The sequence below is a fragment of the Ascaphus truei genome, chromosome 2, assembly GCF_040206685.1.
Source record: "Ascaphus truei isolate aAscTru1 chromosome 2, aAscTru1.hap1, whole genome shotgun sequence".
Lineage (NCBI taxonomy): Eukaryota > Metazoa > Chordata > Amphibia > Anura > Ascaphidae > Ascaphus > Ascaphus truei.
Window position 1 is genome coordinate 243,842,975 of NC_134484.1, and position 72,089 is coordinate 243,915,063.

Sequence of the window (72,089 nt, forward strand, 5' to 3'; positions counted from 1 at the left end):
CGACATTAAGCACGTCAAGGCGGATGCTCTCTCTAGACAATATTCTTCTGAAGAGAGACCGGAGAAAACTACCGAGTCTATCCTTCCCAAGCAAAAGATCCTCGTGGTCGCTGCATTCAAGAATCTTGAGAAGATCATCAAGTCTCAAAGACACCTTCCTAGCGATCTTGAGATCCCGAAGTACACCTTATACGTGGAGCCCAAGTTTATTCCTGAGATTCTGGAATGGGGGCACGCTTCCCATTTGGCAGGACATCCGGGTTTCAAGAAGAATTTGGATCTAATCCGTCGCACCTTCTGGAGGCCCAATATGGCCAAATCCATCCTTGAATTTACCCGGGCCTGTCCGGTATGTGCACGCAATAAGATTCCTCGCCAGAGACCCCATGGTCTTCTTTTGCCCTTACCCATCCCGGAGCGCCCCTGGTCCCACATATCCATGGACTTTATTGTCGAATTGCCTAGGTTGAATGGGATGAACACCATTCTAGTAGTGGTGGATCGGTTTTCCAAGATGGCACATTTTATTCCTCTCAAAGGATTACCCTCCTCACCCGCCCTAGCCGATATTTTCTCCAAAGAGATTTTCCGGATCCATGGCATACCCACATCCATCGTATCGGATCGTGGCTCTCAATTTGTTTCCAGATTCTGGAGAACCTTCACCAGAAGACTTGGCATTGCTTTCTCCTTTTCTTCGGGATATCACCCTCAATCTAATGGACAGACCGAGAGGGTTAATCAATCTCTCGAGAAGTATTTAAGGTGCTTCGTCTCTGACTCCCAGGATGACTGGGCGGAATTACTTCCCTGGGCTCAGTATGCCTTTAATTCCTCCATGAATGAATCCACTCGTGAGACACCTTTCTTTATTAATTATGGATTTCACCCGGCTCGCCTACCTATTTCCAATATCTCCTCTGGAGTTCCAGCAGTGGATGAACACATCTCCCCCCTACAGGACTCTTGGGCTAGAATTCAATTGGCACTTCAAAAGGCCTCCCTGACTTCTAAAATCCAGGCTGACCGCCGTCACCGACCTGCACCCAACTACAAACCAGGGGACAAGGTTTGGTTGTCTACTAAAAATATCCACCTCAAAACCCCTTCCCCTAAATTGGCACCTAGGTTTCTGGGGCCATTTCCTATCGTGGAGCAGGTAAACCCGGTGGCCTTCCGTCTTCAATTACCTAAAAGCATGAGAATTCCTAATGTTTTTCACACATCTCTTCTCAAACCGTTCATTTCCAGTCCTCTCTTTCCAGACCACATTCTGAGACCAGACCCAGTTATCATACAGGGCAACGAAGAGTATGAGGTCCAAGCCATACTGGATTCCCGCCTCTCGAGAGGTAAGGTTCAATTCTTGGTCCATTGGAAGGGCTTTGGACCCGAAGAGAGATCATGGGTATCTCTTAAAGACATTCATGCACCTGGGCTTCTCAAACGTTTCCGAAAGAAGTTTCCGTCCAAACCATGGGAGGATCGTCCTGAGGCCGACCCTGAAGGGGGGTGTACTGTGAGGATGCGGGGATCGCGGAGCTCACAGCGTGACCCCTCCTCACCTCTGAATGCCCCCGCTGCCGTGAGACGGCTTCCTCACCTCGCTCAACCTGCTCCCCCTGTACGGGGGCGCCCCCTCGTTCCCGATGGACCAGCACTGCTCCGCGGGCTTTCAGGGCTCTGGCGGTTCCCTCAGGTCCCGGGTGCGCGCTCTCCGACTTTACAGAGCGCGCGCCATGCAAGGATAATTTATTCACTGAACTAGCAGTGAAACCACGCCCCCAATTCTCATAAAGGCTGCCAATTAACCCTAAAGTTCCCCACATGGCTGCCTATCATAGGAACCAATCCAGGACAGCTCCTCATGTTCCTCCAGGACTGCCTCCGTTCCCTATTCGTCAGCCGCAATATATAGTATTTGTCTTGCCTCTCTCACATTGCTCGACATAGTCTCTGCTTGCGGACGTCTATTCTGGCTCTCCCTTTGCTCTTCGTTTATTCAGGTTGCGACCCGGCTTGGCGGACGTCCCTCTCTGGCTCTGGACCCCGGCTCCCACTTGACCTTGCTGCTTCTCTCATCCCTCAACCACAGCTAATGGCAACGACTTCGTCTCTTCTGTACCAGTACCGGCAAGTATTGCTACACCTATTCCCACCTGGCCTGGCAACGCCAAAACACCACACTCCGGACATGCTCCTTCTGCTGCGGGTGCGTGCACATATACGTCCCCATCTCAGTATAAGGGACGAGTCTGTCTGCGGGCAGCACCGGTGTAACATCATTCACCCTCTGTACAGGTAATTCTAGGCCTTCCTTGGCTCCAACAACATAATCAGCTTATAAACTGGACAGACAAGAGACCTATACAATGGGATGTTGCCTCTAAAGTTGCTCCTGTATCCTCGGTACAACTTATCGCTGGCGTAGAGACCAGTACTCGTGCCAAACCTATGCTTCTTGAAGTATATGCAGATTTCATTGATGTTTTTGATAAAGTTCGTTCTGAAATTCTACCTCCTCACCGTCCTTATGATTGCCCCATAGAGCTTCTGCCCAGTGCCATCTTTCCTAAAGGAAGATCTTATCCTTTGTCCCTTCCTGAGACTAAGGCGATGTCTGAGTATATTCAGGAGAACTTAAAGAGAGGGTTCAGTAAAGCTTCTTCCTCCCATGCCGGGGCTGGGTTCTTTTTTGTTAAGAAAAAAGATGGTTCACTCTGTCCATGCATAGACAATAGGGGTCTTAACAAAATAACTCTGAAGAATCGTTACACCTTGCCACTCATTTCAGAATTGTTTGACCGTCTACAAGGTTCTTCCATTTTTTCTAAACTCGATCTTCGTGAGGCCTACAATCTCATATGCATTCGACAAGGGGACGAATGTAAAACGGCCTTCAATACGAGAGACGGCCATTACGAATATTTGGTCATGCCTTTCGGGCTCTGTAATGCCCCAGCTGTCTTTCAAGAATTCGTGAATGATATTTTTCGAGATGTCCTCAACATTTTTGTAATTGTCTACCTAGACGATATTCTTATTTTTTCTAAATCTATATCGAGCATATCCAGCACACTAAGCTAGTTCTCTCCCGTCTACGTGAGACTCATCTCTACTTTATGCCAAGATGGAGAAATGTATTTTTTACCAAACATCCACTTCTTTCTTGGGATACATTATCTCTGAAAAAGGCTTCTCTATGGATCCTGATAAACTTAAGGCAGTTGTAGATTGGCCTCAACCCACTTCTCTTAAGGCGATTCAGCGGTTTATTGGCTTCGCCATTTATTATCGTACATGTATCCGTAATTTTTCTGCCACAGTGGCTCCCATCACCACCCTGACGAAAAAAGATGTGGACACTTCTTCCTGGTCTCCTGAAGCGTGCCAGGCCTTTGAAACTCTTAAGAAAGCGTTCGTCTCTGGTCCTATCTTACGCCATCCAGACCCTAAACTTCCTTTCATGTTGGAAGTAGATGCCTCGGATATTGGAGCAGGAGACGTAATCTCACAGAGACAGTCCCCTCAGGATAAATTACACTCTTGCGGGTTCTTCTCAAAAAACATTCTCCCCCGCAGAACAAAACTATGATGTTGGCAACAGGGAACTTTTGGCCATCAAACTTGCTCTGCAAGAGTGGAGACACCTCCTAGAGGGTACTGAAAATCCGATTTCGATTCTTACGGACCATAAAAATCTATTATATATCGAGGGTGCCCGTCGCCTCAGCTCCCATCAGGCTCGCTGGGCATTGTTCTTTTCCATATTCAACTATATAATTTCCTACATTCCTGGTACTAAGAATCTAAAAGCTGATCAATTCGTCAATTCGTCAGTGAAGACAAATCCGAAGACATTCCTGAGATCATCCTTCCCGCCAAATATGTCATTTCAGCTAACTCTATTGATGTACTGGACAAGATCTTGGAGACTCAGACGCTCAACCCTGAGGGTATGGAGGTGCCGGAGGATTATTTGTATGCTGCACCTCAATTTCAACAGAAGATCCTTTAGTGGGGTCACTCCTCTAAGTCTGCCGGTCACCCGGGTACAAAGAGGACTTCCGATTTGATCAGACGAACCTTTTGGTGGCCTAATATGTTTAAGGATATAGAGAAATTCATCAACTCTTGTTCCATCTGTGCTCGAAATAAGTCCGCCCGCAATAAGCCGTCTGGTCTGCTTTGTCCCTTACCCAGTCTGGACCGACCGTGGACCCATCTCTCAATGGACTTTATTGTTGAGCTTCCTGTTTCTTGTGGGATGAATACTATTCTCGTTATTGTGGATAGGTTTTTGAAACAGGCCCATTTTATTCCTCTCAAGAGTCTTCCTAATTCTGCCACCTTGGCAGATATTTATATCAAATAAATATTTCGCATTCATGGTGTCCCACTCTCTATAGTGTTCGATCGGGGGTCACAGTTCGTCTCAAAATTTTGACGTGCCTTCGCTCAAAGGTTGCAGATCACTCTTCTTTCTTCTTCTGGGTATTATCCCCAAACACACGGACAAACCGGTAGAACAAACCAGTCATTAGAGCAATACCTGCGATACTTTATTTCTGATGCACAGGATAACTGGGTGGAACTACTCCCATGGGCCGACAATGCCCATAACTCACTCAGAAATGAGTCCACTCAAGAATCACTGTTTTTTTATAAATTACAGGTTCCATCCAGCGCGCCTTCCCATCTCTTCCAATCCTTCTAGAGTTCCTGCAGCAGATTCCAGAGTTAATTCGCTCCAAACTTCTTGGAAGAGGATTCAAAAGACTCTACAGGAAGCAGTACTCAGTCAAAAGACACAGGCGGAACGCCATCGCCGTGAGGCCAGGAGGCCATTTAGGTGTGGCTTTCTTCTAAGAACATAAGATTGAAGACACCTTCACTGAAACTGGCTCCAAGATTCCTGGGCCCATTCACATTCTTAAACAGGTCAATCCTGTGGCGTACCGCTTACAACTGCCTCAATCTATGAGAATCCCAGCAGTCTTTCACATCTCATTGTTAAAACAAGTTGTTCAAAGTTCTCCATTTGCTGACATCTCACCTAAACCTCCACCTGTCATCGTACAGGGTCAAGAAGAATTCGAAATTCAATCCATAATCGATTCCAGATACTCCAGAGGAGGTGTCCAATTCCTCGTACACTGGAAAGGTTTCGGACCAGAGGAACGCTCATGGATACCTCTTCGTCAGATACATGTTCCCGGCTTGTTAAAGCGGTTCCACGCCAGGTTCCCGCACAAGCCTTATGGGATTCGTCCTGAGGCCGATCCTCAAGGGGGGTTCTGTAAGGAATCGGGGAACACATCCTTTGCGACGTGTTCCCTCCTTACCTGTCATCACTCAGACCTCCACACTGGCACCAGCACGTGCGCGCACCACCGCTCTGCTTACAGAGCGCGCGCGCAGCTCTTCAAGAGTGCCATGGATCTTAGCTCTGCCCCCTCGGACGTACCACGCTTCTCTCATGCGCCGCGCGCACACGTGACGATGTGCAGCGCTCTCCAGCTGTGTGGCAAGTATTCATTTAGCCCACTTGTTTCCTGCAGCCAATCAATGCCTCTATGGTGGCCACGCCTCCGCTCCACTTCCCTTGCTACTGGTTCCTGTGTACTTTAAATACCCTGCAGTTCCCTTCCTGCTTTGTAGAGCATAACTTGTTGTAGCCTTGAGTTCCTGCGTCTGTTATGCCTTGCTCCTTGTCCTGTGTTCTTCTTGCAGTTTGACTCTTCGTGTACTGACCCGGCTTGACTTTGCAACCCCTCTGGATATTGACCCTGGCTTACCCTCGACTCTCCGGACCTCTCCAACCCAGACCACGGCTATACGGACCTCCATGATTCTAACCTCTCCAACCCCAGACCACGGCTATACGGACTTCCACGATTTTGACCTCTCCAACCCCAGACCACGGCTAACGGACTTTGACTATTCTGACCTCTCCATTCCAAGACCTTGGCAAGTATCAACTAACCCACTCTCTCCAACCCAGACCAGGCTACGTTTGGCAATCCGCCTGGCAGGCCCGCTTCCGCCTTTGTGGGTGCGTGGTTTGCTACTTCCCCACCTCAGTACCGGGGTCCTGTCTTGCTCGTGGGCAGCGCAAGCGTTACAGCCAGCGATCAAAAGATTTTAATATACATTTTAATACAAGTGTACGTGAGGGGTATCCGGAGCAAACCGTGTTATTTCAGGTCCAGGGACCCCGTGCTTCCCAAGATGCAGGCCCTGTTATGGGGTGCCGGGATCTCCTATGCATTTAAATGACTCGCATCACATGAGCTCTAATCAATGCGATTCTATTCCGGATACCCCCTGCTCCTATACACTAGTAATAAAATTTATATTTAAACAGCTTCATTACCTTAGCGGCTAGCCACTGAGGCAATGAAGGGGTTAAACCTCAATAGCCTGCTTCTTGGGGCAGAGTGGGTGGATGAAGGTGGCTGTAGTCCCAGGGTAGGTGGCTAATTCTGCCTGGAAGGTTGTAGGAGGAGTTAACCACTGCACTACCCTAGTGGTGGGAACCGCTATGGAATTGAAGGGGTAAACCAGTCCCGCTACACCCTGGAAGGCTTAAACATCCATCTTGGGGCTACTACCCCCTTCACCAAATCCCTCTACCCCAAGAAACAAAAATAAACACAACAACCCTACTACAAACTTCCTCCATCCTCAACAACCCCCCCCCTCCCAAACACATACAATACAGTACCGCTATACAAATTAAGGGGCTAACACCCGTCCCCCACTACTTAGAGGTTAGCCGCTAAGGTAATGAAGTTGATTGTAAATGCATTTTATTGCATGGGATTCATGCCAGGGGCCTCCGGTGCTGATATTAATGGGTATCCCGGCATGAATCTGATGCAGGAAAAATTCATTTTTTTTTTTCTTTCTAAGTCCTCTCTTGCCGCCTCTGAGCAGCTTCTCCCCTACCTCACACCAACTTTTTCTGGTGTGAGGATTTTGGGAGAAACTCGCCATTCTAGAGCCGTTATTGGCCTCGATAAGCTAATCAAGGCTAATAGAATTGCACAAGTTTCAGTGGCTTACTGTCGCTTACCCGGTGATCTTTTTTTGATGACTGAAAATTTGGGCGATTTATGCCTTTAACACCAACTTATCGAGGCTTACTGAGTAGCAGTAGGCATTTTGGCCGATAAGTGCTTGATAAGTGGCTTATTAAGGCTTCTAGAATATGCCCCATAGAGAGAAATACCTTGAGTTATACCTTGAGTTGAGTTTTGGTTTTAAAAACTTTAAGAATTTTGAGTTTGATTTTGGAATGCAAAGTTCTGGTAGGTTCTAATTTCACACACTGGTTTTACCCATCTGTAATGCATGGTGCATGGATACGGTGCCTGTGTGCTGTGCATGTATGTGGTGCATGTATAATGTGTGGAGATATATGGTGCATGTCTGATATGTGTGTGCATGTGTGTTTGTGTATGGTGTGCAGGCCTTCTGATTTATGAGCCGGCTTTTCCAACCGCACAAAATTTTACAGAACTGGGTTAAAATTCTAGTTTTATCTCCTTGTGACCTTGGGCAAGACACGTTAGCTCCTTGTGCATAAGGCACAAAGCATAGACTGTAAGCTTGTTGGCACATGCACTATATTGTAATTGGGAAGGGCTTTATGTCCAATTGAGAGAAAAGTGCTATATGAAATATACTTATTATATGTAGCACATTGTCCCCCACACCCTGCATACGCAAGAACAGGTGCCTCTGTCAAGCTCCTCTTCAGGCCCTTGGAGGGCGTTTCACAGGCGGCCGTCCACTTGTCACCAAAGGGTGTTTTCGCAGAGGTGGCCTTTTGCCCGGTATCCTCAAGGTATATTTTTAGGAGGTTGTTAAGAACTTTTGCTCAACTGGAATACCCATCCACAAAACGGCTGTAGTAGCAGCAGAAGCCTAGGAATGAACGGAGTTCCATGACGTTCTCATGTCTGGCCAGTTCACCACAGCTTTTATTTTGGAAGGGTCTGTGGCTATTCCTTCCATGGACACTTTATGTCCCACATAAGTCACAGATGTGCGACAGAAGCAGCATTTATCAAAGGAAAGCTTCAGGCCTTTCTGGCCCAGCCGATCCAGCACCTTCAGCAGGCGTTCTTCATGTTTTCCCGGGGTCTTACTGAAGACGATGATATCGTCCAGGTAGACCATGCATTTCTGCGGATTCATGTCACCTATAGTTTTCTCCATCAGGCGTTGAAACGTTGCTGGAGCTCCGCATATGCCTTGGGGCATATGGGTAAATTGATAGAAGCCCAGAGAACACACGAACGCGTCTTCTCCTGGTCCTCTGCGCTCATCGGTACCTGGTAGTACCCTGATCTCAGATCCAGCACGCTGAACCATTTGCTCCCTGACAGCGCGTTAAAAAGTTCTTCAATTCGTGGAAGGGTATACTGGTCAGGCACGGTGTGATTATTCAGTGTTCGATAGTCCACACACAGATGGACTGTCCCATTCTTTTTCCTCACCACCACGATGGGTGATGTGTATGGGCTGCGGAACTCTGTCACAAGCCCTGTAGAATGTCTCTCACGTGCTCCACATCCTGGGGGGCGATGCGACGGGATCGTTCTTGGAAGGAGGTGGTATCACAAAATCTGATGGTGTGTTGGGCATTTCGGCTGCAGCCCACATCCATCTCGCTTGTCAAGAAGACTTCTTGTCAGACTTGCAACTTGGTCGACAGCCGCTCCCTCCATTCGATGGACAGGGTCGAATTCCTCAGGCTTGCTTTCTAGGGAGAAGAGGTGATAAGCCTCTTCTTGGCCCAGGTAGCAGAAGACTGCAGCCATGCACTTCCCTCCCCCTGGTGAAATCTTGGTTACACCTGCTCGGAGGTTGTAGATGATCCCATGTCCATCTTGGGCCGACACCTTGCAGCACTCTTCCTTTAGCACAGGGTGAATTTGCAGGGCAGACAGGGGTAGTTCCCCGGCATGAGGTGCCGGTATCCCTCTGCATTTAAATGTCCCGATCACGTGACCGCGGAATGTAAACAAAGCAGAGGGATACCGGCACCCCATAAAGGGGCCTGTATCTCTGGAAGCAGGCTGACCCGGCCCTAAAACCAAAGCAGTTCAGCTCCGGAGACCCTCTGCACATCTACACTATGAATAAAACACCCTGTTGCAGAGTACATGCAACTAGACACGCGGGTTCTTTGAATAAGGCTTATTTATTTTAGCCTTAAAACATACAGCACACCAAAAACAAATAACTTCTCATCAGCAAACAAAAGAAAAATAGCTTTTTTTTTTAGCAGGCAGAGCAAAATAGTTTCTCTTTAGCAGACAGAGCAAAAATAAAGTTCTCTTTAGCAGACAGAGCAAAATAAGGTTCTCTTTAGCAGACAGAGCAAAATAAGGTTCTCTTTAGCACAGACCTTGTATCAGTAATCTCTTCAGTAACTCACTCCTGTCTCCTGACCAGCTAGCTGCATGTGTGCACATCCTGGGGTTTTTAACACACCTTGATTAGGCAGCTGGGATTCAACTAATTGCCATGAGCTTTCCAGCTGAATTGCCATGAGCTTTCCATTGCTCGCCGGATCCCCCATCGGTGGGCTGCAAATGGCCAGCACCGACGCCACACTCGGTGCTATGTACTCCTTCAGCATGTTGATGTGATAAGTCTTATTTCTCCCTGTCTCAGCATCTACCTATACAACATAGTTGCACTCGTTCATCTTTCGCAGTACCGGATACGGTCCCGACCAGGCAGCCATTAATTTGTTCTCCCGAATGGGCTTGAGAACAAGTACCTGCTGTCCTGGGATGAACTCTCTGCTACGGGCATTCTGATCATACCAAGTCTTCTGCTTGGTCTGAGCAGCCCTAAGGTTGTCCTGTGTCAACCCCATGAGCATCTCTAACTGGTCTCTGAGATCTATCATATACTGAAGCACAGAAGCATCAGTAGTGGTAGTTTCCCCTTCCCATCCCTCACAGAATAAATCCAGAGATCCCCGTACCCTGCGACCATATAGCAGCTCAAAGGGAGAGAAGCCTGTGGATTCTTGTGGCACCTCTCGGTACGCAAACAGCAAATGCTGCAGGTGAATCTCCCAGTCTTTCCCCTCTGCCTCTATAAATGTTCGCAGCATCTGCTTCAGGGTACCATTGAACCTCTCACATAGTCCGTTGGTTTGAGGGTGGTAAGGGGTCGTGCGCTGGTGCTTCACCCCGCACGCATCCCAGAGACACTAGAGCAATTCACTAATGAACTGCGACCCCTGATCGGTTAGGATCTCACTAGGGAAACCTACCCTAGAAAAAAATCCTTTAGCTACTGCCCTAGCATCAATACTGGCAAGCGCTACTGCCTCAGGGTACCGGGTGGCAAAATCCACCACCATGAGAATGTAGCGCTTTCCTGACCAACTGCAAACCATGAGGGGTCCCACGAGGTCCATAGCTACCCGCTGAAAGGGTTCCCCTATTACCGGTAACGGGTTCAGGGGTGCCTTCACATGGTCACCCGCCTTACCTACCCGCTGGCAGGCATCACAGGATCGGCAGTACTCTGCCGCCTCACTGGATGCCCCCGGCCAGTAGTAACGCTGCAACAGCCGGGCTCGCATCCTAGCAACCCCCTGATGCCCCGCTAGTGGAATGGAGTGGGCTACCCGCAACAACTGCTGCCTATATTCCCGTGGTACCACTAGCTGTCTCTTCCCCGTCCATACCTCATCTAACCCGGTGGTCCCTTGCTCTCTGTATAGGAGCCTGCGGTGCCACAAGAAGTAATCAGACCCCTTGCTTGGCTTAGACTCTGACACCCACAGTCTCATGCCCTCCAAGCTGGGATCAGATCGCATCGCATCCCTAAACTGGGCACCTAACTCTGGCCACCCCCCGGTCACATCTGAGTCAGGGGGACAGGGAACAGGTACAGGGAACAGTAAGTCAGTCTCAGAAAGCGACTGAGTCTGGCTTACGTGTCTGGTCTCTGTAGAGACTACTGGAACTGTAGGTCCCAAATGCAGGGGGACAGGGGCTGGTTCTGCTGCGATCCTTGTTGACTGGCTCCTGGTGATCAACAGGTGCCAGCTCAGTGGTAAAAACACAGGTAATGTGTCCTAGGTCGTTACCCAGCAAGACCTCAGCATCTAACCCAGGCAAAATCCCCACCTCCCTCATGCCACGTCCGGCACCCCAGTCCAAAAAGACCCGGGCAACCTGGAGTGACCGCGGTCCTCCGTCTGGCATGGTCACTTGCATCCCGGTGCCCGGGAGCAAATCTTCTGGCCGCACCATATCAGGGCGAACCAGAGTAACGGTGGCACCAGAGTCTAGCAAGCCGTCCGCCTGCCGGTCTCCGATGGACACTTTCTGCAGATGCTTCTGCCGGACATCGTTGGGCTGCATCCTGACTGGAGCAACCTGATGTCCCCCGCTCTCTGCTGCTGGTCCTGAGGTGGCAAGTGCAGTCTCTCCACTGGGCATCCCTCTGTGGGCTGGTTCCACGGCTGTACTTGGCTCCTCTGTGTGTGCCAGTTGCACACGGGCGACTGGCCTCGCAGCTGGTGAGCGTTGCCCCTGATGGGGTCCCTTGGACCGGTCCCGGTCCGGACAGTCTGGCCTGAGATGCCCGACCTTGTTGCAAGTGTAATACCGCCTCTCATGCTTGAACTCTGCAGCCTTGGGTGTGCTGTTTGCTGCCGCAGGCTGGTGTGTCCACGCGGTAGTCTTAGCACCCTGGGCCTCACGGCCCGCTCCTTTGGGTGCTACAGTGTCCTTCATTGCAACTCGGCTGGCCACATACTCATCTGCCATTCTCGCTCCTTCCTCATAGGTCTGAGGTTTATGGTCATAGACCCATCCCCTCACATCTGTGGGAAGCTGCTGCAGCAGCTGCTCTTGGAAGAATAAGTCCAGCAGGGTATGGAATGTTGTAACCCCATTCCCCTCCACCCACTGAGTCCCGTGCAAAGCCATCCTACTGGCATAGGTGCTGTATGAGTACTACCCCCACCCGGAACTTGCTCCTGTAAGATTCTGGGGTCAGGGCACACTGGATTAGCAGCTTGCTTTTCACATGACCATAGTCATCGGCATCCAAGCGTGGAATACCCATCACAGTCCGTTTGGCTTTGCCAGATAACAGTGGTCGCAGTCTGACCACCCAGTCCCTTCTTCGAATTCGGAACCGGGAACGCTGCATCTCGAAGTCATTCAGGAACGCATCGAGGTCATCTGTGCCATCCACGAACTTGCTGAAGCCGTGATGATCCGCCCGGGGAAGACCTTGTTCCCCGTTTGCAAGGAAGGAGTTGTGGGTTCTTCCGTGCACTGCTGTCAGGAGATGTACCCACTCCGTAGTGCTAACACCCGTTCCCCATGTAGCCAGAAGTGCAGTGAGCCCAGGGACAGCACGCTCGGCAGCCGCAGCTGCTACCTTGTCCGCAACTCCTGGCGCCAAGCCACCCACGACCAGGGGGTCACTAGCACTATCCTCCTGTCCTTGCAGCCCCGGAGTTGGAGGGACCTCCTGCAGTCCGGGCTGAATAGCGTCAGCCAACACAGCAGCTACAGGGACTTGCCCCTCTGGTAGGACCCTGCGGTCCTCATGATGCTCCAAATCCTCCTCCAGTTGTGCCTTCGACCGCCCATCTGTCAGTAAGCCAAAACCCCGCACATCTCTCCACGACTTTCTCTCTGGTCCATGACCTGAACCTTCCTGAGCGATCGCTCATGGTGCCTTCGGAGTATGGGTGAAGGGAACAGTGAAGTCTCTCGTGCTCTTTAGAAGTGTGTGTCAGTTGCTACTTGTCTGAGGAGCTCGCAAGCTACAAGGTCCTCACTATATTAGAGAGCCCGCAGGAAACTGCAATATAGGTTCAATCAGTATACCACCAGCTGCCACCAGTTTTTTAAAAGCTTGTCACGATGACACCAACTTTTATCAACACATTTATATTTCTGGGTACTTGATTGAACAGAACAAGTTGCAAAATAAAGTGTGATTTATTTCCTTAATAGACAAACACACGACATCTGCAGAATACACTTAAAACAACACTCACGGGAATCTGGGAATGAAATAAATTGTCCTTTGAAACAAAAGAAATTGTCCTCTGCTTGCAAGCGCAAGAAATGCAGCCTTGGTTTTAAAAGTCCTGTGGTTATGTGGTTATTAACCCCTTCACTCCTGGACTGGTTGCTGCTGTACTGGAACAAAGTCTTGCATCTTTACATCATGGGTTAAAATTCAGGAATCACACTGGGAATAATTGGGAAGCCAAAGTTATAGACTGCCCGAAGCTATCTTTAACATGTGGATCCAATCCCCTCGTGGGAACAAAAAAAACCACGAATAGCCAAGTGACCCACAGTTCATAAGACCGGTCAAAAGGGCTGTCCGGTGGGCAGGGCGCATGGGTCAGGTTGACGCCCATGCCACTTAGCATACCTGGGCTACATGCATTTCTTGGGGCCACTGGGTCTTGTCATAATTGACACTCTTTTAGAAGGGGGACTCTAAATCTGTGGGAGCCTTTTGAAGCTGCATCATAAAAATAATTACAACCCTTTGAGGCTTGGTCATAAAAATACCATACTCATTCACATATATCACAACTGGATGTCCAAGTAATTCCTGCTTGGACTTACAAATAAATACCTCCTGCCTTACAATTAATATCCGCTACCATGTGTTGGTTAGAGGGTATGGCAAGCAATGCATCTTGTCTTTTACCCTCGCAGACAGGGAATGGCCTGCACATGGGGACTAAAAATGGTGGGGACAGGGCAACAACAGTAATGCATGGCAAATCAGGTATTAACTCTTTCCTCCCCATCACACCCCCTGCTTCCCGAGTTACAGGCCCGGTTTGAAGCATCGGTGCCAGTGTCGCCGCCATCTTTATAGCGGGCACGTCACGTCTTGGACGGATGGTGGTGACACTGGCACCCGATGCCCCATACCGGGGCCTGTAACTCAGGAAGCAGGGGGTCTATGAGGCAGAAATCAATGCGGTTCAGCTCAGGGGACCCCCTGCTCCCGTACACTATTATTAAAAATACATTCATGCTGCTTCATTACCATAGCGGATAGCCGCAAAGATAAGGAATTATTGTTTATTCATATGGGTGTTTGACATGGTGAATAAAAGCCACCAGCTATATGCCTGGCAGACATATGTTTAGTCTGCAGTGCAGCAGTGATGAGCCTGATCTCCTGGGGGAGGCTAGGCAGGGAGGTACCATAGAGCAGGTGGCGATAAGGGCTCAGCTGAGTGTCAGGCAGAGAGCAGATGCCAGGGCTATGCTAGAGAAGTATAGAGCTCTGTTTTCAGACAAGCCAGGGAAGACACACATTGCAGAACACCCAATGCTGACGGGGGATCTGAGACCTCTGCATAAGCACGCTTATAGAGTGTCAGCAGAGGTGAAGGGCAGTATAGAGAGGGAGGTAGAAGAGATGCTGGCCCTAGGGGTAATTGTACCGTCCCAGAGCCCTTGGGCTTGTCCGGTAGTCCTGGTGCCTAAGAAGGACAGAACCACCTGGTTCTGTGTGGACTACTGGCAGCTCAATATGGGCACGGTGTCAGATGCCTACCCCATGCCCCACATGGATGAGTTGTTAGATGAACTCACGGGGGCAAGGTATCTGACGACTATGGATCTCAACACATAGATGTTTGAATGAACTGCTCACCTATTAAACATGATGATGACGTCACGAAAGTGACCGCATCGGAGTAGCAACTGCGTGGAGACACTGGATGCCTTTACGGGTCGTATGCCTCTAACTATACACAAGGGCTCTCCGTAGCCCGCTCTCTTGACTTCCCTTCCCTCCCCCTTCCTATCTCTCCCTCTGCTGTGGCGGCACGATATCCCGCCGACGGGGAGTTTTTCTTGCTGCACTGCTGACCCAGTAACGTGCAACAACCACTATCTGTTTTGCAAGTTGGTATCTGAATATGCTGGTATTATACAGGCACTTATGATTACCAGTCAGACACACTGTTTATTGTCAGTGCATCCAACCCTATGTGAGGGAAGGGATACTAATTGTCTTATCCAACAGAGGAATACTGCTAGTTTGTTAGAGGCATAGATCCTATTACACCATATGTATGCTAATTACTACAGCATCTACCACACCCAATTTGCAGGTGGTGAATTAGAGTTTATGCTGTCACTGGTCCATTGCCTTTTTAAGGCCACTGAACGTACATATGTGATGTGTGTTATATATATGGGCATCACGTGTTCTTACTACACGCAGGAACGGATGGGGTTAACCTCAGATGACATGAGACATTCTACCCATATTAATCCCCATTGGTTCTCATTATTGCTCCACCTAGGGGTTCAGCATTTACCCATATTTTTAACCTTTTAGTGTAATATAACTATTGATGTATTAAATTTTTTTTGTTTTGCACCATTTTAGTTTCTGGTATAGGGATTTTTTTATCCTTGTGGCCTAGAAATATCTACACGTTTGGTTTAGAGTGCATCTATAGGGGTATCCTTGAACTTCTCGGTTCACTCTTTCGACTATGGATCTCAGTAAAGGGTACTGGCAGATCCCTTTGACCCAGGAGGCTAGAGAGAAGTCTGCATTAATTACCCCAAGTGGCCTCTATGAATTTCTAGTGATGCAATTCGGGATGAAAAATGCACCGGCTACCTTTCAACGCCTGGTCAATCGCTTGCTGGAGGGTATGCACGGGTTTGCAAGGGCATACCTGGATGACATTGCTGTCTTTAGTAATTCGTGGGACTCACACTTAGTGCATGTAGCTGCGGTGCTAGCCAGGATTAGGGAAGCGGGACTCACGTTGAAACCCACAAAGTGCTTAGTAGGGATGGCAGAGATATTGTACCTAGGGCACAGAGTGGGTGGCGGGCATCTTAAGCCAGAACCAGCTAAGGTGGAAGCTATAGTGCAGTGGCCCGTTCCCAAAACCAAGAAGCAAGTCATGGCTTTCCTAGGCACCGCAGGCTACTACAGAAAGTTTGTCCCTCACTATAGCGCCATTGCCAAACCCCTGACTGCCTTGATCCAGAAGCGACAGTCTGTGCTGGTAGTCTGGTCTCCTGCCTGTGAGGTCTTGTTTCAGGCATTAAAGACTGCACTAGCCAGCGCTCCTATACTTGCTGCTCCAGACTATGCAAAAAAGTTCCTGGTGCAGACTGATGCCTCAGACTTTGGCATTGGTGCTGTTCTCAGCCAAGTGGGGGAGGAGGGCGATGAGCACCCGGTAGTATATCTAAGTCGCAAACTGCTGCCCAGAGAGGTGGCATATGCCACCATTGAGAAGGAGTGTCTGGCTATAGTGTGGGCTCTAAAGAAGTTACAGCCTTATTTGTATGGCAGACATTTCACAGTAATAACTGACCACAATCCTTTGAGTTGGTTACAGAGGGTGTCGGGGGAAAATCCTAAACTTTTGTGCTGGAGTCTTGCCTTACAGGAGTGGAACTTCCCCATCCAGCACAACAAGGGAAGTAAGCATAGTAATGCTAATGGCCTTTCCCGCCAAGACAGCCCTCAGGACTTACTAACTTCAAAAGCTGGCAGGTCAGCCCAGCCACCGGACGGGGTGGTCAGGGCAGTGCCTGCGTCTTGAGTGGGGGAGGTGTGATGGGGGGGAAAAGGTTAATACCTGATTTGCCATGCATTACTGTTGTTGCCCTGTCCCCGCCATTTTTATTCCCCATGTGCAGGCCATTCCCTGTCTGCGAGGGTAAGCGACAAGATGCATTGCTTGCCATACCCTCTAACCAACACATGATAGCAGATCTTAAATGTAAGGCAGGAGGTATTTTTTTGTAAGTCCAAGCAGGAATTACTTCGACATCCAGCTTTGATATAGGTGAATGAGCTTTGGTATTTTTATGACCAAGCCTCAAAGGGTTGTAATTATTTTTATGATGGAGCCTCAAAAGGCTTCCACAGATTTAGAGTCCCCCTGTCTAAAAGAGTGTCAATTATGACAAGACCCAGTGACCCCAAGAAATGGGTGTAGCCCAGGTATGCTAAGTTGCATGGGCGTCAACCTGACCCATGTGCCCTGCCCACCGGACAGCCCTTTTGACCGGTCTTATGAACTGTGGGTCACTTGGCTATTCGTGGTTTTTTTTGCTCCCACGAGGGGATTGGATCCACATGTTAAAGATAGCTTCGGGCAGTCTATAACTTTGGCTTCCCAATTATTCCCAGTGTGATTCCTGAATTTTAATCCATGATGTAAAGATGCAAGACTTTGTTCCAGTACAGCAGCAACCAGTCCAGGAGTGAAGGGGTTAATAACCACATAACCACAGTACTTTTAAAACCAAGGCTGCATTTCTTGCACTTGCAAGCAGAGGACAATTTCTTTTGTTTCAAAGGACAATTTATTTCTTTCCCTGATTCCCGTGAGTGTTGTCTTAAGTGTATTCTGCAGATGTCGTGTGTTTGTCTATTAAGGAAATAAATCACAATTTATTTTGCAACTTGTTCTGTTCAATCAAGTACCCAGAAATATATATGTGTTGATAAAAGTTGGTGTCATCATGACAGGGGGTCCCTGAGCCAGAAATCAATGCGTTTCAGCTCAGGAGACCCCCTGCTCCCGCACAATATTATTAAAATACATTAATGCTGCTTCATTACCATAGCGGATAGCCGCTAAGGCAATGAAGGGGTTAAGGCCTAATAGCATGTTTATTGGGGACAATTGCCCCCAATAAACATTGAAATAAACAACATACACCCCCTATGCCCCCAACAACCCCTATACCCCAAGTACATATATTACATTTTTGGGATGCACAGCAATGATACTATAGTCCAGCGGTGGCCCTCGGGTGTTCTCCGCAGGCCTGCAGTACCAATTCTGTGCCTCCCCCCCCAAAATTAAAAAACACATAAATACTTTAAAATAAAACCCCCCCTCCCTAACACATACAGTATATTAAACAGCAAAATTACTATTACCCACATATGGATAATAGTGAATTTGACCATTTAAAATACATAAAGCACAATAAATACAATAAATACATATAGCACTCACCCTTGTCCGGCTGCCACGATGAAGGCCACCCTCATCTTCATCCCTGTCCATGCCCCCCTCCGATGCTGCAAAACATACACAAGAATAAAAAGAGCCAATATAATGTCCCCTAACCCCTTAATCACCTTAGCAGTCATTAACCGCTATAGTCATTAAGGGGTTAACCCACCCTCACCAACCACCAATCGGGAGGCCTATACACCCTCCCCCACTACCCCCCACCCGTGAGGCCTAATCACCCACTACCCACAGGGAGGCCTACACCATCTGTCTTGGGGACAATACACCCCCCCACAACCGTTAACCACAATAAACATGACTATATTTAATAAACAATACATAACCCACCCCCTGTGCCCCCCCATAAATACATGATTTATTCTTAAACATTCAGGGTTAATAGCCTAGGCCCATGGGAGTCCCCGGTGGCCCTGCCGGGTGTCCACAGGCCCCACAGTGGCCCAGCAAAAGGTTTCAAACAGGGTCTGGGGGCCTACGGGTGGTCCCCGGCAGGTGCCGTGGTCCTCCAGGTGGTCTCCGCGGGTCACCATGGGCCCCAAATGGGGTCTCCACAGGTAGGCCCTCGGGTGTCTGGGGGGCCCCGGGTCAGCCCCACAGGTGTCTGAGGGTCCTCAGGTGGTTCCCACAGTGGTCTGGGGGCCATCGGGTGGTCCCTATGGGTCCGCGCTGCCCCTACAGATGTGGGGCCACCGGTTGTTCCCCACAGGTGTCCCCCGTGGAACCGCCAGCCTTGTACCCGTGTAAAGTCCGAGGAGACCTCAGGTGTTCTCCAGAGGTCCCCGCACACCTAAGGAACCAACCCTGTATGTAAATAAATAAACCTGTCCTATACATTTAATTACATAAAAAAAAACCCCATCTCCGCCCCCCCCCCCACACACATACATACAGTACAGTAATTGGCAAAATAACTATTATCCAGATATGGATAATCGATTATTTGTCCATTATTAAACACATTAACTAGCATAATAAAATAAATACAGTTCTACTAACCTCATCAATATGAATTCTCTCCACCTGCATTCTGCAGCAGTTCCTTCTGTCCTCCGTAGCCAAAAAATACATAGCAAATACATTTTGGTGTCACTTAAACCAGTAATCACCTGATCGATTAATTACCGCAAAGGTAATTAAGGGGTTAAGCCACCCTGGCCCGATACCCACCCTTCCCCATTCATTTGTACAGTGGCTTCATCATGTATGTATGTATGTATGTTTGTATGTATGTATATACACATATATACACACACACACACACACACACACACACACACACACACACACACACACACACACACACACACACACACACACACACACACACACACACACATATATATATATAAATATATATATAAATATATATATATATATATATATACACATATATATATACATATATATATATATACACACACACACACACACACACACACACACACACACACACACACACACACACACACACACACACACACACACACACACACACACACACACACACACACACACACACACACACACACACACACACACACGATTAACCAATATACAAAGAAATGTTTAAGCATTCAAATAAACATGCACAAATGAAAATAGCACATCTCCAAATCAATAAATCACATTGCATATCAAAATTACAATATTAGATTGCCACATAAAGAAAAATAAAAACAATTAAAAATAAAATAATTCTCATCTACCAATCAATATCTAACAAATGTCAATCTCCCAATCGGCAATCAAAACATTGAATTTTACGCCAAGAAACTTGGCGTTTTTTTTCGCTTTTCTTCAACTTCTCGGGGCTTACTGAATCGTGGTAGGCATTTTTGGCACAAAATGGGCGAAAAGTGCCTTTTTGCCACTTAGTGCATGACCCCCAAATTGTTTGAGTGTCATCAAGGGTTTTCTGAATTCCTGGGTTTAAGGGCAGATTAGGGCCTCCACATCAATGGTGTGGGATTTGCCGGTGTTCAGCTAGGGTATTTCCAGCACCTGCACAACACGTTGATGGGGTACTCCTCATTGCTGAGGCCCCACAGCTTCATCTTGTCTGCTGACTGTAACGACAGATGTCTGAGATGTTGATCATAGAAGGACCTGTACACAATGGTCACCTGGGACCCAGTGTCCAGCAAAGCTAATACATATATTCTGTCCACGAGGATTCGGACGATGGCAGCTGGTCCTATGCAACTGTATGCGTCCGATGGAGGTGTTTAGTCAGGGTTTGGCACGGGGCGCTTTCTGCGGGTGGGGAAGTTGTTTCTCCGGTCTGAACATTGCAAATCATGGGCTTGGGGTGGAACATTCTAGTTGGGGTTTTTTTTCCAGGGCAGTCCCACGAAAAGTGGCCCTTCTGGCCATAGCTGAAGCAAATTGTGCCACTTGAGGCCAGGCGGGTTGAGTAGGTGGGGATACTCTCCCAGATGGCCTGGACTTGATGGTAGGCGACTTGGGAAGGGGATCCTCCTCAGTGCTGTTTGCCTCCTTGACCTTCGGGACAGCCAGCCCCTTGGACTCATTCTTGCGACACTCCTTGGTCTTCTGGGGAGTATGTAGACGAGTGTGAACTTTGTGTATCTTGACCTGGTTTAAGAGTCCAGTAAAGGTAGGGGGATCCCCTTGCATAAGGCCACATCTAAGCATGTTGGCTATGGGGTGGTTTGGACTTGACCCTCACAGGAACTCTTTCCTTCAGGCCTCATCCACACCTTAGGCAGAGATGAGCTTACAATTACGTAGCGGCCACAGTACGAGTTGTAGGCGATGTATGAAAGCCAATAGCTCCTCACCTTCTTTCTGGCGAAGGCCATATTATTTGGCCCAGGGCTCACTTTCATCTTTTTCTACGCCGTAAGCATCATGTAGAAAATCTACCTTCTGTTACCTCTGAGTCCTCCTCCTGGTGCATGCTCATTAGGGTAGATGCAGGAGTGTTACGCTGGTGCTGCCCGCAGACCAGACCCGTCCCCTGTGCTGAAGGGGTTAGTAAGGATACACACACCTGCAGCAAAGGGAGCGTGTCCGGAGTGTGGAATAAAGCATTGCCAGGCCTGATATAGGTAACGTAGACAAGACTTGCCGTTACCGGGTATTGGAGTAGAATCGTGGAAGCCTTGCCGATGTCAGGGAGTGGAGAGAGGAGAAGAACCGGGGTCCAAGCCGTGATAGAGGGGTGACAGAGAATACGAAGTCCGAGGAGAGCCGAAGTCGAGAACCAAAGGGGGTAGTCGTACGAGCCGTGTCTGAATCTGTGGAATCACTGAGAGAATAGCACATTAACTCCATGCAGAAAGTATATAGAGAGATGAGTGAGGGCTCAGGGATGCCTGATAAGGTATGAGAGACCAATCAGGGTTGGGGGCGGAACAGGAAGACTGCAGGAAGCTCCTCAGGATAGGTGCAGCTGAAGGTGCACAGGTGAGCACTAAAGATCTCAGGAAGTGTCCGTGTGGTGTAAGGGGGCGGAGACACACAGCAGGAGTGGAGGATAAGGGATGGGGGCTGGCGCGTGCCCTATAAGCAGGGCGTGCACGCGGCCCGTGCCGGAGGCAGGCGCACGCGTGTGGGACGGAAGGACCGCCTGTCCCGTCGAGGAGGAGGAGCGGCAGAGCGGTGGAGCGGCCGAGGAAAGCCGGACAGCGGCGACGGCCAAGCTGACGGCCCGCGGGGTGTGGCTGCAGGTAGGGGGAAGTTCCACTGTGCGCCCTGGGTAGACCGAGGGTTGCGTGGACGGTGCAGAGGCACCGACATCCTAACAGTACCCCCCTCTTCAGGACGATCCTCAAAAGGTTTCTCCGGAAATTTCCTTCTAAAGGCTCTAAGAAGCCAAAAAAGGACCCAGGAATTTAGGTGCCAATTTTGGGGAAGGTACCTTTAAGTGGATATTCTTTGACGAGAGCCATACCATATCCCCTGGCCTGTACCTGGGAGCAGAACGACAGTGGCGATCGGCCTGGAGTTTAGATCTGTGGGAGGATTTGCGAAGGGTAGTTTGAATCCTGAACCAAGCTTCCTGGAGGGAAGAAATGCTCTTGTCCACGGCCGGCACCCCAGAAGCAATATTGGAAATGGGCAAGCAGGGAGGATGAAACCCATAATTTATTAAAAAAAGGCGACTCACGGGTGTCTTTGTGCTTGGCGGAATTAACAGCATACTCCGCCCAAGGAAGGAGTTGAGTCCAATCATCTTGGGAATCCAAAATAAAACATCTTAGATACTTTTCCATGGATTGGTTGATCCTCTGCGTTTGTCCATTGGACTGTGGATGTTAGGCAAAAGAGGAAGAGATGTCCAATCTCTTGGTAAACGTTCTCCAAAATTTGGACACAAACTGGGACCCCCTGTCAGACACAATAGAAGAAGAAATACTATGAATACGAAAAATTTGATCGGTAAAGATATCAGCGAGGGAGGGAGAGGAGGGCAGTCCCTTAAGTGGAATAAAGTGAGCTATTTTAGAAAATCTGTCCACGACCACCAAGATACTGTAGTGTTCATTCCTTTGGACTTGTGCAACTCCACGATGAAATCATCAAAATATGGGACATGGGTCGATCGGGGACTGGTAGAGGCAGCAGAAAACCTTGGGGTTTTTGACAGGGTGACTTGTTCTGGGCACAGGTAGGACAAGCCTGAGTATAGTCCAAAATATCTTGGGACATCTTGGGCCACCAAAAATTCCGACGAATAAGGTCAAGAGTTTTCTTGAAACCAGGATGGCCTGCGGATCTTGAAGAATGACCCCAATTCAAAACTTCAGGGACAAACTTGGGAGATACGAAGAGTTTGTTGTCGGGAATCACCAGGTCCTTAGGAATGCATCTCTGAGAATGTACAATCTTATCAAGATTCTTGAAAGTAGATGTGGCGAGAATCCTTTCCTGTGGTAGGATGGTCTCCAAGGGCTCCTCAGGTCTCTCCACTGTGGAATGTTGCCTGGAGAAATCATCTGCCTTAACGTTTTTAGTTCCGGGGATATATGAAGGATGAAAGTCAAATCGGGGGGGGGAAAAGAGACCAACGAGCCTGTCATGGGCCAAGGGATCGGGCTTTCTCGATCTAGAGAAGGTTTTTGTGATCTGTGAGGATAGTAAATGGCTCTTTCGACCCCTCCATAAGGTGTCTCCACTCTTGAAGAGCCATCTTCAAGGCCAGGAGTTCCCTGTTACCTACGTCGTAATTCCTCTCAACCGATGAGAATTTCTTGAAAAAGTATGCGCAGGGATGTAACTTGTCTTGAGGTGTAGGTCTCTGTGACAGGACTGCCCCTACTTTTTTACCCCTGAGGAAGGAAGCGCAGTCTTCCGAAACGCGTAGGGTGGTCTACGTTTGCATAGCTGACACCACGGCATCCACTACACTGGTTTTACCAGCTCCACGGACGTCTCCCGGTTGCGTTTTAGTTTGCGGCGGCTGCTGCACTGATCCGGACCTGTACAACACCGCTGGGCTGCTGCTGTCGGCGTGGATCCTGCGACGATGCAGTGCACGTGACGACGGCTCTCCCGTGACACGCGGCCCGGTGGGTCCATCGTGCGGAGGTCTGCGGTGCAGAAGGCAGGGAGGGCTCCCCTCCTAACTTCCTGTTCATCATTTCAGGCGTCAGGACACGTGTTTGGCCCGTAAGAGAGGGGATACTCTCAGATTTATCCACCGCCTTCATATTTTGAGTGTCTGGTAAGCGGGCATTTCTACTGTGGTTGCAGTGCAGACGTGACCTTTCATTTTTAGTGTTTTTTATTGTATTAAATGTCATATTTTTTATATATCAGTCAGTTGTCTCAGCAATTGTTTGTCTTTTTAACTGTGAGTAGTGTTGTGTGTCTTTGTAGTTACTGTATCACACTACAGTATGTTTGTTTTTGTTTTTATTGCATGACATACCGTCTTCATGAGAAGAGTTCCAGCGGAGTTCATCCTTCAACTGGTTGTATAATATATTTATTATTATATGTTGTTACATTCCACATATATTTCTGCCTTTGGCCTAGCGCCGTACGTATTAACGTTTTTTCCAGGACTGCCCCTGCGCCGCAATTGGAGGTGTCAACCTCTAACACGAAGGGAAGGTTGATGTCCAGATGGCGGAGAATAGGGGCGGATACAAATGCTTCCTTGAGTACCTTGAAGGCGGACAGAGCCTCGGGAGACCAAGCAGAAGGGTCTGCCCCTTTCTTCGTTAGGGCTGTAAGGGGAGCTACAATAGAAGAAACATTTTGTATAAACTTACGAACCCCAAAAATCGTTGAATGGCTTTGAGGGTATTAGGTCTAGGCCATTCCGTTACTGCCAGAAGCTTGCCAGAATCCATCATGAAACCCTCGTCTGAGATGACGTAACCCAGGAAATGAGTAGAGGTCTGATGAAAAGAGCACTTCTCTAGCTTGGCGTATAGATGGTGTTCACGAAGACGAGAAAGAACATAGGAGGTGTGACAAATGTGGTCCTGGAGATTTTTGGAAAAAATCAAAATGTCATCCAAGTAAACAATTACAAAAATGTGGAGTACCCGACAAAAAACGTCATTAATAAAGTCCTGGAACACTGCTGGAGCGTTACATAACCCGAAGGGCATTACCAGATACTCGTAGTGACCGCTAAGTGTGTTGAAGGCCGTCTTCCATTCGTCCCCCTGTCTGATGAGCACCAGGTTATAGGCGAAGATCCAGTTTAGAGAAAATCTTAGCCCCCTGTAATTTGTCAAACAGTTCGGTAATAAGGGGAAGGGGGTAGCGGTTTTTAACGGCGATGCGATTCAAACCCTGTTATCAATGCAAGGTCTTAAGGACCCATCCTTTTTCTTTACGAAGAAAAAACCAGCCCCAGCCGGAGAGTTGGAAGGGCGAATCTAACCTTTCTTGAGATTCTCCTGTATATATACATCCATGGCCTGAGACTCTGGCAAAGACAAGGGGTAAGTCTGGGATTTGGGCAAGCTGTACCCTGGAACCAGATCGATCTGACAATCGTAGGGCCTGTGGGGTGGCAACAGATCAGACTGGACCTTACTGAAAATGTCCTGGAATTGGTGATAAACAGGAGGAAGGGTAATCTCGGGGGTGGTGGTATTGGCCAAAAGTTGGGGTGCTTCACCTGACCTCGGTTTCCAAGAGATGGGAAAAGATAAGGTCCAATCAGTAAGGGGATTGTTTAGCTGCAGCCAAGGTAGACCAAGGGTTAAGGGTGTACCAGGCGCATGAATGGCGTCAAAGACCAAGTTCTCCTTGTGAGGGTGTGAGAGCTGACAGAGAGGGATCGTCTCTAAGGAGATGTATGCCGGAGAAAGAGGAAGTCCGTCAATGCCGACCAGTGCAATGGGTCTCTGCTTACTCACGAGTGGTATGTGGTTAAGCCTGGCGAATCCAATATCCACAAAATTTCCAAATGCTCAAGAGTCGATGAATGCTGCCGTAGAGACATGGAACTTATCGCCTGAAAGAGAGACAGGTATGGTAAGTTTCTTAGGGAGTTCTCCCTTGAAGAGGGGACGAGGAGACATGACACCCAGAGAGAGCCCCTCAGTACTCACTGGGTGGTCCCATTTCCTGGACGCAGAGGGCATTCTCAAACCAGGTGCTCAACGGATCCGCAGTAGAAACACAATCCCCCGGCGTGGCGGAATTGTCGTATGGGTGTGAGGATGCGTTGTATACCCAATTGCATCGGCTCAGGTAGCTCCAGGGCTGGACGAAGAGGAGTAGTAGCGCTTGCCAGTGCCGGAGTATTGTCTGGAGTCGTGAGGTTGAAAGCTTGAAAATTAGAATAGCGAGGACGCTGGCGCTCGGAGCGGCGTACCTGGATACGTTGGTCCACATGGATTGCTTGCTCTATGAGTACCTTCAATTGATTCGGCCTGGGTTGGCGAGCGAGGTCATCCTTGATGGGATCAGCCAGACCCTGCCAAAATACTGATACTAGAGCCTCCTGCCCCCAGTTAGTCTCAACTGCAATGGTCCGGAACTCTACGGCATACTGTGTCATGCTTTGTCGTCCTTGAGAGATCTGGAGAAGAGAAACAGATGCCATCTCCCGGCATGCGGGGGAGTCGAACACTTGCTGGAACTGAGCCTTGAAGGCTGGATAATCTTTGGTGAGGTCAGAATGTCTCTCCCAGACCGGGGAAGCTCAAGCCAGGGCGCTGCCCGTCAGGAGGTTGTAAATGTACGCTACCTTCTTACGCCTGGTATAGTAGAGGTGAGGAGCCATCTCGAACTGTACCTCACACTGGTTGAGAAAGCCCCTGCATTCTTGCAGTTCGCCAGCTAAATGTTTGGGAGGCGGGATTCTTACGTCAGAGCCGCTAGGTGTGCTTGCAGACCAGGGGTTAACACCAGGAGGGGAATCGGCCGGTACTCGGGCCGAAAGTACTGCGACCTGTCGGGTTAGAGCCACAATTTGATCCGCGATGGCCTGGTTTTGCTGAAGAGAGGACCTGGCTTAGTTCAGTCTGGTCTGCGTCTTGTGGGCTCGACATAATGTTATGCCGCTGCTGCCCACAGACCAGACCCGTCCCCTGTGCTAAAGGGGTTAGTAAGGATACATGCACCCGCAGCAAAGGGAGCGCGTCCGGAGTGTGGAATAAAGCGTTTCCTGGCCTGAGATAGGTAATGTAGACAATACTTGCCGGTACCGGGTATTGGAAAAGAATCGTGGAAGCCTTGCCGAGGTCAGGGAGCGGAGAGAGGAGAAGAGCCGGGGTCCAAGCCATGATAGAGGGGTGCCAGAGAATACGAAGTCTGAGGAGAGCCTAGGCCGAGAGCAAAAGGGGGTAGTCATATGAGTGTCACGCTTGTGCTCTCCTCACAAGCGCAGGGAAGAAAGGGAAGGACCCGCCAGCGAGGTGGGGAGGCTGCAGGGGATATGAAGGGAGTAAGTTGCCGTGCAACTGGGGATCGGCGTACGCAGTCACGTGACCGCGCCGCGCGCATGAGAATGCGCGACGCGTCCGGAGGTGCGGTGCCTGCTCAGAGACACAAGTGATCCAGCTGCACGCGCGAGCACGCTCTGACAGCAGAGCGGGAGTGCGCACGCTCTCAGGCACCAACGCGGGGGTTGCGGGAAGCTAATGCTTCAGCACAGGAGTTTGGAAACGGAAACCAGGAAACATGGAACATGGAGTCCAGAGCACAAGGTAAAATCCAGAGTAGGACTGTTCTTGGAGAACGTCCAGACATCTTAACGGCATAGTGACTGAAACAGCAAGGTGCAGCGAAACTAAACATAACATAAGGGTTCTTAGTCTTATCCATTGGCCAAGGAATTATAAGCCTGCTACCACGTCAAGGTGAACCCTACTAAGCAGGTACCTACAGTACCCGACGATAAACTAACCTCAGTAGTATAAGAGTGACTGTCCCAGTCTTCTGGAATCCACAGGAGATAAGTAAAGGTCCCAAGGAGGTCCAGACAGGAACAGTATGCGATGAGTACTAGCAGGCACCAGGGCTGGTAGCAAAAGACTAAATGCAAAGAGAAAGTCAAAGAGAGGCTTACTTCCTGTCAGGAGGAAGAGGGCAGGGTTTGCCAGAAAGCAAGATGGCGTTGCTTGCTTCAGAATCCTTAAAGACACAGGATCTTGACTCGCAGCTAGAGGGCGTGATCAGAAGTAAACAGGTAAGGAAGGAAAACGCCGCAGGGGGCGTGTTCCGCGCATCGTTACAATGAGCCGTGTCTGAATCTGTGGAATCACTGAGAGAATAGCACATTAGCTCCATGCAGAAAATATTTCGAGCGATGAGTGAGGCCTGATAAGGTATGAGAGACCAATCAGGGGTGGGGGGCGGAACAGGAGGACTGCAGGAAGCTCCTCAGGATAGCTGAAGGTGCACAGGTGAGCACTAAAGAACTCAGGAAGTGTCCGTGCAGTAATTTACACAGGGGGCACGTCGCTTCACCATACAAACACAAAAAATATATAAAAAAGGTAAACTACCTGGTGCAAGGGAGAACGCAAGGCAACAACACATAAATAATCAGATGATTACATAAAGCCCCCTATAATTGCACTCTAGGTAGGTGACATTGATAGTACAACGTCATCTGTCAAGGGGCCACTAGTGGCAGGTTATATAAAAAAAATTATATAATAAAAAAAGAACTGTGAACTAAACAAAGGTAACGTTTCAAACCTTGCATGGCAAAAGGTTATAAAGAGATGGGCCTGTCAATTTTACACTTTGATGCCCACTAGTGGCCACTTGACAGATGACGTTGTACTATCAATGTCACCTACCTAGAGTGCAATTATAGGGGGCTTTATGTAATCATCTGATTATTTATGTGTTAGTGTCCGTGCAGTGTAAGGGGGGCGGAGACTCACAGCAGGAGTGGAGGATAAGGGACAGGTGCTGGCGGGTGCCCTGTAAGCAGGGCGTGCATGCCGCCCGTGCCGGAGGGAGGCGCATGCGCGTGGGACGGAAGTACCACCTCTCCCGCCGAGAAGGAGGAGGAGCGGAGGAGCAGCAGAGCGGAGGAGTGGCACAGCGGCCGAGGGAAGCGGGACTGCGGCGACGGCCGAGCTGACGGCCCGCGGGAGTGGCTGCAGGTAGGGGGAAGTTCCACTGTGTGCCCTGGGTAGTCCGAGGGTTGCGCGGACGGTGCAGAGGCACCGGCATCCTAACAAGGAGGTTGCAAACACTCCATAATCTTCTGTTGTCTTACTTCCTCGGAGCAGGACCTCCCTCCTAGAACCTTTAAAGTGTGTTCTCGCCAGGTGGCAATCCCTTCCTCGCCCACAGGGGTATGAGGGAGTTGGGGCCTCACCGGGGTAGGGTACCACCACAGAGGGTCCCCGAGTGGACGTGGCCTGGGGAGCTGGTAGCCCAGGATAGATAAGGGGGCAGCCATCGTCCAAGGTCTCAGGTAGAATTAGTGCCTGAGGGGCCGCTTCCAAGCATATCTCTTGCTCAGTGGCACAGAGTACTGCACTCCAGCAGAAAGCAGTGTCATATTTACACTCTAGGACCTGTTTTTACTAGACCTGGGGAGTTTCTTACGTAATCGTGGACTGTAAACTCTGATGTAAGGGTGGAGACTCCTTCCACTGCGACCACGTATCGCGGAGATACTTGGTGTTCTAAGGCCTAGTCGCAGACCTCTTGCCTTGAAGGCACAAATATAGTTCTGACTCTGTTAATTTAGCTGCTGCTTGGGCACCCCAAGTCTGAGATCTACAATTGTAGTGCATGTTTCCCCACCCCCTGGGAGATATGGTGGCTATGGTGTATGTTCTGCTTTACCTGCGACTCACAGGAGGCTTTAGCCTCCGCTGCTTGGAGCCTGGGGTGTATCTGAGAAGGTAATTGGTAGCGCCTCCACCTGTACGGGATCCTGCTGTGTGGGATAACCCTGTTACAGGAACCCCATACAATAAAACACACACAGGTACGTATAACAGTTTTACTGCATGCAAAAGAATACTGAACATATACATATACACAGTTCGACACACTTGGTAACGCATGACCGTGCCCTCCAGTAACCGGTGTCAGCACACTGGCGATATAGTCCCAAAAAATCCTGAGGGGCTCTCAGGCACCCTGGTGTCCACGAGTAGTAACCACCCTGGTGTCCACGAGTAGTAACTCCCGCCCAAATGTGTGAGACAGCGCTGCCCCCACTAACGTGTGTATAGTTGCTGCACATGTAGTACCTGCCGGGTGCTCGACACCTGGTAACGCCACACTGAAGGATAAGATCCAGCGACGGCGGTGGTCAGCAATGATGTCTGCCTCCATGTGGGGTGACTTCACATGAGGAGTGTATCCTCTTAGCAGATATTTCTTAGTACGGTGGTCTGGTCCCAAACCACCGGATCACCAGTCCGCAGCCACATCCTGGCGTGTCCCTGAATTGGGGTGCTAAGCTGGCAATGTCCCTACCTAACGGCAAGTCCTAGCGCAGCCACAATCTATGTGGGAGTCGGGGCCTAGATGGGGTGTAAGGGGTCTGTGGCATAGTGCAGGGGTCACGGACACCCTGCACATGGACACCCTAACCCTTCCTTGTCCCAGCTCCGACTGATGTGCTCCTCTGCCCACGAAATGTGTCATTCTCCAGACAGTAGAATACGGCCGTGCTATTGACTGCTGCAGCCCATGTGGTCCGTCGCCCTAAAGCATCCTAGGAGCCGTAGTCCCCTGCGGATCTATTCTTCCTAATGGCCGACTTGAGCACCTATATTGCACATGCACAGCATCTTGTGCATGCGTAATCGCGACCAATATGTTGGCGCCCTGCAAGGGGAGCGGCTGGTAACCGACGAACGAGTCGCCCGCAGCAAGCCCCCACGCTCTCCCCCAGCCTCTGCTGCCAGACACAGCGGCAGCCAGATGTAAGGGGCAGACGAGGGACCAGGGGGGACCCAGGCTATATATAATTAAAGAAAAATGGAAAACCAAGTCCCTGATGGTGCAATCAAAACTTCTCAAAGAGGATCATCTCCTATAGGAAATGTAAGTCTGTTATAAACCCAATTCAAACAGGAAAAAGATGCAAGGAATTATGCCATGTGTGACAGTCTCCTGTGCATTTTGATGAAAACACCCTAAAGCCAGTCTTATCTGATGGCTGAATAATGTCCTCCAGTAGTAAGGCAAAAGGTGATGAATAACAAGAGGGGGAAAGGAAAGTATAAAAGGGGCACTGTACAGCCCCCTAAAACAAGAACCCCGCAACCTGCTAACCCCAATCAGTCTGCACCCCTCCTAAACTTGAATAAGAAATGCACATAGTCCATGTTCAAGCACTGAGAAAGATAAGCATATAGGGGGCTATGCACTAAGCAGCGCGTGTTTGCGCCCAATTGGAGAATTTTTGCTCAGCCAAAAAAACGGGAAACCAAATGCGGGATTCACTAACAAGTTCAGGGCATTTTGTTCCGGCCGAGCAAAAATCAGCCCGATCGCGCAAGCTTTTTTCCCCCCATGCTATCGCGCTTAAACTTGTAAAGCGCGATAGCTGATAGAAAAAAAGCCACCTGTAAGAACTGCAGGGAGATGCTGTGTCTCCATGCACGGCTCTTTCAGGCGATCGTACTGTATACATTGTGATGTGTTTTCCTACTAGTGTAGATGAGCAGGGGGTCTCCTGAGCTTAACCTCCTTGATTTCAGCCTTGGGGATGCCCTACCTCATGAAATACAAGCCCCGTTATGGGGTGCCGGATTCCCTCGTGCTTTTAAAGCTCCCGCGTCACGTGATCGGGGGATTTAAATCCTGCAGGGGGATACCGGAACTACCTAACAGGGCTGTATCTCAAAAAGTAAGGGGTTCCCCGAGGCTGAAACCAATGAGGCTCAGCTCAGGAGACCCCCTGCTCATCTACACTAGTAAGAAAACACACATCACAATAACAATAATTCATTACCGTAGCGGCTAACCGCTATGGTAAAGAAGCTGCTTTAATATACTTTTTATTAATATTGTGTGGGAGCAGGGGTCTCCTGAGCTGAACCGCACTGATTTCAGCCCCGGGGACCCCCCTGCTTACTAAGGACGAGGACGGCCTTCATCGTGGCAGCCTGGCAGTGGTGAGTGCAAGATTTATTTACTTTATTTATGCTGCTTAATGTTTTATTTTAAATGGGCAAATGCACTATTATCCATATCTGGATAATAGTAATTTTGCCCATATTATTCTGTATGTCTTATTGTATTTATTTAAAAGTATTGTTTATTTCCTTAGGGCACAAGATTTGTACCGCAGAGCTCAGCAGTAGAAGAATTAAGGGCTGGAGGCAATTGATAAAAGTTATACATTTATTGGGCAAACACGTTCCACGCTGTAAGGAGCACTTTATCACAGAGTCTTTGCTAAAGTGCTCTTTGCAGGTGAAATGTGTTTGCCCAATAAATGTATAACTTTTATCATTTGCCTCCAGCCCTTAATTCTTCTACCTCTGTGCTCTGCAGTTTATTCAGTTTTTTTCTTATTATAATTAAACACTGGAACTATTTGGTGACAATTTAGAAACAAAGGACAAACATAAAACATTGTTAAATTAAGAATTATTATGTTAATTATGATAAGTAAAATAAAGAGGTGCATTTCAACATAAATAGGTATTTATCCATTTTATTTTAGAACAGATTTAATTTTATTCTGTTTTTATGAATTTACTATTTTATAATTTTTGAGGACAGTTTATATATAAATATATCCAATTAAGTATTATTTTTTTATTTAACTACATTTACCAAAGTATTAAAATATATTCATTAAATTACAACTACACATTCATATACATTTACCTTGTTCACCACTTCAGTGCCAGAGGAGCCAGCAATGCATGGTAACAACCCATCTGGCACTCAGGGCCCGCCGACAGGGGTGGAGAGCTGGGACAAGTGTCCCAGGTTAGGTGGCTGCGGGGCCTGGCTTCTTGCTGGGTCCAACATCTTTGCCCGGCTGCTGGTCCTCTCGTTGCCGCCATGCCCCTGCTCACCCCAGCTGGGGGTTTCCTTGACTGACACTGTCCCACACCGAGCCTCTGATGCCAAGCCTCTCTCACTGTCCTGTGCAGGGCCTCTCTCACTGTCCTGTGCAGGGCCTCTCTCTCTCTCTCTCTCTCTCTGACGTCGGTGCGCACACCGGAATGAGAGAGAGGCCCGGTGCAGGAGAGTGAGGAAGAGAGGAAGGCCTGAACAGTGTGGGAGATGGGGGAGTCCGGCAAGAGGCCAGCACCAGCTAGGGGAGAGCTGGGGCAGCACAGATCTGAGATCTCACCCAGGTAAATAAGTATTTTGTATTTATATGTGGGGGGTTATAAAAATGTATTTGGGGTGGGGGTTTTTGTGTGTATTTGGGGGGTGGGGAATATGTATTTGGGGGGTGGAGGGGGGTTGTATGTATTTTGGGGGTAGGGGTGTTTTGGATGTATTTGGGGGTGGGGGTTTGTATGGATTTGGGGGGTGGGTTTTTTTGTTTGTATTTGGGGGGTTGGATTTTGTATGTATTTGGGGTGTGGGGAGGTTTTTTGTATTTGGGGGTATGTTTTTTTAATATGTATTTTGTGGGGGGTGAGGGGGATTGTTTGTGTGCGTGTTGCCAGGGGTGATGGAATGAGTGAGCGTTAACCCTATTTCTGCTGGATAAGCCAACTACACATGCTGCGCAATGCATTGCTTGACACTGGCAACAACAGAGTAAATCTACTCTTTCCCAATACATCTAGCCAGAAACTAAGAAACCACATCTCCTTAAAAATATCTCCCCAAAATGAATTCATACCAAAATAAATCTACCCTAAAAAATCTAGCCATTGAAAATGATAAATTAAAATGAAACAAGGTATTTAAATAAAACATGGTCCCATAAATACTCCATGGTCACTCTCAAATATGTGAACAATAACTTTATTGTAAATACCGTCAAATATGCTTCAATAACTCTGCAGCTATAAATGCACACAATTGGGGCTGCCCCAGGAAGGAGAGACCAGAGATTCCCTAGTCCACAACTGGGCTGACCTGGGGAACAACAGATGTCTTGAACTGCATATGGACTGCAGGCAGACAGCAAGACAAAGGCTAAAGAAGAAGAAGATTGAGAAGATTTGCGTGGGATTCGTGATCACAGCAAGGAAGAGGTTAAAGCACAGATCCTGTCAACTGAAAGTTACAAGATTTATCTTGTAAGTAGTTACACTGTGGTCGTACTGTCCTGTATGTATCTGTCCAGATATACTGCGCAATTTGTGTTTTTTCTTATAATCCTTTATTAGGGGGGACTATCGAAATCTACTGCCATCGTTATTTTGGTTGGGAACACCATTTGGACTTTTAAAGGACTGCACTGTATGGACACTTTCATCTTTATTAAGCGCCAGGTATCCCATATGTTTTTTGTATAAATGCACAGTTAAATAAAGACTGTTGGGCGAAATATACTAACAACTCTGTCCATTCTTTCTGTTGAATCTTTTTTTCTATTCAGAGCCAAAATTAACCCCAGTTTTTAAAAAGTCATTTAAAAGTTATTTAATTGCTTTCTCACTCACAAATCTACAGAACCAATTTGTTTCAAAATTGGCTACAACTCATAATGCCATAGGGCAACCCACACATATTCACAGACAGACTTACACTCTAGGGTTGGTGTGCTTGAAATGTAATTGCATACCATATTCTGAACATGCTGAGAGTGAAGCTCAGAGCCTTCTTAAACCTAAGTCTAATGAAGGTGGTGATGCCTTTTCATACCAACAGTAGAGTTCTTTATAGATTAAAATAAAGTGTACAGTTTAGGAAACTCATACTGTAGGTTAACTTGAAGAAGAAACCTACGAGGTTTCCTAAACTCTGTACACTTTATTTGAATTTATGAAGAACTCGGTTGGTCTCATAAAAGGTATTCCAATCTACATTGAATCTTATTTTCTGCAGCATCAATGCGGTTACTAGAACTTTGAACGACTTCAACCTAATCACTAAAACATTACCATGTGCAGATTCAATCTAATGGTCATCCATGAGAGCTCCCCTTCATCTACACTGATTCCCAAAAGATGTTCAATACAGGGCCTTATTCATTAAGCCAGGGCAAACTTACCGTCATGCGCCCCCCTTTCTCCTCCCCCTTCCGGCACGCACCCCCCTCTCCCCCTTGGATGGCTCCGGCAGCGAATGTCATCGTGGGGTCGTGTGACATCACATTACCATAGCAACATGATGTCACGACCCCGCGGGGTCATTTGTCGTTGCTTGCCATGGAGACGCGTCGTTGCAACCAAGTTAAGTTAAAGCTGCAGTTCAGTCTTTTTTTTTTTTTTTATTTATTTTTTTACTTCAATAGTTTCATGTGTGCAATCTCTAATTACCTAAAGAACTGTATAGCTGCAGGTCAATTCGTTCTCCATGTATTGATAGGTGAAATTTGGTGACATAATTAGAGCTGGCATATGTTTATATTCTGCCTTTGTCTCTCAGTGGAAGCTCATGAATATTCATGTGCACTCCTGCACTGACATGTGCTAGAGGGAGGGCAGGGCTGACAAAGGGGTGTGCCAGGGCTTGTGACAGGACATGAAGGGGCAGTGCCTTAGCAAATGGCTGTTAAAATAGAATACAAGAAAATTGGTCTTTCAAAGTTGTTTTTTTAAAAACAGAAAATGCTAAAAGTATTTTTTCTTACTACAGAAATGATTTATTAAAAAAAACACACATGCAGGATATTGACTGAGCTGCAGCTTTAAGAAGTTGCAGAGGCCTCATGCAATCCCCGGCATTTATTTTAAATGCCTTCGGGGAAGCGCAGGGCCTCTGTAACAGCCCCCCCCCCCCCAGAAAGGAGATGGGTGCTCAGTGTGTGATGTCACTTCGGAGCAGGATTCTTCGCTAGTCGACCCAGGCTTTCTCACTACATCAGGAACATATACAACATCAGATATATTTGTATTCTCTTGAATGGGCCATGAGATGTCTTTTGGTGCCAGAAGTTGTCTTATGGAATAGCACTACTTAGCAACGAAGGGACATAGTAATTCGCTCAAAATTATGCTTCAGTAGGCAAAATGCATTTTTTTATGGTATCCCAAATTTTCACAAGCACTAAGAGCCAGACAATTAAAGGGTTTTAATTACATACAAATTATGCAAAACAATAGTTTTTGTATGTAGATGTTGAGACAGTACATAGCCTTCTATTTGTTTTGTCTATGATAGGCATTGACTATAGCGACGCAGACTACAAAACATAGTTCAGCAATATAAGTTACAGTAAAAAGATGGTGACTACATATATATCTATACTTGACAGATCAAAGATAAAAAGGGTGTACAGTAGCTCTCTGACCATGTGACCATAAAGACTGGGGTTAAATATTCATAGCCCAATGCATTGACCACTGGAACTTTGTTGATATCTCATAAGCTTGTATGAGCCATGCCTATAATTATGTGCAAAGTAAGTCCCTTGCTCTATGGTTCAGGGGTAGCACAGCTGAAGTCCATTCATGTTTACATATTCATAGTAAACAGAAACGCATGCCTGGAGTGTTTGATGTAAGGTAAAATATGCTAATGTGGTGCCCAATTATGCTTCAAAATGCCATTTATGTTGAATGTAAATGCCATATAGTGTTAAGAAGTTAACTGGTCCCTCTCATAATTAGTAGGGAAAACAAAAATATATTTTGTACGTTTACTTCCCCACACCCTTTTTACCAAAACAGATGTACATTTAAAAAATAAAACCCCATCTCTTTCTTCTACATAAAATCGAGTTTATTGAGACCTGGTCAATGTTGCTTGTAGATTCAGTGTATAGCACCTTAGTGACAGTAATGACATGCACATCCTCCAGGGGATCATTGTACAGAAACAAAATCTTAATTGGTTGCCTTTTAAATATCATTAAAGGGTCTGGTTTCCTGTAGCTCTCAAGTTAAGAAGGTGTTGTGTCAAAGTCTATTACCTTGCTGGACGCCTATCCCGTAAGTTACAAAATAAAAAAAAATAAAAAAATATGGAACCATCAGCAGAGGTTTGAGAGGTCGATAAAGCTTTTAGATTTGGAGATGTTTTCAAGGAGCCCATATCCTGCGGCTAAGAGTTGTTAATGGAGCTTAAGGAATTATCTTATGACTTTGGCTCTGAGAGCAGTTTATTTCTTCGCTCCTGTTCCCTTGTCGAGGCTGAATATGCTGCTGTCAAACTCGCTTAATGAAAAGTAACGCGTCGCTGATTACAGTTTTATTTGGGCTCTATGTAAAAAGCGCTGTTAATTTAGCATCTCCTCCTTTGTGTGTTTGAATTTGCCATGGCTGAATGATTAAGAGACTCTCGGTTTCAAGCCCTGTATTTTACCCCCCTTGTCTTCTTTCTTCCTCTTTCTTGATTCAACTCTGTGTATGTGCCATACTAGTGCCTGCTATACTGCAGCAACTTTTCAACCAAACATATCATCGCTTATATATCACAGTCGTGTCCATATTTATATAAATGAAATTCGAATTAAGCAATCAAATGATTATCTCTTTTATTTCAACTCCTTTTTATTTATTTTTATTTACAGTTGAATGCTGTATAATATGTAGGTTCCCCAATCATTGTATTCAGTAGGGGATGTTATATTGTAACAGCCCTTATCTGGTCAATAATCTTCACTTTATTGAAATCCAAATGTATCAGTACTTATTTTAGAACTGTAGTTGTGTTATATTCCTAAATGCTGTGTTCATGTATAGAAATGTGTGAGCCATGTGCAAAGAAAATGTTTCATCTAATATAACAATCCAGTAATTTCTGGAGAACACTTTATGGCACCGAACCGTTGTGTGAGCTAAGGGTAACGAATAATCAGAATGACTGATAACTTGCTGTACATATGCATACAATATTGCACAGTGCAGTCTCAAAATGGGCTAAAATGTCTCATTTATATACCAAATATTTCTTGTTTTACACACTTGCCAGTCTTTAGTGTTTAACCTTGCTCTCCACTGATTAGGGTTTTGCTATTAGTAGGTGAAGGCATTTAGCAATGTGTGGAATATCAATGCAGCTAAAATACTATATTTAAAACCCTCATCACTGGGGCAAATGTAAGACACTGTAAAGCCTGCACCTGCAATACATAACATACATTTTACTGAATAAATCAAATATTGTTTGATGTTGCTTTAACTTACATTTCTATTATACTCTTGTCATGTACAACTCTCCCACCAACTATGCATATTGCCTTTATTACAGTATATACCAATATAAGCTGAGCAATGGGTTGATGAATATGACTTGAATGTGTTATAAAGTCATAACCTTGCATTTTCCAGCACTCAAAGATGTTAGAAGTGTAATTTACAAATCACATGCTTTCTCCTATTGACCCTACAATGTGAGACATGTCAATTAATGTTTACTGTTACTCTATAAATACAACTTGGATTCTATAAATACATAGTACTGTTTGTTTCATTGTATTGAAATAACTGAACGGGTGAAAACGTAACACAGACGTGTGCATTGATAAGAATAATATGTTGTGTTAAATGTGTAAATAAGTCCCATGTGTGGTCTGATTTAGAATTTAGGATAAGTAAAAAAAATAAAAACCACGTAGGTATAAAATATCTCCTATAAATACAGTGTCGTGTTGTTTCATGTCTTATTCATTCAGTATATAAAACACAAACGACAGTGATTACTACTAAAACCATTTTGGCTTTAAAGAGTACATGTCCACTGGAAGGCTGCCTATGAAAGATAAACTCTTGTATACACTGACATCACACAAGCTGACATTTTTTGGGGGGGTATCTAATGATTACCTATATTTTTGATGCCACCTTTATGGGCCCAGTCGATGGACAAAGGGATGGTTGTTTGGTCCATTTGTAACCCGTGAGTTCATCCTGTCAGGAGCACCTTTCCATTATGGTGTATACACAATGTCTTAGTTTGCATCACAAACACAGTCATGTGTTTAGCTTCATGTAATAGGGATTGGGTGTAAGTTCGTGTGCTGTTTGCCAGGGCAACATTAACATTCCTGCTAACCCAAGCAGCCTCCAGCAACCCTATGGCTCCCAGGAGAGTACACTTTTTGCTATTACTGTCAAGTACCCTTGACTCTCTTTTTGCCCTTTTATCTATTACAAGTAATTCGAGTTCTCCTGCCCTTTTCACTTGAAGACGTGGCTTTCTGTAAAGCCTACCCCTGCCACTGAGATCACAAGGTACAGATCCTTTAGAAATTGAGGGGTTTACTGTCAAAATGAAAATTTCACTTCAAATTATCCTGGCTGATGCACGTTTTCCAGGGCCGGGGGCTCCTCTCTCAGCCTTTTGACAGCCAGATCAGCGGAGAGGTTCAGTGATCTCGATAATATCATCCAGAAGAGCGAAAGTCAATACAATGACAGCGAATATGACTGCATACAATCCAATTACAGCTGCCTGGAAAGAATTTGATCTACTGGAGACAGCTAAATTCTTTAATTGCTAGTAACAGGTACAGTACATGAACATGATGCTTTTAATAATTAATATGCATTATATATATATATATATATATATATATTAATAATGATCAAGGTAAAATATATACAAATAATTATATATATATATATATATATATATATATATATATATATATATATATATATATATATATATATATATATATATATATATATCATTATTTTCAATATTTTACCTTGATCATTATTAATATATATATATATATATATATATATATATATATATATATATATATATATATATATATATATATATATATATATATATATGTCAACCTAGGAAAATCAACTTCTTCTGAAAGAGCGACTTGAGAGAATGAATAAATGTTTCCATACTTTATAAATGAGAAACTTTGTGATTTTCTCCAGCCACTCGTAACAGAAAACACAGTCTCTCTCTCTTGGCTGCACTCTTATTTTAATGTCAGAAACGGTAATGCATCTATCCTGAAGTGTTGAAATATTTATGCAGGTTCATGGAAACCCCATATAGGCACAGGGAAGCATTAAGCTCAAAACGGTGGTAAAAATATCACTTTGGGAGATGTGAGGCCATTGTCAAGCACAAATTATATAGACAGAGTTCTGAGGGTTGAGGGGACTGAGATGGGATAGATTTTCCCATAGATACAATGCACAGCATATTATGTGCACAGTAGAAACTGAGAAACTTAAAACTCGTATTAAATTTGTATGTGTTTGTATGCCATAATGTTATTTCATTTGTGGTGCATAAAAAAAGAATACCAAATGTGCATGATATATGTGTAAGTGCATGTCAATGTGTATATATTGCATGTCAATGTGTATATACATACATATGTGTGTGTGTGTGTGTGTGTGTGTGTGTGTGTGTGTGTGTGTGTGTGTGTGTGTGTGTGTGTGTGTGTGTGTGTGTGTGTGTGTGTGTGTGTGTGATATATACACACACACACACACACAGTATATTAAATGTGATGTTTGTGTTCAACCCCCCCTCTCAAATTGAAAAGTGCAATCTGCTACTAATTTCTTTCTAGTGTTATGTAATGTAATAAATAAATTTACATTTTAAACACGTAATAATACAGTCAATTCGCAGGGATTTCTTTCATGCACTTACAAAAAAAGATATATATTAAATGTGTTTTGTCATTCAGAAAACAAAACACCATGTTGCACTAATAAATAGGTACATTTTAACTCAAACATAATTTCTTGTATATGCACTGACACTCAAACACACTTGCTTTTTTACCTCTGAAACATAAAATTTATTGGAGTGAACAAATAGAATTGTTAATTAAGTCCAACATGTGCATTAGTGTAAACTTGGTAGAAGTGCTGCTTGTGAATCACTCACAATGAAATCAGAAGAAAATGCCTCGATTCTTCGAATGATTCCATAACTAATTTAGCATGCTGTTTAAATGATTGCTTTGAATTCTAATTCCTTTGCTGTTTTTTTTTTTGTTGTAAACTTTGGGTTGTAAACTGCAATTACTCCAACACATAGAATAGTCCGTGCTTTTAGACATTAATTTAAATAATTGTCACAACACTAAACCCTTTAAGAAAAGATAATTTAAACAAAAAATGAATGGCTGCTCTTTACAGAATCTGAAAACTGTGTCATTTCAAAAAGGGGTTTAGTTAATAAAACCCCCTCTGCTTGCAATGTCCTTCGCTAAATCTCCGTTCTAGTTCTAGCAGTAGTTTGTATGGTGTTAGGAACAAAACATCTTGCTTCCAGACTTGGGGAATGCGATAAACTCCTTATTTGCGTCATGGGGTAGGTCAGACAGTTGTCCCTTAATCATATTAGTAGGATTTACAACAGACCGTCCTAAGGAACCATTTTCAATGATGGACCCTTTGGTGGTGGCCCAAGAAACTGTGGTGTTGGTGAGCGACTGGTTCAAAGTACTGTGTCTAAACAATGGGTCGTGAAAAACCCCATCAACCCAATTTCTGAGGCTGGTCACTGGAGAATCCTGGCGTCTGTCAATGACACAAACTGGAGTGGAAACAGCAGAAGAAGAAGATGACGATGAAGAGGAAGGAGAAGACACTCCCTGTTGTTTTAACATGCACGATGGATACTCCGTTTGATTTAAAGAGGTGGCAGTGTGAGCTAGGGACCAGATTCTTGGCTTGGAATCCAATAACTGCTGACTCTGCTGTTGGAAGCACATTTTGGAATCACAACTTCTCTGCCTTGCTCTCATTAAGTCTTGCTCACATTCATCCACCACACTTTTGAGGCAATTCTTAGCCCTGTCCAGCTCTTGGTCCACTGTAGAAACTGGCATCTTCAGTATCACCTCTTTGCAGTGGTCACTAGCACAATCTCTGGGCCTCATTTGGTGCCCTTCTTGGGACTGGTGATGAAATGGTTGCTTCAACTCACATTCAGAGCTTTCCGACTCAATTGTGTCAAAGTCGTCGAGGTCACTCAGTTCTATTTCTTTGTCCTCTCTCTCTGGATTATCATCTGCTCAAAAAAACAAATACATCAAAGTGGTTATTCCCTTGTTAAAAATGAAGATACCTTATGTGTTGCAGTGTGTGTTAATTCCCTGAGTATAAAAATGGAGGACTAAATACTGGTGAATACATGAACCTTCAAATATTTTTCTTTAGTGTCAACATTATATCGACACAGTATGTTATGCATATAGTACATTATAATGTAATAAACTGTCCTTCAAGATTACACTGATAAATGAATAGTAAAGATAAAATGAAATTGGAACAGGGCATCAAATGCATATACTAGATATATCGTATCTTCTTAAAAATATATATATATATATATATATAATTTTCTATGTGGATGTGTTGTGAAAATCTAAATATATTGTTATAATTAGTTGGACATATGAACAAGATATTGTTGCAATCTCTAAGAGTTCTGTAGTGGATTACAATACTATGTGGGACAGCAAAGCTACTTGTATGAGTAATATACTGTAATACCAAACAAATCTATGTTATACACTCATCATATGCTTCAATCATAAAGAGCACGAACCGTCTAGTTTTTCCTCGTTCTTGATGTTGTCTTTATGAGATTCATCATCTTCATCTTCATCGTCCTCATCATATGGTCTCTTTTCATCTGAGCACTTGTTTCTTGGTGGCCAGGTCATCTTGTTCTCTTTCTTGAGCCTCCTCCTGGCGTTGGCAAACCACGTGGAGACCTGGGTGAGGGTCATCTTGGTGATGATGGCCAGCATGATCTTCTCGCCCTTGGTGGGGTAAGGGTTCTTCCTGTGCTCCTGAAGCCAGGCTTTCAAAGTGCTTGTGGTTTCACGGGTAGCATTCTTTCTGCGAGTTCCCCCATCCATAGAACCATATCTAATGTTAATAGACAACGGGCAATAGTTAATACCTTACAAATGTGGGCTTTGGTTGGATCTACTGCACAGTGTCACTTGTCAATAATGGATGCAGGATCGAGCAATGTATTTCACCTTGTCATCTGATAACAACAACACAATGACAAATTACAAATGAGTGAAAAATGTAGCCAACTATTCAATATAGTGTGACATTATCGAACTATCTATCTATAGCTGCATGTGCTAGTGTTATATATATATATATATATATATATATATATATATATATATATATATATATATATATATATATATATATATATATATATATATATATATATATATATATATATATATATATATATATATAAAAATAAAAAACACCTTCTGTCACAGATACATTCCAGGATGCACCGTTTTTAAGTAAAACCCTTTCTTGCTTTATCCATTGTATTATATATATATATATATATGTGTGAAAGAGTCTTAGAATATGGGGGGGGGGGATAAATCTGATTTTATAGGATTTCAAAAGCCCCGTTTTTAGGCGATGAAATTTGAATGACCTAAGGGTATAACCGTTAATATAAATATTTTCCATTCTGCTCCTTTATTAGCCACCTATCAGCCTTTTGTTGATGAAACTGTAAAAACGTATAAAGACAGTGGATTGCAACTGAATATTTAATGCACATCATACTGAAAGGTCACTGGCACTCATGTGGTCTTAAAAAAGGTTGATATGGCATAAGTGGTTTTGTGCTGCTTTGAGGACAATAGACGCAGCAAGGTAAAATAGTTTAAAAAAGGGGGTGCAGAGCATTGCATAGCACTGAAAAGGTATAAGCTTTACAAAAAAATCAGATGGCATTGCTCATGATTCACCTAGCTAATAGATGTATCAAATGGAAGGTGAGAAATGTGTAAGTGCCACACTGCGCATGGAAGCTGTATTTTGACGTTTCCCTGCCATTAAGCATGTAAGCTCTTAATGCGTGCAATAAGAGGAGCTCAATACACTGTAAAACTCCTGCAATTAGTATATTTCTGGAGAGGAAAATGGAGGCATCTTTAACATTTAATACATTCTAGCAGGTCATGAAATAAATATGAGATATAAATAGAAGATCTTAGATGGGTTTAAAGAAAATGAGGAAACACGGCTTTTTATCACAAAAGCAAAAGCACTCCGAGCTAACTTTCCAACTAACTTATTTCACTTGAGCACACACATTTTAAGTTGTTTGGCGATCCAAAAGTCCCAACAAGTATATTCTTGAGAAAGTATCTGCAATCTCTTTAGCTGCCATCTTAATGTCCAAAATGTATATACTGAAGAAACTGTGTAAGGGCAACTACATATGCATGCTCCAAGCATCTACATAGTATCAACACTGTTATCAGCCATTATGGTTTCTATCTGTGTCATTAAGATACCGTATCTTCTTTTAAAAAGAGGCGTATTGACCATCTGTACCTGTTGTGTATGAGATAAATATGTTTCTTATGTTTCGGTCTAAAGAATCATAACTGAAAATAATGATGTCTTCTGAGGTATTAACACATCTTGGTTTCCAACTTTCTGCTTCTATTTCTCTGTACAGTAAGTACATATCTGTTTAGTTGTTTCCCTGTATGTGAAGATGTGCTCTAGACATGAGTATGTTGGTATGCGTGCGCGTGTCTGTTTCTCTGCTCAATATACTGTAGAACTGAATTACTGATTTTTGTAAACATCTGTTTTGGTAAACTAATCACATATAGAAAAAAAACTATTTGTGAGGACAATTTCTGGACTTGTTAAAATCCTTTCTTTTTTTTTTCAGAAGTGATTTTCCAACAAAACAAAACTACACAGATATTATTTTATAGTTAGAAAATAATATATGTCAATATAATTCTGCTTCCCAAACGTGAAAATACCTTAATACGCCAAAATAACAAGAATCAATCAGCACGTGTGCATTTTTTGATGCTAAAAGCAAATTTTGGGGTACTGGTCTTTAGGATTTTAGAACATAAACCAATCAGATAAAACATAGCACATTACACTGCTCAAGCATTTGGGGTATCATTGCTAAGTCATATGCTACGACCATAAGGATTTGGGTTTCAAAGCTTCTATTAAAACAGCCCATCTTTCCTTCTTTCTATTATTCATCTATCATCAATCATAATGTAGCCACATGTATCCCAATGCTGTGCAAAGGTCTCTACATAGCGTATGTGCACACACTGGATCCTGCTGTAGCTCAGCACACGTGCTACAGTATATACTGTACACTCATTGAGGTCCTTTCCAATATAAAATCAACTTGTTTGGTTGAATATACTAATTGTAGTGTAGCCCTTGTCCTTTGCATCACCACACTCAATGTGCAAATATCAAAAGTACTAGACTTTTAGAAGGGTTTGCAAAACTGCATGACATTTATGTCACACACATATACATATAGATGCCCAGTTAAAATGATTTACAGCTATCTAAATGCCATTTGTGGCTATAGATGGGCATCAACTTTTGAAGGTCCACTTCATGCCTTTTTTTAAAGCTTCACATTATTTGCCCTATACAACTAAAAGACTATAAAAGTTAGCATTGTTATAATAGTAATACTCACTCTGTAAATATACAGTGGTATATATTAACACATATCTTAGATATGTAAGGGTTTCTAGTCATCTTTTCTCTGTAACCCCTCCCAGGGCTTCATCATGTTAGCATAACAGCCTCACTGCTCCATTAACTGGGTAATTTGTGGCATCTTTTTTATGGAACAACCAGACGCCATATTTGATTTGGGAAGCCCCCCATAGAGCAACTGTTATTATCTCGGATCTAATTACATAATGAGAAAAGGAAATCACAATTTAGAAATTGATGTACTGTGTCTATTCCAATTTGAACATTGCTCAGCATGAAAACTTTTGATTTAGTTTGCAATAGTACTTTTAAATACCACTGTATAGACGAATCACTGGTGACTTGACAGTGGCAAGGAGTGACCACTACAACCACAGATGATGAGCCAATAACACACAGTTTTGGGGCAGGTTACATTAAATTAGTATAACACTGATTGAGTTATTTTCATCTTGTCTAAGGCAGTCACTATATTCGTGACAATGCTACAAAAAGTAAGTGTTATCTGACAAATATTATACTGTAACAGGAAATAAAAAGTCAGATAAATGTGTATTTCTTCTTTACCTGTCATACTGGTACTGGCTGAGTGTGTGATCATATGGATAATAAGCAGCAGTCTGGGTAATACCCGCATGTGCAGATCCAGTGCCATCTTTTGACTCGAATGTATTCTGTAACATAAGGGAAAGTGTGCTTTTTATTTACTATGATCAAGCAGACAGTTACATTAGTAAACCGTGGTCATATTCTTTTGAGCCCTTCCTCTTCTCAGATGTGCCCGAGCACTAAGTACAACGTAATTATTTTACAAATATACCATATGCAGGTAAATTAAAAAAAATATTACCCCCGTCTCGTGACAGATTCATATGTAGTGCATTCCTGCGGTAGTAGATACATAATGAGTAGACGCAGTATATTCCCACTTCCAAAAGTCATTCTACTGTTAATATGTTTATAGATAAGGAAAACAATTCATACACGTTAATACATATTCTGCACTACAAAAAAAGATAAACGAATTGACAACATCCATCTCACACTGTCACTTTATGTTTATCTTTGGGGGGATGGGGGAGGGGAGGGGAGGAGAGGGAAGATAAATCCTCTATGCTAATCTTTAGAATTGCTTTAAAACCAAAAGATACATTTCAAAGTAATCACAAACACTTGCTAAAATACAGGGGAGGGGGAGGAGGGGTCTTTATGTTACAGTATATCTCCAGCCCTGTAATGGCCTGAACACACACACACACACACACACACACACACACACACACACACACACACACACACACACACACACACACACACACACACACACACACACACACACACACACACACACACACACACACACACACACACACAATATTTAGTTTCAACAACACAATGTCAACTCTTTAGTTTTCTTTAAAATTGTATTAGTGCACTGAGAAAATACACAGCAATATCATACTCTAAGTTTGAAGGCTCTCTTACTATGTCATATAAGGTTAAATGTCACATGCATTATGATTCTATTCGCTTAATTATGAAAACAAACAAATGTCAAAACTGAATATTTTATCACATAGACATACAAGGTAAAGGTCATTGTTTTTTTCTGACCCATGTAAAGAATGCAAGTGAGCCTTACCAAAGAATAAAATGCAGAGGCATCAGTGCCGTAAGTAACGTAGTTTCCATAACCTTGGGAGCCTGTGTATGGGTTTCCATATACTCCTAAAGCAGCGGCAGAATTGAGCTCATGTCTGGCTGTGGCCAGCAACCGGCTCTCATACACAGGACAATAGACTGGGGTCTGAGCGGAGGCTGCTGCTGCAGCAGCAGCTGAATCTGACAGCGTCCTTCCACTAGACTCGCAGCAGGTAGACAAAGAGTTGGTGGTCATCAAGAACTGAGATAAAAGACACAAAGTTACATAGTAGATGAGGTTGAAAAAAAAGACATATGTCCATCAATTTCAACCTATGTTAAGCCAGAAGGACATTGTATCCCCAATCCACTGAGAGATGAGTCCCAAAGATCAATTACAACATTCGCCTGTCATACAATTGACAAAAAATAATAAAACCAACAAGGTTGTTCCCTGTGGACAGATAGGGTGATCAATAGGTGATTAATTCAAGAGGTTCCAGTGGTGTCTAATATGCAAATATTTGAAGATAACTTAAACTAGCAAAATAAGAAGTTATCTTTCAAGCACCTGTCCAGAAAGTCTGAAACCCAGTTATTTGCTGAAAGGTGTATATGTAAAAAGTGAAAATCTTTTCAACACGCCTCCCTGAAATCAGGAAACTGCAATATACCACTGCAACCACATCTACTGATCAAGAAATGTATTCTTGTCTTACAAATTTAATTTTAAGGCATAATAAAAACATACTTAAATAGTTCAAGCGGAATCACACTATATATTTGCAATCGCATTCTTTATTACCCAAGGTGGCTTTTTATTCCACAACAACACTACTCTATTACCACAAGCATGCGATGGAAATAGTTTTCTTCTTATCTCAATTACAAAAGGTCTTACCTGAGGTGTAGACGAATATGGGTACCCAAACTGGGGATATGACATGATACATAGGCTCTCGGACCCCAGGACAGACAAGAGACGTTTGTTTGTTCTGTGGCTTTGCTGTGCTTTCTTCTTTTGTAACAATTAATTGGCGACCACAGGCTCCAGGAAGCTTACAGGACAGAGAAGAATACCATCTTTAATTTATTTACCTCCTTTCTGCTCTAGAAGACAAACTCAATGGCTAAAGAAACTTTTTTTTCTCCTTTTTCTGACTAGACAAAAAAACTATGCCACATAAAAGCATGTCAGATATCTGACAGTTGCATCAAAATATACATTTTGCACACAAAAAAAAAATGCAAGAAAAAAAATTGTGCAACGACACGTCAGGTCAGATGCTTTAAACAGCAGAGAGTCTCTGACGTCAGATAACCCTTTCACAACCTGTTCTGCCTTGCTCTCCTATGGAATTGGTCTTAGTGCATCCAAGTGTGCAAATACTGATATAAAACGATTGCTTTTATGGATTCTTCAAGTGATCTTACAAGCTAATTATAGTTGTTCCTATAGCAGTTGGGCAAGTTCAGAAAATGAATGATTTGATTTAAACAATCACGGAAACACATAGTAATGATTTTTTTTTACCTTACTCACTGAAGGATGGTAAGCACTTTTAATTAGAAATTAAGTAATGAGCATCTGCTTTTTTTCCCACCCAACACTAACAATTAGTCTCAATTACAAATGAGACGAATGAAGAGGCACACTGGTGACTTTGCACTTAAGGTCTTATCAACAGTTAATATAATCTCCAAGACTAGAAAATAAAATGCAAGAGTAGTTGATCTGGTTTCATTGCATGCACTTTTTAAGATATGATCAAAACTAGACAGAGACATTATATAAATAGTCAGCATGTTATTTCTCACATTAGGAAAAATACAGATCCACGTTAAATATGCGCAGAACTACATGCTTATCAAATATAAAAAGGTCCTATCCCCTTTATTTTATTGATGTGACTCACTAATCCCGCACAAAATGTGTTAACTTTGCAGATTGCAAGTGTGTCTCATCGCTTTTACTTTTTAGCCTTAAATCCTTCAACTTTAAAATCACAGTCCAAATTTTTTTTTTTAAAAATCCAAATTTTTTGGCAATTTTCCAATCTGTTTTCCTTTGATCTGTTTCTCCGAGGGCGAACAAAAGAAAGTGGGGAACGATATTTGCAGTTGTGAAACACCTGGTTTAACAATCTGAATTGTGGCATATGTTAATCTTCATGGGGAAGCTATTTACTTACACAACAGAACCTAAAGATGTGTATGTTACCCCTTTGAGTTAGCAACCAGTATCAATGTGCCTGCTCTTATTTTTGTTTTTGAATAGTTTACGAATATATCTCACACTACCAACTGTATATAGTAGTATTCTGTATTCTATATCCATTCTTTTGCAAAGCAAAGTCGAACCATAGATAGTGCTATTTAATGATAGGAAATGTTAAATGTTGCCTATATATCAGCCTATCAAATCCATTTAGCTAATCAACCAAAATAAACAAACAAACATCTGTTTTTTACCTGCAGAAAAGCAACAGTGACAACATGAGAAGTATACCAGGCAATACAATGGAAGAACATTGTGTCATATTTAGAAAGTCGAATAGGAACACCTCCTAATAGCTGCTATTAGAGCCATGTATCATTTCCAAGAGATAGTTTCGTAACAAGTTAGATATACATATTAAACTTCTCATGGGATGCAGGGCAAGCTCCAACCCAACAGAAAAGTCTGATATCTGGAGGAGCTAGAGGACAAATCTGAGCACTGACAGGATGGGCTGGTGCACTGGAGGTACTTCTCCAATCCATGGTGTGCTGACTTGCTCAGAGAGCTTCCTGGGTTCAGACATGTGAAATAGCCCCAGGGTCACACTCTAATTAATGATGATGTGCTCTTCTTTTTCCCCCAGCTGGAAGACTGCTTCCCAGAAACGAATCTGCCCACTCTGACAGCTCGATTGAGGGTGATTGATGACTATCTAGAGACCACTGTACACATAATATAATATATGCTGCGTAATTGCTTTAATTTACAGATGAAGATACTTGTCTTCGCTTTACAGTAGACTACATAGCAACATGCGAGATTATTCCGTTTTTCCAGAAATAATGCATTGCAGATACATGCACATAATTCATAAAGTGTAGCGCTTCTGGACATCTACCAAATAAATGTGTCAAGTTATTTATTTTTCTTAGCCCTTAATTTATATGTGCCTATACTTGATATGTAAGTTACTCGACTTCAGTCGTGTTTTCATCAATAAGTATGATAATAACAATAATAACAGTTATAGTAATAGTAATCTCATAGTAAATAAAGCCAATGGGACTATTAAAAATACTGTGTCCAGTAGTATTTAATTATTTTCTGATATCCTTTCTGGATTCAAGCAAATATTCCTTTTTTTTACATTACAAGTCATTTTAAGTACATACAGCAAATGCATTTTAAACATATTTCGGAGAAATTAGCTTTATCACTTACACCTGGCTTTGTATTCTGTACGCCTGACATTTAAAGTAATTATTCATTTGTCATTGAGTGAACAGCTGTAGTTGTGGGTTATTTGTAAAACGAACTACCCCTAAAAGAAATTCGAGAACATTATAACTGTATATATTTAACATTTCAGTATAAAAAAGTGCCCTGCATTTACATTTGTATTTCACTTGATGCTAACAAAGGAAAGGGAACATTAACATCTTAAGCGAGGAGACGATGCAAGAGATCATACAGATTTCCTTATACAATTGACTTTTTATAATAGCATATGTAATCAACACAGTTGACAGCATGCCATTTTAATAAGTGTCCTGCTTTCCTACAAATAGGCTGATCTACATAACAAAGTATGTCAAGAAAGACTCAATGAGCAGGGATAAACACTATATATATCTCCGATCAGTCAAACGATCACCTTCGGTTTTATTAATTGTTACTTTAGAGACCTAAGTACTAACACACAAGGCTATCTTTGTACATAGAAGTGTTGGTTATTAAATTGATTTGATAAGTTTTCCTTTGGCCATTCAAATCGATGGGAACGATGCTAAAATGATTAGATCTGAACTTCGCTATTTTTTTTAAAAATTGAGGAAATTAGATATTGAATATGATCTAATCTGCAACTCAAAGTGGATTTAACTCAATAGTGCCCTGATAACCTTTGAGATCTTAGTCTATTTGACTGCTGGATTTCTGTAAAGCTGTTGCTACAGGAATAGAGAGCTATACATATCACATGATAAAATAAGTTCAACATGAGATAAGATTCTGGAGTGGGCCTCAGCAAGTCAAGTAGACTTATGAAGAACCTGTTCAAATATTTCACATTGATGGTCACCTTGAAGAAACGCGGTGTAGGTTCACCTAGATAACTGAACATATGCTCTATGCAAAATTACTAACACTTTTGTGGCTATTCTAATTTCTTTCATGAAACACGTTGAGCTGACACTGTCCATAAATACCTGTGATTAAATACTTGTGGTTGTGGACAGGCCACCTTACAGCCAAGTCAAAGATGCATGGCTAGATAGACACTGGTTATCAGATACTGTAGAGCCCTATATGTTTGCTATCTAAAGATTAGACATGGATTTGAAGGCACACCACACATTAGTTGCCATCTACAATCTGAGACACATCATCCAAACAGAATACAATACTTATGCTGTTGCCAGCAATGTATCCATCGGTTTGAATGTTACTGGCATTTTACAGCAACAGCTCTGTTTTCATTATCATTCACTCGTAAATTTAACTTGTTTCAAGGAGTGAAGAATCTAGATTTGTTAGGTCTATTTGCATTTTGAGATATAATAAAATAAATAAACACAAATAAAAGGAAAGCAATTCAATTACCTTCGTAGCACAGAGGTAACTGAGCAGACAATGACTTGTAAGTGGGTTTGACTCAGCATTGCCTAACATAACAGTTTTGCTTGCCCGTATCTCTACTGATCTCTGAGCCTCAGAAAGTGCACATTTCATTAGTGTATCAAACCGAACAAAGACCACACACAAGATATCCCTGGCATTTATGTTAATGAAGCCGCAGGCGTTTAACTCGTATTACCCACAATCACAACTCACTGGTCATGTTGACAAATATACATTAAAAAAGCCTCAAAGTTTGTATGCGTATGATACAATCCAATACAAATCGTTTATTTTTTAATTTCACTCCCAGTTATTTTAGCTGCTCTTTGTTACTGTCATGCTCTAAATGGTTAAATTCCGATGCAAACTACATTCCTTTATGCCAACAACACAATGCACACTATTTTCTTAGATATATGTGTATGGCTGACCCACCTGCATGCTCTTTCTACAAATATTTCTATCTCTGATAATAACAGGCACTTGCATAAAGTAACAATTAAAGGTTCTTTTACCTCTGATTGCCTGTAGACTGCAACTACAATCTTCCTCCTGATGGTTTTGCTGAAGATTGGAGATGTTCTGTTGTCCGCACGGTCTCACTTGGTAGGGAGCTGCATAGAAGTAGTGTAGACATTTCTCTGTGTATCATACCTGACTAGAGTGGAATAGTGCTCTCAGTCCCCAGGCACCGCAATCACTTCACTAACCCTCTGTACTGGAGTGACGTTAAAGTGAACAGCTCCACTGAGCACAGTTTCTTACTGATTAACGCTTTTCAGCCTCAGCAGATCAATGCTACATCGCCTATATCCAAGTTTCAAACTTTTACTTCTTAAAAGATAAGGAAATGATTTTAAAGGTATCTTCCACAAGCAGTGAGATAATCATTAACACCATTTGACAACTGCTGAAATAGTAACAACGATGCTTCTGTTACAGCAATACAAGTCATCTAGTGAACTAAGTGTCCAGTAATAAATACTGAAGGGAACAGTGTTTACATAATCATTTTCTTTTATTAAATACATTTGTATAATTAGACGTGAATGATCTTGAGAATACTTTAACCAGGTTTTGTGCAATGCAATAATCTATCTATCTATCTATCTATCTATCTATCTATCTATCTATCTATCTATCTATCTATCTATCTATCTATCTATCTATCTATCTATCTATCTATCCATCTATCTATCCATCTATCTATCTCCCTCAGTTTCTCTGTATCTGCCTATCTATCTACCCATCCACCCATCTATCTATGTATTTCTTTATTATTTCTCTCTAAGATTGTCAGCCTGCCCTGTCTGTCTGTCTCCCTATGTATCTGCCTATCTCTCTATCGCTAACCTCAGTACCTATCTATATATTCTTTCTTCCTGCCACAACATCACGTGTTCAGTACAATAAAGAGTGTGCATGTTCATTACTTCCCAGAGTGCAAAAGCTTAGATTAAGAGTTTTATGGCTCAGTGTTTAAACTTAAAAAAAAAAAAATACACGATTTGACAAGCAAAATATGCGAGATTAAAGGATATATACGACAATAGGCTAATTCACAAATAAGTATCTACTTATTTTGTTCACTAGTATAGTGCTGCAAATTAGCAAAGAGCTGAGATTTTACTCATTTTGCCAACGCAATTAGTCTTCTATATTATGAAACATTGCAAGGCCATTTTTCAGTTTCACAAGCAGAAATGTTTCAATTTGTACCGAGTTCAGTGACATACAGATACAGTATGTTCAAATACCCAGTATTGTCTGCTTGTCTCTGTTCCCTAAATACTAAACTAACTTAAAAACCGTCTATTCTCTGCATTTTCTTCATAATGAACATAATAAATGGCTGCTGCCAGTAGTTACAAAGCAGACACTTTTATTAAGTCTGTACAAGTATTTTTGGATGTTTATGTATTTTCATGTACATCTATCAATTGCAGTTCGTTCTCTTTAACTTTGCTGATCTGATTTTTAAGGTCTACAATTCAAAAGACATCTCCCCCTCTCTATCTCTTTCTTTTTCTCTTTCTTTCTTGTGCATGACTCTAGATTTATATTTTATTTATAACCCAATCATTAGATTCAAAATAATTTTATAGCTATTCATAGCTCTGACGTTTTTGCAAATTTCCACAAGTGAATACTTGAGGGGACATGCGATTAGGCAATATTTAGAATAAATACAGCACATAAACACCTTGGAAGTCTTGATTCCAGGCTTCATGGCAATAATCTCCAAAAAAAAAAAACATGAATCATTTTTGTGCAACTTGTACAGACCTCTTATTTCCAAGAGGAAATTTTGTTGATCTTTTCTATAACTTAAAATGGTATCACCTTTGTTCATCTACTAGTACATTTCAATAACATAAGTGCTTTGGAATGCGCGTCTCCAGCACATAAGGGGTTGCTGCAGTATATGGTACAATTCAAAATTTCGATATCAAATAAAAGGAGGACAGTACAAAAAACAGTCATGTAATATTTTAATGTGTAACATTCGAAGACATAACATACAAGTAAGGCGATTACTGATAGTGATACACCTTAAAAGCCACGTTGTGGAATGGCTGTTCTATCATGGGTATTTTACTGAGGCTAGTAGTGTCTAAAATAAGTAGAAATTGAGAACAAAGTTCAATGTGCAGTCATTTTAATTAAGTAAAGAGAACACAAATGCTGCAGTGCCGATTGTAAAGAACACCCGATACAATAGCAATAGCAGCCCTTCTGATTAACTTTATAAATACAAGTCTCCTTCAGGCTTGTACACTACTAATCAGAATGTGCAGCCTATTAGTTGAAAATCCTGTTGAGAACTTTTTTCATCTCTGAACAGAAATGTAGCTACTGTATGGCTACAAAGACAAAACCTACACGGGACAGCCCACCTCATCAATAAACTTCACAAACAAAAATGATAACAGACTGGCAAGAAGCAAAAGAGAAACAAAACCAGCTGCTTGCTTTTTGGATTTGCAACACCAGTATTTCCATACCTAATATTGGTTCAATTAGTGTGCACCCACATACATATACTGTTAGTGATATAATGTATCTGACACAAAACAGTGGAGTTTATTTCACCTTTTTCCACTTTTTTTTTTTTAAAGTTTTCAGTGAACCATGATGCCCCTGACAAGTTTCAACTTCCACATAAACTACAAACAAGATCCCTACATGTGAAACAAGGCATGTTTCTGTAGTTATACTCTGTGTCCACCCCACATATACAAAGCCACTTTCTTTATACCCCTGCTCGTCCTGTGTATCTTTCACCCACTCTCCCATTGAGAGACGTTTCATTATATGCTGCTTCAAGTCAGAGGTAAATCATTTGGTATATTGCATCGCACCCAGTGCTGGCTGCCTGAGTCTGTACAGTACATTGCCTGAGAGTGAAAGTTGCCAGTCAGTGGTGACAACGGATCCTTTAACACTTTCAGTTCTGATAGGGTTTGCAACTAAGAGCTGAAACCTGTCAGCAGCTGAAGTAATCCACAGAGATCACTTACTCTCTTTTACAGCATACCTTGCCCCAGAGGTATATAAAGGTCAAGTTGGAGGTTATTTATCATGGAAAAAAAAAACAATACATCGATTACTAGGGGTTGTCAGCAACGGTCCCTATAAGCATATTCCCGTTACCCTTCCATGAAAAAATATTGGTCAACAGTTTCATTGTTACAAGGGTATGGGTAGGGACGTTTGGTGTGTCTCTAGGTATTGGTAATACCAGTACGTGTATGGTGTTTCTTATAGTATGTAGATATCATGTGCACTGGTACCCAACATGTTAAAGTTTACAATCGTATTTTGGTGCCTGAAGCAAAAGGATTTTACAGGGACTTGTTAAGACTCACCAATTACTGACACTAGGATTATATTACCCAGGTGGTTAAAACGTAATTAATTGCCTTTTAACTCTATGGATTCTCAATGACTGGATCTATCTCCCCCTCCCCCTGCTGTTACTTTGCTACTTTGCAGGTCTCTCCAGCATTGACATAGTTAAACTAACAAGCGAGGAAAAGTATTTTAACCACTGATACCGCCATGATTCCGCTGGGACAAGTGAGAGGCTATGTAACTAATTGCTCAGGCTAGTAACATCATCAACTCAACTACATAGACGAATCAGCAATACAGTTTGCATACTGCATACAGTATGTGGATAAAATGTAGTAACCCGCAACAGCAAGAGTTCAATGTGGGCACTGATATATAAGCACAGAAAACGGGTTAACACAATCTTTCATCTTGATTAATAGATGTCTTGAAGTAGATGGTGGTGCAAGAAAAAAAAAACTTTTAACATGGCCATTACACATTTGTTTTTATATATACATAGCCCCTAATTTCTGTTTTGAAGTTAAACAACACTGAATGATTAAGAATACAACAGTGCAATGCAAATAAACACAATGGAACATATGTTTGTGTGTAAAAGAACCAATACTGCTAACTATGCTTATTGAAATTAAATCATACACATTAGCATAGTCCTTTTAATTGCTTGAGAGAAGCATTGACCTACAAGCACACATATGTGCTGCAGATTACTTAGATTAGACTGGATGATTAAAAGAAGAGTATTCTCTAAACGTGAAATAATGCTGCACTTTCTGTCCCTTCCATTACATTCCCTCATTGTGATTTACATCACATTGTTAAAAAAATACAGACTCATTTTACACCCAGTGATTTTACTCATTCTTCTAGAACTGCTTGATAATCTTTTTTCTTCCCCAAAACAAGCAAACAATCAAAATGAAGCAACATGAAATGTGCAGTGTGTGCTGTCACACTGCCTGACACAGATCGTTTTTCTTTCAGGATTCATAACCCTATAGATTAATTATCTTTAATAGTGATCCCCTATTCCTGTGCTAAGGAGAAAACATATCCATAACATACTTTAATGACAAGTTTACTTAACATTTTATTTCTTGGCATGTAAACCTTACAGCTAATTACCCTGTTAATAGCAAACTTATCACTTTCAAATGTATTCACAGTGTCCTTAGATTTTAAAACAGGAGGAAAGGGAAGGAAATCCTTACCTTGCTTTACAAGTCTCCGAAGTGCATGATACCTTTTTACTTAAGCCATAGCTAGAGGCTAACAGTAGTTCTAGCAGTGACCAGGACATGACGCTTTTAATTAGTGCTACAGTAAATCACCCAGCAATATCCTTCAGGAAGAAAATAATTTTCTGCAAAAAAAAAAAAACCCCAACAAAAAAATGAATATTTTGGTAAATTCAATTAATTGAAAAAGCCACATAAAAGGTGCATATTCTTAATGGCTGGAAAGAAACCCTAAGGGGTTTTATCTGAGAGTTCCAAAGAATCACTTCAAAGTGTGACAGAAGTTTTCCTTGATACATACACAGATCAATGAACTATGTTTAATGACCTAGATGTATATATAGAAACTCTTTTCATTTTTGCTTAAGTACAATAAAATAAAATGCTTAATTTTCACAGTTTCAAACTGTAAAGAAAATTTAATCATAGCCAGTCCTTAGTGAAAATTGCATTGATGTATTGTTAGGGTTACAATGGCGTTAGTGTACAATAAAAAACAATGCTGACCCAGGAATTTCTTTTATTTACTATATAAAGGGAAAATGTCTTGTCTCTTCTTCTAGCAGATGTTTTTTTTTTTAAAATAAAAAAACACTGGACCTGTACAGGAGAATTAATAGACAACAATATGAATTAATTAAATGTAGCGAATACTGATCATCCAGTAGATCACTTGTCTGGACTGAACTCTATTAATTAAAAAGCCGCACTTTTTCAAGGAAATGGAAATCCTTGGAAAGGGACATTTCTCGATTTAATTGCACAAAAAGCAAGTCTCCTAATTAATTAGAAAATTACTTTTTACATCCCGAGGGTAGGCTCATCCATAGGTTTGATACCCATATATAGTACTAAATAAATTTGCAGTCGACTTGACCAATATATTAAGCGAGATCTATTAATGTAATTTGGGTTGCTGGTAATTAACTATTTCATAGTGAGATAGATGTGTGCTGATTATAAGAGACATTTGCCTAATAAGGTTAAAACATTTAATGCAAGTTGCTTAGGCACAAAATGTTTAAGCAAGCTCCGATCTTGACACTGGAAGAGTGTAGAAAATAAAAAAAAACACTATGTAATGGACACAACTAACTACATTTCATGCATACAGTAACTTTGTCTCAAATTCCCTTTTTTTGCTCCATACATTACCTCCCCAAAATTTCTACTCAAGATACAATGTTATATTTTGTGCTGGTCTTGGGCCTTATGCTCAGTGGTATGGCTTCTGATTTAATCTCATCTTGCACATAAAGCTGACCTTATTCAATGGAAAAAATAGAAGATAATCTAGTACAAGGATTTCAAATGCTTTAAAACATTTTTACCCTAAATGTGCACAGGGCATTCATGGGCTGAAATATGTGTCATCTTAAGCCTTTCATTACATTTCAATAGGTATTAACATTTCTGTGAATTTGTAGCAATGCTAAGTAGGACAACAAATGAAAAAAAAATGTTCATGTTACTTGTATTTGCTTTAGACTGAACATTTGACTACTAACGCTAGGATCAGTGTTTCTCGCTAAGACAAAGTTATCACCACTTCACACCTGAAGGTTAAATGCTTACAAGAATTAAAAAAACAAATGCAGACATTTATAAAGACCAATAACCGTTTCTATCAAATGTCCCATTTGGTCTCTGTAACGCCCAGATCATTTGGTAGTACCATTGCTGCATTAATAACCAAATGCAATGGAGCCTGGCAATTTGGCACTATTTATAAACCCAATTTTAGAGCCTGATACATACAGTCGTGTGTGTGATTTTCATTCCTTTTTCTTTACCTTATAATAGCTTGAATACAACCAAATTACAGGTTAATGTGATTTCCATGTCTTCTCTGCCAGTGACTGGATCAGCATGGCCAACCAGGGCAAAGGGTAATCAACTGTAGATATATTTAGAGCCACTGCACACAGGAACCAACACCTTGAAATGTAAACCAGTTCAGACTATGATTTTATGCAATTCTAACTTGTTGACCATCTTAGTTTCACTCTATATAGACAACAGATGTCAAATACAGTATGAATACTTTAGATCTCATTGGCAAAAACCAGACGCCTAACATTTAAAGCCTTAGGCCGCATTTATAGTGCAGTCGCCATTGCCGGTGACGCGACGCTGACATCACGCTGCGGTCGCTGGAAAAATCAAATTGAAATGACTTCCAGCGATCGCGACCGTGCCGTCGCGTCGCGCCTACTATAAGCGCACGTCGCGGGCACTATAATCGCAGCCTTAGGGTTCTGTGCTGCCATATAACTTGAAGTAATGGTGCTGTGGTTTGAGCATTAGTGGAGACTCAGTGGTTTCTTTCTCTAACTTGAAGTAATGCCAATTGATATTTTATGGTTGTAAAAGGTGATTGACTTATACAGTCAATACAAAAATTGTAGACTTTCTACCTTTTTTTTAATTAAAGATAATTTGTAAGCATACGTTTATTCAAACATATTTGATATTCATACCAATGTTAATGCAACATATTGTGATGCAATTCAAATATTTTTGTTTGTGCTGTTGGTGTCTTTCTGTATCTTGATTATAACACACAAATATCTACGATGAAGCCAACTTTATTGTACCCGCTGTTAGGCTCCTTAGTGTGAAATTGTGTGGTAGCTCTGCCCCTTTCTCAAGTGCAGCTGATTCAAAACAGTGGCCGCTATGCTCATAGGTGGGTTGTGTATTGTAACGATGCTCATCTCTAAACAGGATATTTTGGAGAATAACTATTTTTGGTTAGATGAGAGGTTTGGCAATGGGGACCAGGTTCGCGCCGAGGTATGCAAATATTTTCATGGGCCAGTGGGAGGATCATTATGTCTAGTCCAATGTAGAGCTCGGTGCAAACCTGGTCCTCTGGTGCCGCTTTATAGATGATATTGTATTCATTTGGAAGGAAGATATGGAATCCTTGGATTTTTTTTGGCTTCTCTTAATGACAATGATCTAAATTTAAAGTTCACCTCAAAGATGAGTATGGTAGAGGTAGAGTTCCTGACTTGGTATTGTATGTTGAAAATGGTGAATTAAAAACTAAAACATATTGCAAACCAATGGACTCCAATAATGATATATTGGAGTCAAGTTGTCATGATCCAAATTGGGTCAAAAATATCCCATACTGTAGTGCCGACGAGTATTCTAAAACAAATCTGGTGCAATCACCTACATGCTGGGTACATGCAGCAACATTTCAGTGACATTTCTGCAGACAGACTAATGGCCCATCGGATTAACAGCGGGGGTCCCTGGCAGTCCCATTCAAACTCGATGGGACTGCCAGGTTCCCCTGTTGTGTTAATCCTATGGGTCATTAGCCTCTGCAGAAATGTCACTGAAATGTTGTAGTATGTACCCAGCATGTACCTGGATCTTGTTGGTGATAGCCTCAGATTTTCCAAGGCAAGTTTTAGGCAAGTTTTAGAATACTCGCAGGCGCACCTGTATGGTCGTTGAGCCTTATCAAGTGCAATTGTACAGATGATGATGTATATGCTGAACAGTCAAAGATTTAAAAAAAGAAATTCTGAAAGTGAAAATATAAGGAAACTACTATTGATAATGCAATGAAAAAAACAGAGGGTAAAAAGAAGTGAATTGACAAGTATAAAAAATAGAATTTATACCAATGAGCAAAATACATTTGGGATGTCCTTTATTACCGAGTACAACAGAGAGGCAGCACAGATAAAGAACATTATTCATAAGCACTGGCATATCCTTAAGAATGACCCTCTGTTAAAGCACCATTTACCTGAAAGACCAAATATAATTTTCATTAAGCGCCACATCTAAATGACAAATTGGCCCCTACGACTCTGAAAAGAAAAGCTATAAACCCCACGACTTGGATAGATAAACAAAGGTTTTTTTGGGGTGTATAATGTGTATAGCATGTGTCCATAAGGATCAGGATAAACTAAAATTCATTTCAAATCAAACAAGGGAAGTATTTTCCATAGAAAGTTATATTAATTGTAATTCTACTTTTGTCATTTATATGTTGGAGTGCCCCTGTGGCCTCCAGTACATCGGACGTACTTTCAGACCTTTATATGTCAGAATTTTTGAACACTTGGGAAACATCAGAAAGGGTGTACTTACACATCATTTATCAAAACATTTCAAACTACAACATCAATCCGACCCCAAACATCTTAAGTATAAAGGTATAGAACAGATTCCCCTGAACTGGAGGGGGAAAATAGACTGAACCAATTAGCTAAACATGAGACTTATTGAATTCATAAAATGAACACATTGGTCCCTGGGGGACATTGACATTGGAGCTTTCCTTGTATGATTGTGAAGGATGCATCAACTGTATTAGTGAAAGTGGTCTCTCAAGACAAAACATCTTCTTATAATTTGTATAGGATTCTTATACAAGATCTCTGTATATTTTTATTACATTGTATTTTTACTTATTCCATGTGTTCTCTCATTTTTCTCCATTTAGATATGGGCCAATATTTCAGTTGCATCATATTACTAATAAAATATATGTGCTAGGATTTTAGATACAGTACATTTCTGCAAATAGACTCACCTAAAACCACAAATAGAAGCTTGGATTTAAATTACTAGTCTTCTTACTGAATGACACATTACATTTTTTCAAAGTTGGGCCTGACCTGCAGCTGACCATATGTAAAGCAATACATTTGTCAACACATCCAAAGATAAAATCAATGGACTTTTGCCCATAGGTCTTTGGTCATTTATGCATTAAGGGCTAAGAATAGAATTTTTCACAAATTTGTTTAAACTGAATGTATGTAAATGTAGATATATGGTGTTTAGTTGAATGAATGATCTGATTTTAGAGCATCAGAAGTGATCTTATTTGTAATTGCTAGTAGAGATGGGCACATTTTTGGGGTAGATTTGGATCCACTGTGGATTGGCTGGTTCCTTTTGTCTGCGGTCTTCTGGGTATCAATCTGAAAAAGGGTGATTCAACTTTTCCGTATTTTTTTTATCATTGACAAGCCAATGCACGGATTCTGCAATCCACTTGTGTATTTTAAGAATACAATCTGTGGATTCAGTAATCCGTGAGTGGAATCTGTGGATTGGATTGGTAAAATCCAGTAGCGGATTGTATCCAATGGCGTTTTTTTAATTAATCCACATGGACGGATTTTGAATGGAAAGATCAGGAAATTCCACAAAACAGATTTTGACAGTTTTGCCCATCTCTATTTGACAGTTGATGACTTGTACATCTCAACCTTCAACGTTCAGACTAAATACATATAATAGATACAAAGGAACTGAATGAGCACTATTACCATTATAAATGTAACACATACATGATAAGCCTATATAATACAGGTGGTGCTCCATGGAGTCAATACATACACTGTAAACAAAGAAGAAAATATTGTAGGTCCCATAGAACAGGACCTTATTAAGACTCCAAAATGGGGCACACAGGTATGAGTACAAAAGTATAAACTTTATTAAACAAACAGCCAAATGAAGACAAACAGACTATAATAAAACACTAAAAACATAGTGAACCGTCTCCAAATGCTACAATGATGCCAACATGTATAAATAGCATGAGTAATAGTAGAGACTCCTATATATGATACATGTGTAGAGAGAAAAATAATTCTGTAAGGAGTCCTAATAAACTTGAAACCACTACCAATGTAGACCAACCTCAAGTACTTACAATGCTTGGAGAATGGACAATTAATAATATGTACTTAACCTAAATAGGAAAGTATATCCATAAACCTTGCTAGCATGACAACATCCCAAATCCAATATAAGCAGCAACAAGGAATCAAGACACCCCCAATTAAGCAGAAATGATAGGAATCACAAATCTATCTCAATGGAATAAACATAACATGCAAGAGCGTGTGAAGTATATATAATACTATGTAGATTTAGATATGCTATAGCTGGAGGTGTAGTGAAAACCCCCCAGTGCAACAAACACTATAAGCAGGATATATGTTACCCCTTAAGGCCACCAATCACAGTGGCACAAATCACAATCACAAACAAGGCGTGATCGCGGGGCCTGAGGTGGGGATAGATATATAATGCCACCCATAGCCGCGTGGGCGTGCCTGGAGTGTAGATTGGTCGAGGTAGCCGGGTCGGGTTTAGAGAAGTAAGGATAGTCAAAGATACTTGCTGAGTTCGCGGTTGGAGAGATGCGGATTGTTGCTGGTACTATAGTCGAGGTCAGGATTGGAGAGGTGCGGATCATCGTGGTACTTTGCCGAGGTCGGGGTTGGAAAGATATGGATCGTCATTGATAGCCGGAGTCAGGAGAATAGAAGAGCGGAGTCCAGAGAGATAGCCGAAGTCAATAATAGAGAGCTAGGAAGCAAGGAGCAAGACAAGACTGTGGAGGCAAGGGTAGCAGTGAATACTTTGAAACAACAAAGGTTTATGCTCAGGCAATTTGCCAGAGGGCAGGCTGAGCATATATAGGGAGCAATGACCATTGAGAACTGCAGGTTGTGAGGAGACACGTCAGAAAGGCTGACTGTGGTAGGCTGCTCAGATGCAGGAGACAGCTGTGGGGAGAATCCGTGATGAGGACAGGTGTGTGGGGTTTGCTCGCATTGAACGCATACTGCGTGTGCGTGCTGCGTGCCAGTGACGTCACCGCGTGGCTGCAACCTGGAGGTGGGACCAGAAGAGTGAGTATTTACCTCGGTCCGGGATGCGCGCGTGCCCGTAGTGCAGCGGCTGGTAGTGGCTGGCACACATGGCGTGCTGCAGAAGGTGGAGGAAGCGGAGCACCTGGTCGCAGGTTTGGGAAAGCGGGAAGCGTGCAGAGGGTGGCACGGTTCACAGATCCTTACAGTACCCCCCCTCTTAGGAGCGACCTCCGGGTGTCTCCAGAAAGGCTTGAGAGGATATCTCAGATGGAAGAGCCGTACGAGCCTGGGGGCTTGGAGCCGGTGGCGAGGAATCCATGAACGCTCCTCAGGTCCAAAACACTTCTAGTACACCAGATGCTGGATTAATCCTCTGGAGATCCTGTAGTCCAAGATGGACTGAAACTCGTACTCCTGTTGGCCCTGTATGAGGAGAGGAGCTGGAGATGAAGACGAGTCGGAGAAGCGAGATATCGAGATAGCCGGTTTCAGCAGGGAGACGTGGAATTCTTAGGGGATCCTCATAGAAGAAGGAAGGCGTAGGCGATATGCCACTATTGACCTTCTCCACCACGGAATAGGGTCCAAGAAACCTCGGTGCCAATTTTAGCGGATGCACCTTGAGATGGATATTTTTCGATTATAGCCACACCCTGTCTCCTGGGCTGCATTCTTGGATCCTGCGACGGTGGCGTTCCACTTAAATCTTCTGTCTAGAAGTTGTCTTCCTCTTGGATCTTTCTCCATGAATCTTGTAGAAAACTAATTCTGTTATCCGCTGCCGTTACCACAGCACTGGGTGTGGCGATCAGCAGGAAAAAAGCAGGAAAAAAGGCGACTCCAAGGTGGATTCGCTGCGCAGATTATTGTGCGCAAATTCGGCCAAGGGGAGAAGGTCAGTCCAGTTATCCTGGGTGTCTGAGACGAAACAACGTATGAAGAGTGGTTGGTTCGCTCTGTCTGACCGTTGGTTTGGGGATGATACCCTGAAGAAAAATGTAGAGAAATACCCATTTGTTGAGAAAAAGAATGCCAGAATTTCAAGATGAATTGTGAACCTCGATCGGTGACGACAACCTGTGCTACCCCATGCAGACGAAAAATTTCCTTGACAAAGCCATCTGCTAATTTGGGAGAATTGGGAAGGCCTTTCAGCGGAACAAAGTGTGCTTGTTTGGAAAAGCGGTCTATGACAACTATAATGGTGTTCATCCCTTTAGAAACAGGCAAGTCTACTATGAAGTCCATGGACAAGTGGATCCATGGACGGTCTGGGATGGGAAGGGGACATAGAAATCCTGGTTGTTTGCTCCGGGAGTCTTGTTACGAGCACATGTCAAGCATGCAGCAACAAATTCTTTCATGTCCTTCTGAAAGCCGGGTCACCAGAAGGTCCGCTAAACAAGATCGGTGGTCCTCATAGTACCTGGATGTCCGATGACTTGGAAGATGGACCCATTCTAGAAATTTCCTCCGATACGGAAGTGAGGTGAAAATACGACCCTCTGGGACTTTGAGACCCGGTGGAATATGAGACTGGTCTTGTAGAATATCATTCAGTGCATCAAACGTGTTAGCGGAAAGTATGTATTTAGAAGGGAGTATGGACTTTAGACAATCTTCGTTCTTGATGTCAACCAGAAACTGTCATGAAAGGGCGTCGGCTTTGACATTTTTAGACCCTGGTATAAAAGAAATAATAAAATTGAAATGAGAAAAAAAAGCGACCAGTGAGCTTGTCGAGCACCTAGGCATCGAGCGCCTTCGATGTACAGTAAATTTTTGTGGTCGGTCAAGATGGTGACAAACAGAGTCAAGATGATGAACAAACAGAGATGTAAAAATAGCAATTCCGGTACCAAGGCAAATAAACCATTATTTATCACACAGTATAACACCCAAGTTGGTCAAATAAAATATATCGTTAAGAGACATTGGGAGATTCTCTCAGGAGATCCCCTATTAAAGAGTGTTTACTTGGAGGGTCCCCAATTCGTCTTTAAAAAGGCAAAAACCATTGCTAATTCTGTATCACCCAGTCTCTTTTCTAGTAAAAAGGGAAATACCAGTCAATTACCCAAAGGAAGTTTCAAATGCCTGAATTGTATTTCATGTAAACACATGCTATCAAGTTCTACATTCACTTCGTTCACCACTGGGTGTGAGTTTTTGGTAAGATCTTTCATCAATTGTGATACCACATTCGTAGTTTATGTTTTGAACTGCGGATGTGGTAAACAGTATGTGGGACGTACATCACGTGCTCTAAAAGTGCGAATTAGAGAACACATGACATTAATAAGAAATGGTGATTTAACTCACCCAGTGGCACAACATTTCACTAATTGTAAATTGGGAAAAATTGAAACGTTTTCATATATGGGAATAGAGCAGGTGCCGCTTCCAGTCAGAGGGGGAAATAGGAATGGAATCCTTAGACAAAAGAGAATTATATTGGATTTTTACTTTGAAAACTAGAAAACCTGACGGCCTAAACTCTGATTGGGATCTGGCACCTTATCTACACTAATTGTATAATAGTGCATGTGTTCATAGAAGTATTGACATTTAACTTAATCCTTGCAAACAATGTTAAGACCCAAATGCGCACGTATACTGTATTGTAAAAAATACTTATGAATATACAATTTATGCTACCATCTAGGACAATATAATCAAGATGATAGTTCATGGTCGGAACTTCTGAGTATCCACTTAGAGATTTGCATAATCTCTAGATTCTCAGTAATAGCAATTCTTAGGGTTTATTTCACCCATTAGCCCCTTCTAAACCAGTATATGTGTTTATTCACATTTTTTCACTTCTGTGCACTCACATTTGTGTATTTCCATGTATTTGTAATACTTGTAAAAACCTTTTATTGAGTATATTGATTAACAAAAGGATTCTCTCAATTTTTAATCTTTAGGATATATATACATATAAATAATACAAGAAATGTTGAATCATTAATAAATTATAAAACTGATTGATATAATCTAAAAATGGAACCAGGTTCCACTCCCCAAAAATACAGTTCATTACACGTTTTCTATTTTACCTTATACTGTGGACACCTTAGAGGGTTATTGATTTACAACACATCTAATCCCTTTATAAAAAAGATCAAAATTGATCCACTGTTTAAGGTGAATTCTTTTCTTTTAATGGAGAGTTTCATTGCTTTATGAAATTTCTTTTTTAACAATATCAGTTTTGTCTTGTGTTTCTCCTATATTAGAAATGATATCTAATGTTGCTATGTCATTTGTTCATGTCTAGTATAGTTTTTTTTTAACTTTTCTCAATGTTCTTGTTTATAGTGTCAATAAAGTTATGAGATTGAAAAGAAACGTGCTGACGTCACTCCGCATGTGTCACTACGTGGGAGTTCCAGGAAGTGATTTGCGAATGGATGCCAGCACGATGTGAAGGGGTATTTAGAGCAGACTGGTGAGTAAAGATATCAGTCACCTTGATAAAGAGCTCTGCTCGAAACGCGTTGGTGGGGGTCCTGTGTACCCCGTAATGTAGCTGTAATTTTATGCTGGCTCCATTAAATACACTTTTTTAAGGGTCAAAACTCTCCTTGGCTTATTTACTTTTTTTGCTTTTCCTGAGCAACGGTGCCTGTTTTTTCTCTGTACTCCACAGTGAGCTTGTCGAGCACCTAGGCATCGAGCGCCTTCGATGTACAGTAAATTTTTGTGGTCGGTCAAGATGGTGACAGGGTTCTCCATGGTCTCTAAGAGATGCCTCCATTCTTTCAGAGCTAGCTTAATAGCAAGAAGTTCCCGGTTACCTACATAATTATTTTGCTCAGCAGGAGAAATGTTTATAAAGAAAAAGGTACAGGGATGGAGTCTGGCTTGGGGTGTCCTTCTTTGTGATAGAATAGCTCTGGCCCTGACATCAGATGTATCTACCTCTAAGGTAAATGGTAGTTTGGGATCCGGATGAATGAGGATGGGTGCAGAAATGAAGACATTTTTCAGGTGATTGAAAGCTTGAATGGCTGCCGGTGGCCAGGAAGCAGGATTCACACCTTTTTTAGCCAAGGCTGTAATGGGGGCTACCGCAGGGGAAAAATTCTGAATGAACCTGCGATAGTAATTAGAGAAGCCCAGAAAGCGTTGTACGGCCATAAGAGTAGTAGGACGAGACCAATCCAGGACTGCCTTCACCTTGGCTGGATCCATGATGAGACCGGTGTCAGAGATGATATATCCCAGAAATGCTGTGGAGGTTTGATGGAACTGACATTTTTCCAGTTTGGCGAACAAATGATTTTGACAAAGGCGTAGTAGTACCTGTTTGACTTGGCGATGTGTTCTTGAACGGACTTGGAAAAGATCATTATGTCATCCAAGTAGACAATAAGAAACTTGAACTTGAAAGATGGCAGGGGCATTACAGAGACCAAAGGGCATGACAAGGTACTCATAATGTCTGTTTAGTGTGTTGAAGGCCGTTTTCCATTTGTCACCCTGGCGAATTCTCACCAAATTCTAGGCACCATGCAAGTCCAATTTGGTGAAGATGGTAGCCCCTTGAAGGTGGTCAAAGAGTTCCAAAATCAAAGGTAATGGGTAGCGATTCTTAATCGGGATTTTCTTGAGATCTCTAGAATCGATGCAGGGATGAAGAGATTTGTCCTTTTTTCACAAAAAAGTACCCTGCTCCAGCTGGAGAAGAAGATTTCCGGATGAACCCCTTTTGAAGATTCTCCTGAATGTAGTCTCTAATGGCTTTAGTCTCTGCAAGAGAGAGGATAAGAGCTTCCCCTAGGGGGACTGAACCGGGTTAAAGGTGAATGGGACAGTCGAAAGGACGATGCGGCGGAAGAACCTCTGACAGTGCTTTGTCAAAATCATTGCAGAATTCGACGTATACCTCGGGTAGAGACCTCTTTTCTTCTTCAGGAGAAGCCAGTCCACATATCCTTTTGATGGGCACAGCACAGTTTTCTGAACAAGAAGTGCTCCAGAGGACAGGTTCCTTATTGGTCCAATCTATTTGGGGATTGTGACATTGAAGCCATGGAAGGCCAAGGATCACCAAGGATCCCTTCAACAGATGGAGTGTGAATGACATCCAGAGGGATCTCCTCCGTATGGTCCTCAATTGAACTTAAGTGGAAGAGAGTAGTCTGTAAGGATTTGAAGGCTGGTTGTAGTGATCAACCATCAATAGCTTTGTAGCCTACAAGGTACCTCTTGCGGACTAGAGGGATGTTGTTCCTTTCAGCGGAGCGTTGGTCAATAAAGTTGCCTCCTGAACCGGAATCCACAAGTGCTAGGGCGGTGGTATGATTACGGATTAAGATCCTGGTTGGCAAGGTTTTCTGTGTGATAGGGGAGGTTGAGAGTGTTCCCAATGTGATTCCCCTGGACCTCATTGGGAGTTGGCATTTCCCGACTTGTGGGGACAATTGTGTACCTGATGTCCGGGATTGCCATAGTACAAGCAGAGGCCCGCGTTGCGTCGTTGTTGTTTCTCGGAGGAAGATAGTTTATTACCACCTAGTTGCATGGGTTCAGGAATATCTGGCTGAAGGGATTCGGGCTTACCAGCATGAAGAGAAAGGTATCTCTGCTTAAGTTGGCGATGACAGGATCTTTCGGACCTCCTTTCCTCTAACCGTTGATCCACGCGGATGCTTAAAGTGATAAGCTCCTCGAGATACGTAGGGCGCTCATGTGCATCAAGTCCCTCCTTTAACGTCTCAGAGAGACCTTGCCAGAAGGCGGCCGACAACGCCTCATTATTCCATCCGGTCTCAGCAACGATAGTGCAGGACTCAATGGCGTATCTAGCGACAGGTCGATTTCCCTGGTAAATGTGGAAAACAGAAGAAGCTGCAGTTACCTTGTGACCAGGTGTTTCTAAGAGACTGCAAAATTCCTGGGCGAACTGTCCGATATCCTGTGTGTGGTCCGATCTCCCAGATGGGAGAAGCCCAGACCAGGGCGTCATCGGTGAGAAGCGAAATTAACTACGCCACCTTGGATCTTTGAGAATGGAAACGAGAAGGAATAATTTTGAACTGAATGAAGCATTGGCTCAAAAACCATCGGCATCCGTGGGGATCTCCACCATAATGATTGGGTGTCGGAAGTTGGGGTTCAGATGTCAAAGTCATAGGCATAAGGGTTGACGTGGCAGCAGAAGAACCTGAATTGACAGGACTAGGAAGAGGGGCTAGCGCCCGGTCAGTGAGAGACAGGAGATTCTGTTGTAGTAGGTCCATGTGTCGGTCGTTCTGCTCTAAATATTTCTCAATTTTTAATAACATGCTGGCATGCGTGCTCAAGACTCAACCCACATCAGCAGGGTCCATATTTGTGGGGCTGAGCATACTGTAACGGAGTGCTCACCACAAACAAGGCGTGATCACGTGGCTGTGGAGGGGATAGATATATAACGCCACCCACAGCCGCATGGGTGCGTCTGGAATGTAGAATGGTCGAGGTATCCGGGTCGGGTTTGGAGAAGTAAGGAGCGTCAAAGATACTTGCCGAGGTCAGGATTGGAGAGGTGAGGATCATCGTGGTACTTTGCTGAGGTCGGGGTTGGAGAGATACAGATTGTCGTTGGTAGCCGGGTCTGGAGTATAGAAGAGCGGAGTCCTGAGAGATAGCCGAAGTCAAAAACAGAGAGCTAGGAACCAAGGAGCAAGACAAGACTGGAGGCAAGGGTAGCAGTGAACACTTTGAAACAACAAAGGTTTATGCTCAGCCAATTTGCCAGAGGGCAGACTGAGCATATATACAGAGCAATGATCAATGAGAACGGCAGGCTGTGAGGAGACAGGTCAGTAAGGCTGACTGTGGTAGGCTGTTCAGATGCAGGAGACAGGTGTGGGGAGAATCCCTGACGTGGACAGCTGATGCGGGATTGCGCGCGTTGAACGTGCACCGCGTGTGCGCGTTGCACGGCAGTGAAGTCACTGCATGGGCGCAACCCGGAGGCGGGACAAGAAGAGTCAGTATTTACCTCCGCGCGGGATGTGCGAGCGCCCTTAGTGCAGCAGCTTTTAGTGGCTGGCACACATGACGTGCTGAAGGAGGTGGAGGAAGTGGAGCACCCAGTCGTGGGTTAGGGTAAGCGGGGAGCGCGCAGAGGGTGGCGCGGTTCACAGATCCTTACAGACACCCAGCAGCCTGTTGTATTAATTGTGTGGTGAAAAACGTAAACAATGATTTTTTTCATCGCTCCGTATATAAGTTTTTCTGGATGTGCACTGAGCTTTGTCTGTGTTTTATGTCATGTCTTTGGTTTTAAATATATATATCGCCATGCTCAGTAGCACTCCTGTGTGAAACTTATATGCTTATATATATGTTGTGGGTATTTTGGGGGTTCAATATGAGCTTGTAGGTGTTCTGAATGTTTTATAATTCTTGTTCAGCTAGTCTTAGCTGATTGGAGGGTGGCAACCTCCTACCTAATTGAAGCTCACTCCCTCCCACATTTAAATGGTTAAAAGCTCACTCCATGGCATCTCCCACTCTCAAGGGAACTTGCCTGCTTACAGTGTGATTGTGACAAATCTATTACAGAGTGCTTTTCCTGGTAATGTAAAGTTTAATAAAAGCTTTAATCAGACTTAGAACTTTTGCAACTAATATTGACAGATTTATTATAAATCATTCTTCCTGGCAATGCACAGGTTATTAAGAATCTATATTAGTGTAGGGACCCTTGAAACGCGGTCTGCCGTGCAGTTGGCTCAAGGACTTACAATAATTTGGCCAAAATGTTAAACTAAAAGACCATTTTATTTATTAGGTATTTATACATGTATATTTAGGCACTGTACCGTATATAAGTTTTTCTGGATGTGCACTGAGCTTTGTCTGTGTTTTATGTTATGTCTTTGGTTTTAAATCCATTTCTTTTGCGCCATCTTTTATCTGGTGCAAAAATCTGGCATGCTTTTAACGTACGATTCACTTATCACTGCTTAGTGAACCGTGCTGACTGGCAAAAAATGACGCGTTTGACATTTTTTGCCTTATCGGACGTATTTTTTCCCCCACTTTTTTTTGGGCTGAAAATGCCTTTTACTGCCGATAAAGCAGAGTTATCACTGCTTAGTGAATTGCCTCCATTGTCCGGAATTGCCCATTTCTTGCCTGGACGAGTTTTGCAGGTGACGTCATGTGTGTGCATCCCAGAGTTAGACAAGTCCCGAGGTGGAGTAGGAACACACTTGTCTTCGTGTGCCTGAGCAGTGTGCAGTGATATCCTCTCTCGGGATCTGGACAATAGGTGCTTGTATAACAAGAGCAGCATCCTGCACTACTTCTGGGACTAAACCTTCACCTGCCTTAAAATACCATTGTATTCTGACCAGGTGCCGGTACGAGAGTCCGTCCGCTCTTGGAGAATTCATCATATGGGTTTTATACCACCAGTGTATGTTTTGATCATTTTTTTTGTATGTGCACATATTACCACTTTTTTATACCACTAAACAAATTTGAAATACTACAGCATGAGAGTTATTGCGCTTTTTTTCCATTTATCGGTCTGGCCTCTGTTGCTGGAGTGGCCAACTCCTCAGCGTATGGAAGAGGATTAGTGAATCCCAAGATTGAGACCCCTGATGAATCCAGGGACTCGCTAATGCCTGCTGGTATATTAGATAGTTAGGGGCCTTGCAGGATTTTCATGCCTTCCTAAACTGCCCATGTCAGTCCATTCAGAGCTGTTGTGAGCTTTCCTAAGTTGTTTTTGACAGCACTGCTGTGCTGCTGCATCAGGAGGGTCAGGATTCGGAATTGCCAGTGTGAGGTTTGCCCCATGGTCCCTAGCTTGTTCCT

The 72,089-nt window shown here is 43.2% G+C and overlaps 1 protein-coding gene across 3 annotated transcripts; it reads right to left on the reverse strand.

Annotated features, from left to right (window-relative positions):
- Positions 1–40,015: 40,015 nt before the first annotated feature.
- IRX4 (iroquois homeobox 4) lies at positions 40,016–56,675 on the reverse strand. 3 transcript variants are annotated; one of them, XM_075586018.1, is made up of 6 exons: positions 56,584–56,675; positions 47,576–47,732; positions 46,676–46,936; positions 45,601–45,707; positions 42,080–42,405; positions 40,016–41,539 (listed from the first exon to the last, which is right to left on the reverse strand). In XM_075586018.1, exons 2-6 carry the CDS (start codon positions 47,618–47,620, stop codon positions 40,773–40,775), a joined length of 1,506 nt encoding a protein of 501 aa, XP_075442133.1. In that variant the 5' UTR covers positions 47,621–47,732; positions 56,584–56,675; the 3' UTR covers positions 40,016–40,772. The 3 variants fall into 3 exon arrangements, with proteins under 3 accessions (XP_075442133.1, XP_075442132.1, XP_075442131.1); XM_075586017.1 differs by lacking the exon at positions 56,584–56,675 and adding an exon at positions 49,147–49,690; XM_075586016.1 differs by lacking the exon at positions 56,584–56,675 and adding an exon at positions 52,030–52,403 and having other exon boundaries at positions 40,017–41,539.
- Positions 56,676–72,089: the final 15,414 nt, after the last annotated feature.

Bases quoted from the DNA above. Each gene is read 5' to 3' on its own strand.
- IRX4 (XM_075586018.1), bottom strand. From the start codon at position 47,620: ATGTCATATCCCCAGTTTGGGTACCCATATTCGTCTACACCTCAG. The intron at 46,937-47,575 runs GTAAGACCTTTT...CTTTTATCTCAG, and splicing joins CATATTCGTCTACACCTCAG to TTCTTGATGACCACCAACTC. The intron at 41,540-42,079 runs GTTCGTGCTCTT...TTTTTTGAGCAG, and splicing joins GAACGAGGAAAAACTAGACG to ATGATAATCCAGAGAGAGAG.